Consider the following 71,147-nt stretch of genomic DNA (forward strand, 5'->3'; position numbering starts at 1 on the left):
GAGCTTCTGCATGCAGAGTGTCAGAGTGGCGATTACGTCAGCCGCGGCCTCCGCTGTGTCCGCGTGGTTGGATGTGCACTTGTCAGCCTGGCGTCTCCTGTCTCCAGTGGCCGGCGCCGCCATTACTGTTTTCATTACCACATGGATTACAAACCAAACTTCCCTCCAAGTGTCTGCATGGGCGCAGCCATCTTGGATTCTGTCAGCTGATCATTTCCTCCAATCTGTTGTCAGTATTGTTAATCTGCATAATTGCCTAGCCAATCCCTTCCTTGCTGCAGGTATAAATACACTGTGCCTGAGCAAGGAAGGCGTCAGTGCTTTGGTTGTCAAACCTAGTTCCTGTTTGTCTCTCTCCTGTGATTGTCTTCCAGGTTCCAGCTCCTGTCTCAAGACTTCCACCATAGAGACCCGCACCAGCATTCCACCTGCGGTGTAGCCTGACTCTCCAATCCATTGTGGATTCATCTGTTTCCAGCTACAACATTACCTGCTCCCAGCTCAGCTTCCAGCAGAGTACAGCTTCCCTTAAAGGGCCGGTGTCCTTTCTACACTTTACCACTCTCCACCGGTATTATTATTTCTCCGCTCTCAAGTTCTACATTTCAGTTCATATTTCATCGCTCCCAAGTTCATTTATTATTTAACTGGTTCCAGCCAGTATCCACTCCGTGCTAACAACAGTCTGGTTCCAGCCAGTATCCACAGCAGCTGTTTTATCTTCAGCAACCCAGCTTTTCCTGGAACACCAGCTGGCACAATCCTGGGTTATCTCCATTGCTACAGTCGGGCCTGGTAAGGACTTTCCATCTAGAAGATCATAAGAACTATCTCACACTACCAGTGCCCTGTGGCTCCTGCCATCCTGTAGTACCCAGGAACTGTATTTATTCTTTGCTGACTTTTACGTTTTCTTTTACTGCTGCTGTGTTGCGGAGTTGTCATAATAAACATCATTGACTTTTATCCAAGTTGTCGTGGTCACGCCTTCGGGCAGTTATTATTCATGTTACTTACATGTCCAGGGGTCTGATACAACCTCCCAGGTTCCGGTACATCTCAGCCCCTACAACTGAGGCTGCCTCCCGTCAGCTCAGGCCCTCAGTTGTGACACAGGCAGATTCCCCCTTTTAACACATAGCTGCAGGCAGATTCCCCCCTTTTACACATAGCTGCAGGCAGATTCCCCCTTTTTACACATAGCGGCATGCAGATTCCCCCTTTATACACATAGCGGCAGGCAGATTCCCCCTTTTTACACATAGCGGCAGGCAGATTCCCCCTTTTTACACATAGCGGCAGGCAGTCCCAACAAAGAAAGAAAGAGACGAAAGAAAGAAAGAAAGAAAGAAAGAAAGAAAGAAAGAAAGAAAGAAAGAAGAATTATACTTACCCTCTCCGCTGGCTCAGGCTCCTCGTGCAGCTTGACGATTCCCGGGCAGTAGAGAAGGAGGAGGAGGGAGGTGGAGGAGGGAGCCGCAGCTGCGCTGTGTTATTGGTGGAGGCGCTGCTGCTGCTGCTGCCCCTCTGCTTCACTATAGGCTGTTCTCGGAAGACAGCCTATAGTGAAGCAGAGGGGCAGCAGCAGCAGCGCCTCCACCAGTAACAAAGCGCTGCTGCGGCTCCTTCCTTCACCTCCCTCCTCCTCCTCCTCCCCCCCGTGCCGCTGCTCCTCTCATCTCCAAGCGACCCTCCTCCCTCTTCGTGTGTTACAGAGGCGGCAGCGTGTCTGGTGCTGCGGCTGCTGCCCGTAGTGCCCTGGCCTGATCTGTTCGTTACGACGGGCGGCGGGAGTCGCAGGACGCAGACCCGACGGGAGCGCTGGTGTGCGGCTGCGGCATGATACAATGAGTCATTGTGACTCTTTGTAATGCCGGCGGCTGTGGGCCCTTGAGTGCGGCGGGGCCCCAGTGCAATGCACTGCCTGCCCTGCCAGTAGTTCCGCCCCTGGTGCCCCCCACTGGTGTGGGCTCCTGCAAGAGAGCCCCAGCGTCATGCAGTGGATTTGGCAGAAGCAGAGGACTCTGCTCCTGCGATCTTGAAGAGGCTTCTTGGAGTCAGCATCAGCATTCCCTTGGTGAATCCACAATGCCCTCCTATCCGAGACTGCCATGAAATTGGCCCGTGAGCACTTGTGCCCGGTGTAGGATTTTTAAATATGTGTAGTTTACTGTATGCAAGGGTTTAAAACCTTTTAGGAACTGAGATCTAAGGTGTATTACATGTAGTTTAAAAAAAACAAAAAAGGTTTATTTTATGGCAGTAGTTTCCAAACTGGGGTTCTTGCACTGGTAGCAAAGTTTGGTGGTCCAGGACCAATTAAAATTATTTATACTTTATTAAATTGGCAAAACCATTCCCTCACAACATAACTGAACCTGAGGATGACATGCTATAAACACAATTTACTTAATTTTATATTTTTTTCTGAATTTCTCAATAAAAAAAACTTTGGCCTAGGGGTGCCGTGAAACAAATTTTGATACTATTTATTTATATAGTGCTCTTTCTCCAACAGGACTCAAGGCGCTTGAGATATGGCTTCTGGAACTGAACACAGGATTCTAAATGTGGCTGTACCAAGGACCTATACAGTGGCATTACAGGTTGAGTATCCCTTATCCAAAATGCTTGGGACCAGAGGAATTTTGGATATCGGATTTTTCTGTATTTTGGAATAATTGCATACCATAACGAGATATTATGGTGATGGGACCTAAATCTAAGCACAGAATGCATTTATGTTTCATATATACCATATACACACAGCCTGAAGGTCATTTTAGCCAATATTTTTTATAACTTTGTGCATTAAACAAAGTGTGTGTACATTCACAGAATTCATTTATGTGTCATATACACCTTATACACACAGTCTGAAGTTCATTTAATACAATATTTTTAATAACTTTGAGCATTAAACAAAGTTTGTGTACACTGAGCCATCAAAAAACAAAGGTTTCACTATCTCAGTCTCACTCAAAAAAGTCCGTATTTCGGAATATTCCGTATTTCGGAATATTTGGATATGGGATACTCAACCTGTATTACTTTTTTCTGCTACTGGTTCTTTACCTATGCAAACAAGCATCTGACTTGCCTTTCCTATTGCTTGGTTACATTGCTCACCTGAAATAGTAATACTTAGATAGCTTTCCTCTTGCCATTATAATGCCCTTAATATTATAGTTAGCCTTTGTATTTTTGAGACGTGTATGATTTTGCATTTTTTGGCATTAAATGTTGCCATGTTCTTGACCATTCCTCTAGTCCAGGGGCGGAACTGCCAGAGACAACGGAGTCAGTTGCCGCCGGGCTCCAGCCCTAAAGGGGCTTCCTCCATTGCCCTCCGGCTGTTACGTGCCCTTCCTACTAAATAGACAAAGGCGCTACCAGCAGGGTCTCGCAGTTTGTACATTCCATGCCGTAACACCCTTCTTTCCACCTTTTTCAAGACCCAGCCCAGCAGCCTCGCCGCTGCCACCACCGCTAGCTGCAGCACTGCAAGCGGTGGGGTGCCCCTGCTTCTTCTCACACCACAGATAGCTGGGCAGCACTGCAACTGCCTGCCTGATTGCTCCGCCCCCTTCTGGCTCCCAAGCACCTCTGCTGCCCAGTGATCCAGGAGCCTGCTGCTAGGAAGAAGTGGCCGAGCTTCAGCAAGCGAGTCTGGACACTGGCGGAGGAAGCCATGATAACCAGATAATGGGGAGTGGAGAGCCAGTTCCAAGGTAATACTTTATACAGCTGGTTGAGATCCTGGTCGGTGGATATGGATTCCAAGAAAACCCTGGAGGTGCTTCCTTTCAAGGGAGACACTCTCTTTGGAGAAGACCTCAATAAGATTGTAGCTGATCTGGCTACTGCTAAAACAGCTTGCCTACCTAGTATGACTCCTACCACGCAGAAGGCTAAAAGTACTTTCCCTTGGCCCTTTCATCCTCAAGGTAAAGCGTACCCAAGGTCAGGCATACCCAAAGCAAGCTCATGCTTCCAGACCTGCCAAGCCCAGACTGAAGCAAGCCTGGGCTGCCCATCAGCCTGCTTCCAAAACGGACAAGCCTGCCGCATGACGGTGCAGGCCTCCCTCTGGGGGATCCCAGGGTGGGGGGCCCGACTTCTAGGTTTGGCATAATTCTAAGCTAGAGAATTCTGTTTGGAGCTCACCTTGTACTTTGTGAAGAAATAATCAGCATTGTGGCTGAGCAGATACATGTAGTGTGTGACTGCAAACTGCATGGATCTGCTGCGTTGTAATGCTGATACTTTTTTTTTCAAAGTACCAATAGCTTCATATAATGTTCACAATTTTTATGCAGGATCAAATAGCTCAATAGGTAGGGTGTTTGATTAGAATTCAACAGGTTATAGGTTTGAATCCTGGGTATGGTAGTTTGAGATGTGTTATTTAATAAAGTATGTTGTTCTAACTGCCGGCATCCTATCACCTGGGATATCATACTAAATAAATGGAGTTGATCAATTTTTTTTAATTTTTTTTTTAAACTAGGGACAATTTCCAGATACTTTTCTTTATAACTGAGATTGCCCACTGGAACTTCACATCAGTTGACAACTATGCATGAGTGGGCAGTGCTTGCTCTGGATCTGCCCACCCATTTATGTGCCGTCATAAAAGAAAGCACAACTGACAGTTATCCTGGGCGTACACTACACAATTATCTGTCAGGCTATCTATCCAGTCTGGATGGATGGAATGAAAATCTGGTAATGTATAGGAGCAAATGTCAATTAACCATTTGCTCCCAAACACTAGAAAAGTGGTCAAAAATGGTCATTACACAAATTGGTTAAACCCAAAATTTAACCAATTTGTTTAGGGGACCATTTTTGTCCATTTTCTAGTGTTTGAGAGTAAATCGTTGATGGTCATTTGCTCACATAGATAACCGGATTTCTATTCCAACCAGCCAGTGTTGGAGATATGGTCTGCCAGAATGCATAATGCATACCAGAGCCATAACTAGACTTTTTGGTGCCCTGTGACAGATAATTATATGCCCCCCCCCCCTCCTCCTCCTCCCCATTTTTGCAATATGGACAAAAGGCGCATGCCTTGTGGGGAAGGGGCATAACAAGATTGGTCTCAGAGAAAGCACATGAGATATGAAGATATATCTAGTATACTTGACACTCAATGGTTTGTGGTATTGCCGGGGTGCCCTCCTTAAATGCATATATAGTCACACATGGCGTGTTTGTGCAAATGGCATATCAGCAGTCAGCACTAACTGGTGACATGCCATTTGTACAAGTAAACCATGTGTGACTAATATATAAACATACTTTATTAAATAACACCTCAAGCTATCATACCCAGGATTCAAACCTATAACCTGTTGAATTCTAATCAAATACCCTACCCATTGAGCTACTTGATCCTGCATCTATTCTAACCTCCAAAAACAGATTCAGTTGCATTTTCCAGCGTGTTTTGTTTGCGCCTTTGCAAATGTCTTACATCGACAAACTTATTTAGTACTATTTTGCAAATAGGGTTACATTGTCGCAACATTGTGTTCCCTAATTGCTTGATTTTTTTAAATGCAACAATTGATAAAGACACCTGATAATTGCTCTGTGGAGTCTTATTTTGTGTCTACTTCTTATCTACATTTAATTCCCTACCTCTAATCAAGGCATTTTTAAATGCTGGGGGCTGCCAGGACGTGAGGCCTACCTAGACTTTAGATCTGAATTTGAATGTACTTGTGAACTAACTTAATTTCCTACTTCTAAATTCATTCCTAAATTCACTACTTATATTAATCCTGTAGTTGGGCATTTTGAGCCTTCAATTGTGGGCATTGTTTTGTGTCCAGACCAGCAGCTGGTGGTGTGCATTTTGCTGGAAAGGCATCGAAGACCTCCGATATGCTGCATCTCCTGATGTGTGTCTCCCTCAAGTGGCTGTCAGCAAATGCATGCTAGACACCCCATTCCAAGCTGATTGTGACATCACGGAACATGCATCATAGAACAGGCATGCTAGAATATGGGTCTTCAACCTGCGACCCTCCAGCTGCTGTGGAACTACATATACCAGCATGCCCTGCCTCAGTTTTAGCATACCTTAATAGCAAAACTGTGGCAGGGCATGCTGGGATGTGTAGTTTCACAGCAGCTGGAGGGCCACAGGATGAAGACCCATGTGCTAGAGCCAAGCCGCAGGTACATTGAATGCTAGCAAGCTGAATGTTTAAATCATTTTTGTTCCGCAGCATTCCAATGCGGAAGATTCCATGGAACCAGAGATTATTCCATTGAGAAGGACATGCTGCCTGGATGACTGCACTGTGCAAATTAAATCACGGAGGCAGTTGGCTTGTGGGTGGCTCTGGTGACTGGGTGGTTGGGTGGGCGGTGTGTCGGAGGTGGAGCACATGCAAACGAATGTGTATCATCCAGCTAGTGAGAGTGAAAACTCATGCAGGAGTGTGCCTGCTTGTCAGTTGGTTATGCACCTTGCCAGGCGTCAAATCTACATGGAGCAGCTGGAGGGGACAAGAGCAGGTTTGCAAAATATAGATAGAAGAGCATATATGCTGGCGCATTCTCCATGATTGTGTCAGCTTATGTTTTGGTGCACTGCACTTTCCTTCACTAAGTTTTAGCCATTTTGGTTAAACGCAAGTGTAGTTGCTTCTCGCCCTTTTGGCTGTGATCTTGTATCGTGGTTGAAGAGTCTTCTGGAGGGATTGTTTTCTTCATTGGCGAGAGACTGAAGATATTCCAGGATGGAAGGCTTGGGAACACTATCCGTTTTTCAGTTGTGGAAGAGTTGAAAGACCGGATTGGACTACATTCTATAGTAAAGGATATCTTTGTATTTATTAATCCTCCCTTTATATGTGTCTGTCTTTCAATAAAGCTTCGGGCTTGTGATTCCTTCACCCTCTTACACTCCACACCCATAGCCTTATTAACTGTTGTATTATTGTATTGTTTAAATGTATAGTGCAGTTCATGATTTATAGTGTAGGCTGGCCTGTGCTGTAGTTCTTGAACTGTACTATACCGACAGCATTTGTATTGTGTTTTGGCTGTGCTGCAACACGGTACTTATGTGTGTAATGTTTATGTATGTTTTTTTGCTTCTTTATGTCAATAAAGACTGCTTTTTCAATCCAATATCTGAAAACAATCAATGTTTATCTTTGATGGCAATAGAAGTGGTATGATATTTGCTGCTTTTGAAAGGCAATATCTGATATGTCCCCTATCTGGGAACCATATATTAAATGGCTTTTCAGAAAAGGGAGATGGGAGAAGAGCTTTCAGTACTTGTAGGACCAATGCTCATTTCCTATTCTAGCCTCCAAAAACAGATTCAGTTGCATTTTCCAGCGTGTTTTGGATGCGCCTTTGCAAATGTCTTACATCGACAAACTTATTTAGTACTATTTTGCAAATAGGGTTACATTGTTGCAACATTGTGTTCCCTAATTGCTTGATTTTTTAAATGCAACAATTGATAAAGACACCTGATAACTGCTCTGTGGAGTCTTATTTTGTGTCTACTTCTTATCTACATTTAATTCTCTACCTCTAATCAAGGCATTTTTAAATGCTGGGGGCTGCCAGGACGTGAGGCCTACCTAGACTTTAGATCTGAATTTGAATGTACAAAGGGAGATGGTAGAAGAGCTTTCAGTACTTGTAGGACCGATGCACATTTCCTATTCTAGCCTCCAAAAACAGATTCAGTTGCATTTTCCAGCGTGTTTTGGATGCGCCTTTGCAAATGTCTTACATCGACAAACTTATTTAGTACTATTTTGCAAATAGGGTTACATTGTTGCAACATTGTGTTCCCTAATTGCTTGATTTTTTAAATGCAACAATTGATAAAGACACCTGATAACTGCTCTGTGGAGTCTTATTTTGTGTCTACTTTTTATCTACATTTAATTCTCTACCTCTAATCAAGGCATTTTTAAGTGCTGGGGGCTGCCAGGACGTGAGGCCTACCTAGACTTTAGATCTGAATTTGAATGTACTTGTGAACTAACTTAATTTCCTACTTCTAAATTCATTCCTAAATTCACTACTTACATGAATCCTGTAGTTGGGCATTTTGGGACTTCGATTGTGGGCATTGTTTTGTGTCCAGACCAGCAGCAGGTGGTGTGCATTTGCTGGAAAGGCATCGAAGACCTCCGATATGCTGCATCTCCTGATGTGTGTCTCCCTCAAGTGGCTGTCAGCAAATGCCTGCTAGACACCCCATTCCAAGCTGATTGTGACATCACGGTACATGCATCATAGAACAGGCATGCTAGAACATGGGTCTTCAACCTGCGACCCTCCAGCTGCTGTGGAACTACACATCCCAGCATGCCCTGCCTCAGTTTTAGCATACCTTAATAGCAAAACTGTGGCAGGGCATGCTGGGATGTGTAGTTTCACAGCAGCTGGAGGGCCACAGGATGAAGACCCATGTGCTAAAGCCAAGCCGCAGGTACATTGAATGCTAGCAAGCTGAATATTTAAATCCTTTTTATTCCGCAGCATTCCAATGTGGAAGATTCCATGGAACCAGAGATCCTTCCATTGAGAAGGACATGCTGCCTGGATGACTACACTGTGCAAATTAAATCACGGAGCCAGTTGGCTTGTGGGTGGCTCTGGTCACTGGGTGGTTGGGTGGGTGGTGTGTCAGAGGTGGAGCACATGCAAATGATTGTGTATCATCCAGCTAGTGAGAGAGAAAACTCATGCAGGAGTGTGCCTGCTTGTCAGTGGGTTATGCACCTTTCCAGACGTCAAATCTACATGGAGCAGCTGGAGAGGACAAGAGCAGGTTTGCAAAATATAGACAGAAGAGCTCTCCAGCCTAGTTTGCTGTCTGTTTCCACTTCTCTTTTCTTGAGCCGCTCCCTTCTATGCCCTTGCGCACTATCCTGACTTCTCCCATCTGCTTACTTTGTGCCTTCCAACGCACAATGCGAACTACAGGTAGTGCTGCAGGGCCCACACCCTTTTACTTGCCATACAGAGCAGCTCTGGAGCTGTTACAGTGCCCAGCTTCTGCAAGAAATCAGCTTGAATGCTTCAGGGGCTGGGGCATAGCCAACATGAGCCCCACACCGAAGGAGGGTGGAGGTGTTTAATGCGAACTAGGGGTCATCCAAGCGCCGCAAAAGGCCGCCATGCCCTGCACGCCCCTTTTCTCTTTTCATATGCAGACGAGGGTTGAAGCCAACTTTGACCCACTGCTTGGATGACATCACCATATGCAAATCCATCTGCTGCAGGCCTTCCCCCAGGAATGCTTGCACTAGTTGTTGCATTTGGTTTGTTGTTTGGGGGTGCTTCAGTATTAGGCAGCCTTCTGCCCTCCCATGTTCTTCTGAAAATATGTGTTCTCCCTGCAGTTGTTGTCCCCAGATGAGAGTTCCCTTGTGCTGCCTCAGTTGAATCTTCTTAACTTGACAGAGATGTGCCTGAGCAGCGGCCCTCCCCAGCAATATCCCAAATCATACTTATTTTGCATAGGAGATACCATGGTCATGAAGATTGTTCTCCCAGGGTGAGGTTCATTCATTGCATTCTGGGTATGCTGACCCCTGTGATTTCCCCAAATGTGGGAAACTTGACTGCATTATTTGTGGTAGTGGGGGACTGTGTTTGTGCTTTCCTCTGGTCAGCTCTGGTAAAAGTCAGATTTCTTTGTCTCAGATCTTCCTCTAGCCTTGTTCTTCTTTCGAGAGTTCCCTTGTGCTGATTCAGTTGGATCTCCTTCACTTGACAGGGGGGTGCCCAAGCAGCGACCCTCCCCAGCTCTAGCCCAACTCCTACTTACCTGCCAGGTGAGATACTATGATCATGAAGGTGCTTCTCTCAGGGCAAGGCTCACCCATTGCACTCTGGGTGTGCTGCCCCTGTGATTTCCCCAAATGTGGGAAACTTGACTGCATAATTTGTGTTTCCACTGGTCGGCTTTCATATAATTCAGATCTCTTTGTCTCAGGTCTCTCTCCAGCCTAGTTTGCAGTCTGTTTCCACTTCTTTTTTTTTGAGCCCCTCCCTTCTATACCCTTGTGCACTATCCTGATTTCTCCTCCTGTCTGCTTACTTTGTGCCTTCCAATGCACAATGCAAACTACAGGTAGTGCTGCAGGGCCCACAAACTTTTACTTGCATTACAGAGCAGCTCTGGAGCTGTTACAGTGCCAAGCTGCTGCAAGAAATCAGCTTGAATGCTTCAGGGGCTGGGGCATTGCCAACATGAGCCCCACACCGAAGGAGGGTGGGGTGTTTAATGCGAACTAAGGGTCATCCAAGCGCCGCAAAAGGCCGCCATTCCCTGCATACCCCTTTTCTCTTTTCATATGCAGATGAGGGTTCCAGCCAACTTTGGCCCACTGCTTGGATGACATCACTGTATGCAAATCCGTCTTCTGCAGACCTTCCCCCAGGAATGCTTGTACTAGTTGTTGCATTTGGTTTGTTGTTTGGGGGTGCTTCAGTATTAGGCAGCCTTCTGCCCTCCCATGTTCATCTGAAAATATGTGTTCTCCCTGCAGTTGTTGTCCCCAGATGAGAGTTCCCTTGTGCTGCCTCAGTTGAATCTCCTTAACTTGACAGAGATGTGCCTGAGCAGCGGCCCTCCCCAGCCCTCCCCAGCCCTATCCCAAATCATACTTATTTTGCATAGGAGATATCATGGTAATGAAGACTGTTATCCCAGGGTGAGGTTCATTCATTGCATTCTGGGTATGCTGACCCCTGTGATTTCCCCAAATGTGGGAAACTCGACTTCATTATTTGTGGTAGTGGGGGACTGTGTTTGTGCTTTCCTCTGGTCAGCTCTGGTAAAAGTCAGATTTATTTGTCTCAGATCTTCCTCTAGCCTTGTTCTTCTTTCGAGAGTTCCCTTGTGCTGACTCAGTTGGATCTCCTTCACTTGACAGGGAAGTGCCCGAGCAGCGACCCTACCCAGCTCTAGCCCAACTCCTACTTACCTGCCAGGTGAGATACTATGATCATGAAGGTGCTTCTCCCAGGGCAAGGCTCACCCATTGCACTCTGGGTGTGCTGCTCTTGCGATTTCCCCAAATGTGGGAAACTTGACTGCATAATTTGTGTTTCCCCTGGTCGGCTCTCGTATAATTCAGATCTCTTTGTCTCAGGTCTCTCTCCAGCCTAGTTTGCTGTCTGTTTCCACTTCTCTTTTCTTGAGCCGCTCCCTTCTATGCCCTTGCGCACTATCCTGACTTCTCCCGTCTGCTTACTTTGTGCCTTCCAACGCACAATGCAAACTACAGGTAGTGCTGCAGGGCCCACGCCCTTTTACATGCTTTACAGAGCAGCTCTGGAGCTGTTACAGTGCCCAGCTGCTGCAAGAAATCAGCTTGAATGCTTCAGGGGCTGGGGCATAGCCAACATGAGCCCCACACCGAAGGAGGGTGGAGGTGTTTAATGTGAATTAGGGGTCATCCAAGCGCCGCAAAAGGCCGCCATGCCCTGCACATCCCTTTTTTCTTTTCATATGCAGACGAGGGTTGAAGCCAACTTTGACCCACTGCTTGGATGACATCACCATATGCAAATCCATCTGCTGCAGGCCTTCCCCCAGGAATGCTTGCACTAGTTGTTGCATTTGGTTTGTTGTTTGGGGGTGCTTCAGTATTAGGCAGCCTTCTGCCCTCCCATGTTCATCTGAAAATATGTGTTCTCCCTGCAGTTGTTGTCCCCAGATGAGAGTTCCCTTGTGCTGCCTCAGTTGAATCTCCTTTACTTGACAGAGATGTGCCTGAGCAGCGGCCCTCCCCAGCTCTATCCCAAATCATACTTATTTTGCATAGGAGATACCATGGTCATGAAGATTGTTCTCCCAGGTTGAGGTTCATTCATTGCATTCTGGGTATGCTGACCCCTGTGATTTCCCCAAATGTGGGAAACTTGACTGCATTATTTGTGGTAGTGGGGGACTGTGTTTGTGCTTTCCTCTGGTCAGCTCTGGTAAAAGTCAGATTTCTTTGTCTCAGATCTTCCTCTAGCCTTGTTCTTCTTTCGAGAGTTCCCTTGTGCTGCATCAGTTGGATCTCCTTCACTTGACAGGGGGGTGCCCGAGCTGCGACCCTCCCCAGCTCTAGCCCAACTCCTACTTACCTGCCAGGTGAGATACTATGATCATGTAGGTGCTTCTCCAGGGCAAGGCTCACCCATTGCACTCTGGGTGTGCTGCCCCTGTGATTTCCCCAAATGTGGGAAACTTGACTGCATAATTTGTGTTTCCTCTAGTCGGCTCTCGTATAATTCAGATCTCTTTGTCTCAGGTCTCTCTCCAGCCTAGTTTGCTGTCTGTTTCCACTTCTCTTTTCTTGAGCCGCTCCCTTCTATGCCCTTGCGCACTATTCTGACCTCTCCTGTCTGCTTACTTTGTGCCTTCCAACGCACAATGCAAACTACAGGTAGTGCTGCAGGGCCCACACCCTTTTACATGCTTTACAGAGCAGCTCTGGAGCTGTTACAGTGCCCAGCTGCTGCAAGAAATCAGCTTGAATGCTTCAGGGGCTGGGGCATAGCCATCATGAGCCCCACACCGAAGGAGGGTGGAGGTGTTTAATGCGAACTAGGGGTCATCCAAGCACCGCAAAAGGCCGCCATGCCCTGCATGCCAATTTTATCTTTTCATATGCAGACGAGGGTTGAAGCCAACTTTGACCCACTGCTTGGATGACATCACCATATGCAAATCCATCTGCTGCAGGCCTTCCCCCAGGAATGCTTGCACTAGTTGTTGCATTTGGTTTGTTGTTTGGGGGTGCTTCAGTATTAAGCAGCCTTCTGCCCTCCCATGTTCATCTGAAAATATGTGTTCTCCCTGCAGTTGTTGTCCCCAGATGAGAGTTCCCTTGTGCTGCCTCAGTTGAATCTCCTTTACTTGACAGAGATGTGCCTGAGCAGTGGCCCTCCCCAGCCCTATCCCAAATCATACTTATTGTGCATAGGCGATACCATGGTCATGAAGATTGTTCTCTCAGGGTGAGGTTTATTCATTGCATTCTGGGTATGCTGACCCCTGTGATTTCCCTAAATGTGGGAAACTCGACTGCATTATTTGTGGTAGTGCTTTCCTCTGGTCAGCTCTGGTAAAAGTCAGATTTCTTTGTCTCAGATTTTCCTCTAGCCTTGTTCTTCTTTCAAGAGTTCCCTTGTGCTGCCTCAGTTGGATCTCCTTCACTTGACAGGGGGGTGCCCGAGCAGCGACCCTCCCCAGCTCTAGCCCAACTCCTACTTACCTGCCAGGTGAGATACTATGATCATGAAGTTGCTTCTCCCTGGGCAAGGATCACCCATTGCACTCTGGGTGTGCTGCCCCTGTGATTTCCCCAAATGTGGGAAACTTGACTGCGTAATTTGTGTTTCCCCTGGTCGGCTCTCATATAATTCAGATCTCTTTGTCTCAGGTCTCTCTCCAGCCTAGTTTACTGTCTGTTTCCACTTCTTTTTTCTTGAGCCCCTCCCTTCTATACCCGTGTGCACTATCCTGACTTCTCCTCCCGTCTGCTTACTTTGTGCCTTACAATGCACAATGCAAACTACAGGTAGTGCTGCAGGGCCCACACCCTTTTACTTGCCTTACAGAGCAGCTCTGGAGCTGTTACAGTGCCCAGCTGCTGCAAGAAATCAGCTTGAATGCTTCAGGGGCTGGGGCATGGCCAACATGAGCCCCACACAGAAGGAGGGTGGGGGTATTTAATGCGAACTAGGGGTCATCCAAGCGCCGCAAAAGGCCGCCATGCCCTGCATACCCCTTTTCTCTTTTCATATGCAGATGAGGGTTCCAGCCAACTTTGGCCCACTGCTTGGATGACATCACCGTATGCAAATCCGTCTTCTGCAGACCTTCCCCCAGGAATGCTTGTACTAGTTGTTGCATTTGGTTTGTTGTTTGGGGGTGCTTCAGTATTAGGCAGCCTTCTGCCCTCCCATGTTCATCTGAAAATATGTGTTCTCCCTGCAGTTGTTGTCCCCAGATGAGAGTTCCCTTGTGCTGCCTCAGTTGAATCTCCTTTACTTGACAGAGATGTGCCTGAGCAGCGGCCCTCCCCAGCCCTATCCCAAATCATACTTATTTTGCATAGGAGATACCATGGTCATGAAGATTGTTCTCCCAGGGTGAGGTTCATTCATTGCATTCTGGGTATGCTGACCCCTGTGATTTCCCCAAATGTGGGAAACTTGACTGCATTATTTGTGGTAGTGAGTGACTGTGTTTGTGCTTTCCTCTGGTCAGCTCTGGTAAAAGTCAGATTTCTTTGTCTCAGATCTTCCTCTAGCCTTGTTCTTCTTTCGAGAGTTTCCTTGTGCTGCCTCAGTTGGATCTCCTTCACTTGAGAAGGGGGTGCCCGAGCAGCGACCCTCCCCAGCTCTAGCCCAACTCCTACTTACCTGCCAGGTGAGATACTATGATCATGAAGGTGCTTTTCCCAGGGCAAGGCTCACCCATTGCACTCTGGGTGTGCTGCTCCTGCGATTTCCCCAAATGTGGGAAACTTGACTGCATAATTTGTGTTCCCCTGGTCGGCTCTCGTATAATTCAGATCTCTTTGTCTCAGGTCTCTCTCCAGCCTAGTTTACTGTCTTTTTCCACTTCTTTTTTCTTGAGCCCCTCCCTTCTATACCCGTGTGCACTATCCTGACTTCTCCTCCCGTCTGCTTACTTTGTGCCTTACAATGCACAATGCAAACTACAGGTAGTGCTGCAGGGCCCACACCCTTTTACTTGCCTTACAGAGCAGCTCTGGAGCTGTTACAGTGCCCAGCTGCTGCAAGAAATCAGCTTGAATGCTTCAGGGGCTGGGGCATGGCCAACATGAGCCCCACACAGAAGGAGGGTGGGGGTATTTAATGCGAACTAGGGGTCATCCAAGCGCCGCAAAAGGCCGCCATGCCCTGCATACCCCTTTTCTCTTTTCATATGCAGATGAGGGTTCCAGCCAACTTTGGCCCACTGCTTGGATGACATCACCGTATGCAAATCCGTCTTCTGCAGACCTTCCCCCAGGAATGCTTGTACTAGTTGTTGCATTTGGTTTGTTGTTTGGGGGTGCTTCAGTATTAGGCAGCCTTCTGCCCTCCCATGTTCATCTGAAAATATGTGTTCTCCCTGCAGTTGTTGTCCCCAGATGAGAGTTCCCTTGTGCTGCCTCAGTTGAATCTCCTTTACTTGACAGAGATGTGCCTGAGCAGCGGCCCTCCCCAGCCCTATCCCAAATCATACTTATTTTGCATAGGAGATACCATGGTCATGAAGATTGTTCTCCCAGGGTGAGGTTCATTCATTGCATTCTGGGTATGCTGACCCCTGTGATTTCCCCAAATGTGGGAAACTTGACTGCATTATTTGTGGTAGTGAGTGACTGTGTTTGTGCTTTCCTCTGGTCAGCTCTGGTAAAAGTCAGATTTCTTTGTCTCAGATCTTCCTCTAGCCTTGTTCTTCTTTCGAGAGTTTCCTTGTGCTGCCTCAGTTGGATCTCCTTCACTTGAGAAGGGGGTGCCCGAGCAGCGACCCTCCCCAGCTCTAGCCCAACTCCTACTTACCTGCCAGGTGAGATACTATGATCATGAAGGTGCTTTTCCCAGGGCAAGGCTCACCCATTGCACTCTGGGTGTGCTGCTCCTGCGATTTCCCCAAATGTGGGAAACTTGACTGCATAATTTGTGTTCCCCTGGTCGGCTCTCGTATAATTCAGATCTCTTTGTCTCAGGTCTCTCTCCAGCCTAGTTTGCTGTCTGTTTCCACTTCTCTTTTCTTGAGCCCCTCCCTTCTATGCCCTTGCGCACTATCCTGACTTCTCCCGTCTGCTTACTTTTTGCCTTCCAACGCACAATGCGAACTACAGGTAGTGCTGCAGGTCCCACACCCTTTTATTTGCCTTACAGAGCAGCTCTGGAGCTGTTACAGTGCCAGGCTGCTGCAAGAAATCAGCTTGAATGCTTCAGGGGCTGGGGCATAGCCAACATGAGCCCCACACCGAAGGAGGGTGGAAGTGTTTAATGCGAGCTAGGGGTCATCCAAGCGCCGCAAAAGGCTGCCATGCCCTGCACGCCCCTTTTCTCTTTTCATATGCAGACGAGGGTTGAAGCCAACTTTGACCCACTGCTTGGATGACATCACCATATGCAAATCCATCTGCTGCAGGCCTTCCCCCAGGAATGCTTGCACTAGTTGTTGCATTTTGTTTGTTGTTTGGGGGTGCTTCAGTATTAGGTAGCCTTCTGCCCTCCCATGTTCATCTGAAAATATGTGTTCTCCCTGCAGTTGTTGTCCCCAGATGAGAGTTCCCTTGTGCTGCCTCAGTTGAATCTCCTTTACTTGACAGAGATGTGCCTGAGCAGCGGCCCTCCCCAGCCCTATCCCAAATCATACTTATTTTGCATAGGAGATACCATGGTCATGAAGATTGTTCTCCCAGGGTGAGGTTCATTCATTGCATTCTGGGTATGCTGACCCCTGTGATTTCCACAAATGTGGGAAACTCGACAGCATTATTTGTGGTAGTGGGGGGCTGTGTTTGTGCTTTCCTCTGGACAGCTCTGGTAAAAGTCAGATTTCTTTGTCTCAGATTTTCCTCTAGCCTTGTTCTTCTTTCGAGAGTTCACTTGTGCTGCCTCAGTTGGATCTCCTTCACTTGACAGGGGGCTGCCCGAGCAGCGACCCTCCCCAGCTCTAGCACATGTAAGTTTGTTTTTATTTTACTACATTGTGGTTTTTGGCTCTATACCATGTAATGCATGTCTTTTAACAGTAGTCAAGTCTTCCAATGTGCTTGTTAGTGAAACCCAATACATAGCTTTATTTTATTTTGTTTCTTCAAATATTGAATGCATATGTCTTATAACTTTTTTTTTCAATATGTAAACATTTTTATTATAAGATTTTCAATGACACAAGTACATCCAAGTTGCAGATTATGGGTTGTGAAGGACAAATCAACCATATAAACAATTTAAGCAATTTAAATTGCATGCAGGTAGTAGAATATCAAACTCCTTGGATGAGAGTTGGTCGTAATAAACTAGGATAGAAAAGAATAAAGTAGAAAATAAGATTTTAAACCTACCGGTAAATCTTTTTCTCGTAGTCCGTAGAGGGTGTTGGGGACTCCGAAAGGACCATGGGGATAGACGGGCTCCGCAGGAGACATGGGCACTTTAAGAAAGACTTTAGTTCTGGGTGTGCACTGGCTCCTCCCTCTATGCGCCTCTATGCCACAGTTAGAGAAACTGTGCCCAGAGGAGACTGACAGTATGAGGAAAGGATTTTGTTAATCCAGGGCAAGATTCATACCAGCCACACCAATCACACCGTATAACTTGTGATAAACTACCCAGTTATGAGTACGAAAAAACAACATACTGTAGCATCAGTGCAGGACCGATGCAACTATAACATAACCCTTATTGAAGCAATAACTATATACAAGTATTGCAGAAGTAGTCCGCACTTGGGACGGGCGCCCAGCATCCTCTACGGACTACGAGAAAAAGATTTACCGGTAGGTTTAAAATCTTATTTTCTCTAACGTCCTAGAGGATGCTGGGGACTCCGTAAGGACCATGGGGATTATACCAAAGCTCCAAAACGGGCGGGAGAGTGCGGATGACTCTGCAGCACCGATTGAGCAAACATGAGTTCCTCCTCAGCCAGGGTATCAAACTTATAGTATTTTGAAAAGGTGTAGTGCCGAGACCCCTCGGGCAGCCGCCCAAGAAGAGCCCACTTTCCTCGTGGAATGGGCCTAGACCGATTTCGGTAACTGCAATCCAGCCATAGAATGCGCTTGCTGAATCGTGTTACAAATCCAGCGAGCAATAGCCTGCTTTGAAGCAGGGGCACCAATCTTGTTGGTTGCATACAGGACAAACAGCGCTTCAGTTTTCCTGACTCTAGCCGTCCTGGCCACGTAAATTTTCAAAGCCCTGACCACATCAAGTAACTCGGAATCCTCCAAGTCACGCGTAGCCAAAGGCACCACAATAGGTTGGTTCATATGAAAACATGAGACCACTTTTGGTAGGAATTGAGGATGGGTCCGCAATTCCGCTCTATCCACATGGAACACCAAATATGGGCTTTTATGTGACAAAGCCGCTAATTCCGACACTCGCCTAGCCGAAGCCAAGGCTAATAACATGACCACCTTCCACGTGAGATATGTTAACTCCACCGTTTTAAATAGCGAGCAATCAACTCAGAATGACCCCCATAGTGTATTGCAAAAAAATATCTGTAAATCCAATGGTACCGTAAGTGCGGTATATACTCGCACTTCTTTGCGGGGCGAGAACATCTCCCCTAAGTGAAGTCAGCCCTATGAATAGAGTTTGTGTGATCCCTGTGCAGCAGTCACAGAAAGCGTTCATCTCTGCAGTTTGTCACTCAAATTACATTGTTGCATTTTTTCTAGAAGTGGATCTGAGAGCTGTTACCCGCAGACCAGCTACAATAATTATCCTGGGATAGTGCGCAAGGGCATAGAAGGGAGCGGCTCAAGAAAAGAGAAGTGGAAACAGACAGCAAACTAGGCTGGAGAGAGACCTGAGACAAAGAGATCTGAATTATACGAGAGCCGACCAGGGGAAACACAAATTATGCAGTCAAGTTTCCCACATTTGGGGAAATCGCAGGAGCAGCACACCCAGAGTGCAATGGGTGAGCCTTGCCCTGGGAGAAGCACCTTCATGATCATAGTATCTCACCTGGCAGGTAAGTAGGAGTTGGGCTAGAGCTGGGGAGGGTCGTTGCTCGGGCACCCCCCTGTCAAGTGAAGGAGATCCAACTGAGGCAGCACAAGGAAACTCTCGAAAGAAGAACAAGGCTAGAGGAAGATCTGAGACAAAGAAATCTGACTTTTACCAGAGCTGACCAGAGGAAAGCACAAACACAGTCCCCCACTACCACAAATAATGCTGTCAAGTTTCCCACATTTGGGGAAATCACAGGGGTCAGCATACCCAGAATGCAATGAATGAACCTCACCCTGGGAGAACAATCTTCATGACCATGGTATCTCCTATGCAAAATAAGTATGATTTGGGATAGGGCTGGGGAGGGCCGCTGCTCAGGCACATCTCTGTCAAGTAAAGGAGATTCAACTGAGGCAGCACAAGGGAACTCTCATCTGGGGACAACAACTGCAGGGAGAACACATATTTTCAGATGAACATGGGAGGGCAGAAGGCTACCTAATATTGAAGCACCCCCAAACAACAAACAAAATGCAACAACTAGTGCAAGCATTCCTGGGGGAAGGCCTGCAGCAGATGGATTTGCATATGGTGATGTCATCCAAGCAGTGGGTCAAAGTTGGCTTCAACCCTCGTCTGAATATGAAAAGAGAAAAGGGGCGTTCAGGGCATGGCGGCCTTTTGCGGCGCTTGGATGACCCCTAGTTCGCATTAAACACCTCCACCCTACTTCGGTGTGGGGCTCATGTTGGCTATGCCCCAGCCCCTGAAGCATTCAAGCTGATTACTTGCAGCAGCTGGGCACTGTAATAGCTCCAGAGCTGCTCTGTAAGGCAACTAAAAGGGTGTGGGCCCTGCAGCAATACCTGTAGTTCGCATTGTGCGTTGGAAGGCACAAAGTAAGCAGACAGGAGAAGTCAGAATAGTGGAGATAAGAAGTAGACGCAAAATAAGACTCCACAGAGCAGTTATCAGGTGTCTTTATCAATTGTTGCATTTAAAAAATCAAGCAATTAGGGAACACAATGTTGCAACAATGTAACCCTATTTGCAAAATAGTACTAAATAAGTTTGTCGATGTAAGACATTTGCAAAGGCGCATCCAAAACACGCTGGAAAATGCAACTGAATCTGTTTTTGGAGGCTAGAATAGGAAATGAGCATCGGTCCTACAAGTACTGAAAGCTCTTCTCCCATCTCCCTTTTCTGAAAAGCCATTTAATATATGGTTCCCAGATAGGGGACATATCAGATATTGCCTTTCAAAAGCAGCAAATATCATACCACTTCTATTGCCATCAAAGATAAACATTGATTGTTTTCAGATATTGGATTGAAAAAGCAGTCTTTATTGACATAAAGAAGCAAAAAAACATACATAAACATTACACACATAAGTACCGTTTTGCAGCACAGCCAAAACACAATACAAATGCTGTCGGTATAGTACAGTTCAAGAACTACAGCACAGGCCAGCCTACACTATAAATCATGAACTGCACTATACATTTAAACAATACAATAATACAACAGTTAATAAGGCTATGTGTGTGGAGTGTAAGAGGGTGAGGGAATCACAAGCCCGAAGCTTTATTGAAAGACAGACACATATAAAGGGAGGATTAATAAATACAAAGATATCCTTTACTATAGAATGTAGTCCAATCCGGTCTTTCAACTCTTCCACAACTGAAAAACGGATATTGTTCCCAAGCCTTCCATCCTGGAATATCTTCAGTCTCTCGCCAATGAAGAAAACAATCCCTCCAGCAGACTCTTCAACCACGATACAAGATCACAGCCAAAAGGGCGAGAAGCAACTACACTTGCATTTAACCAAAATGGCTAAAACTTAGTGAAGGAAAGTGCAGTGCACCAAAACATAAGCTGACACAATCATGGAGAATGCGCCAGCATATATGCTCTTCTATCTATATTTTGCAAACCTGCTCTTGTCCCCTCCAGCTGCTCCATGTAGATTTGACACCTGGCAAGGTGCATAACCCACTGACAAGCAGGCACACTCCTGCATGAGTTTTCACTCTCACTAGCTGGATGATACACATTCATTTGCATGTGCTCCACCTCCGACACACCGCCCACCCAACCACCCAGTCACCAGAGCCACCCACAAGCCAACTGGCTCCGTGATTTAATTTGCACAGTGCAGTCATCCAGGCAGCATGTCCTTCTCAATGGAATAATCTCTGGTTCCATGGAATCTTCCGCATTGGAATGCTGCGGAACAAAAATGATTTAAACATTCAGCTTGCTAGCATTCAATGTACCTGCGGCTTGGCTCTAGCACATGGGTCTTCATCCTGTGGCCCTCCAGCTGCTGTGAAACTACACATCCCAGCATGCCCTGCCACAGTTTTGCTATTAAGGTATGCTAAAACTGAGGCAGGGCATGCTGGTATATGTAGTTCCACAGCAGCTGGAGGGTCGCAGGTTGAAGACCAATATTCTAGCATGCCTGTTCTATGATGCATGTTCCGTGATGTCACAATCAGCTTGGAATGGGGTGTCTAGCATGCATTTGCTGACAGCCACTTGAGGGAGACACACATCAGGAGATGCAGCATATCGGAGGTCTTCGATGCCTTTCCAGCAAAATGCACACCACCAGCTGCTGGTCTGGACACAAAACAATGCCCACAATTGAAGGCTCAAAATGCCCAACTACAGGATTAATATAAGTAGTGAATTTAGGAATGAATTTAGAAGTAGGAAATTAAGTTAGTTCACAAGTACATTCAAATTCAGATCTAAAGTCTAGGTAGGCCTCACGTCCTGGCAGCCCCCAGCATTTAAAAATGCCTTGATTAGAGGTAGGGAATTAAATGTAGATAAGAAGTAGACACAAAATAAGACTCCACAGAGCAATTATCAGGTGTCTTTATCAATTGTTGCATTTAAAAAAATCAAGCAATTAGGGAACACAATGTTGCGACAATGTAACCCTATTTGCAAAATAGTACTAAATAAGTTTGTCGATGTAAGACATTTGCAAAGGCGCAAACAAAACACGCTGGAAAATGCAACTGAATCTGTTTTTGGAGGCTAGAATAGGAAATGAGCATCGGTCCTACAAGTACTGAAAGCTCTTCTCCCATCTCCCTTTTCTGAAAAGCCATTTAATATATGGTTCCCAGATAGGGGACATATCAGATATTGCCTTTCAAAAGCAGCAAATATCATACCACTTCTATTGCCATCAAAGATAAACATTGATTGTTTTCAGATATTGGATTGAAAAAGCAGTCTTTATTGACATAAAGAAGCAAAAAAACATACATAAACATTACACACATAAGTACCGTTTTGCAGCACAGCCAAAACACAATACAAATGCTGTCGGTATAGTACAGTTCAAGAACTACAGCACAGGCCAGCCTACACTATAAATCATGAACTGCACTATACATTTAAACAATACAATAATACAACAGTTAATAAGGCTATGTGTGTGGAGTGTAAGAGGGTGAGGGAATCACAAGCCCGAAGCTTTATTGAAAGACAGACACATATAAAGGGAGGATTAATAAATACAAAGATATCCTTTACTATAGAATGTAGTCCAATCCGGTCTTTCAACTCTTCCACAACTGAAAAACGGATAGTGTTCCCAAGCCTTCCATCCTGGAATATCTTCAGTCTCTCGCCAATGAAGAAAACAATCCCTCCAGCAGACTCTTCAACCACGATACAAGATCACAGCCAAAAGGGCGAGAAGCAACTACACTTGCATTTAACCAAAATGGCTAAAACTTAGTGAAGGAAAGTGCAGTGCACCAAAACATAAGCTGACACAATCATGGAGAATGCGCCAGCATATATGCTCTTCTATCTATATTTTGCAAACCTGCTCTTGTCCCCTCCAGCTGCTCCATGTAGATTTGACACCTGGCAAGGTGCATAACCCACTGACAAGCAGGCACACTCCTGCATGAGTTTTCACTCTCACTAGCTGGATGATACACATTCATTTGCATGTGCTCCACCTCCGACACACCGCCCACCCAACCACCCAGTCACCAGAGCCACCCACAAGCCAACTGGCTCCGTGATTTAATTTGCACAGTGCAGTCATCCAGGCAGCATGTCCTTCTCAATGGAATAATCTCTGGTTCCATGGAATCTTCCGCATTGGAATGCTGCGGAACAAAAATGATTTAAACATTCAGCTTGCTAGCATTCAATGTACCTGCGGCTTGGCTCTAGCACATGGGTCTTCATCCTGTGGCCCTCCAGCTGCTGTGAAACTACACATCCCAGCATGCCCTGCCACAGTTTTGCTATTAAGGTATGCTAAAACTGAGGCAGGGCATGCTGGTATATGTAGTTCCACAGCAGCTGGAGGGTCGCAGGTTGAAGACCAATATTCTAGCATGCCTGTTCTATGATGCATGTTCCGTGATGTCACAATCAGCTTGGAATGGGGTGTCTAGCATGCATTTGCTGACAGCCACTTGAGGGAGACACACATCAGGAGATGCAGCATATCGGAGGTCTTCGATGCCTTTCCAGCAAAATGCACACCACCAGCTGCTGGTCTGGACACAAAACAATGCCCACAATTGAAGGCTCAAAATGCCCAACTACAGGATTAATATAAGTAGTGAATTTAGGAATGAATTTAGAAGTAGGAAATTAAGTTAGTTCACAAGTACATTCAAATTCAGATCTAAAGTCTAGGTAGGCCTCACGTCCTGGCAGCCCCCAGCATTTAAAAATGCCTTGATTAGAGGTAGGGAATTAAATGTAGATAAGAAGTAGACACAAAATAAGACTCCACAGAGCAATTATCAGGTGTCTTTATCAATTGTTGCATTTAAAAAAATCAAGCAATTAGGGAACACAATGTTGCGACAATGTAACCCTATTTGCAAAATAGTACTAAATAAGTTTGTCGATGTAAGACATTTGCAAAGGCGCAAACAAAACACGCTGGAAAATGCAACTGAATCTGTTTTTGGAGGCTAGAATAGGAAATGAGCATCGGTCCTACAAGTACTGAAAGCTCTTCTCCCATCTCCCTTTTCTGAAAAGCCATTTAATATATGGTTCCCAGATAGGGGACATATCAGATATTGCCTTTCAAAAGCAGCAAATATCATACCACTTCTATTGCCATCAAAGATAAACATTGATTGTTTTCAGATATTGGATTGAAAAAGCAGTCTTTATTGACATAAAGAAGCAAAAAAACATACATAAACATTACACACATAAGTACCGTTTTGCAGCACAGCCAAAACACAATACAAATGCTGTCGGTATAGTACAGTTCAAGAACTACAGCACAGGCCAGCCTACACTATAAATCATGAACTGCACTATACATTTAAACAATACAATAATACAACAGTTAATAAGGCTATGTGTGTGGAGTGTAAGAGGGTGAGGGAATCACAAGCCCGAAGCTTTATTGAAAGACAGACACATATAAAGGGAGGATTAATAAATACAAAGATATCCTTTACTATAGAATGTAGTCCAATCCGGTCTTTCAACTCTTCCACAACTGAAAAACGGATAGTGTTCCCAAGCCTTCCATCCTGGAATATCTTCAGTCTCTCGCCAATGAAGAAAACAATCCCTCCAGCAGACTCTTCAACCACGATACAAGATCACAGCCAAAAGGGCGAGAAGCAACTACACTTGCATTTAACCAAAATGGCTAAAACTTAGTGAAGGAAAGTGCAGTGCACCAAAACATAAGCTGACACAATCATGGAGAATGCGCCAGCATATATGCTCTTCTATCTATATTTTGCAAACCTGCTCTTGTCCCCTCCAGCTGCTCCATGTAGATTTGACACCTGGCAAGGTGCATAACCCACTGACAAGCAGGCACACTCCTGCATGAGTTTTCACTCTCACTAGCTGGATGATACACATTCATTTGCATGTGCTCCACCTCCGACACACCGCCCACCCAACCACCCAGTCACCAGAGCCACCCACAAGCCAACTGGCTCCGTGATTTAATTTGCACAGTGCAGTCATCCAGGCAGCATGTCCTTCTCAATGGAATAATCTCTGGTTCCATGGAATCTTCCGCATTGGAATGCTGCGGAACAAAAATGATTTAAACATTCAGCTTGCTAGCATTCAATGTACCTGCGGCTTGGCTCTAGCACATGGGTCTTCATCCTGTGGCCCTCCAGCTGCTGTGAAACTACACATCCCAGCATGCCCTGCCACAGTTTTGCTATTAAGGTATGCTAAAACTGAGGCAGGGCATGCTGGTATATGTAGTTCCACAGCAGCTGGAGGGTCGCAGGTTGAAGACCAATATTCTAGCATGCCTGTTCTATGATGCATGTTCCGTGATGTCACAATCAGCTTGGAATGGGGTGTCTAGCATGCATTTGCTGACAGCCACTTGAGGGAGACACACATCAGGAGATGCAGCATATCGGAGGTCTTCGATGCCTTTCCAGCAAATGCACACCACCAGCTGCTGGTTTGGACACAAAACAATGCCCACAATTGAAGGCTCAAAATGCCCAACTACAGGATTAATGTAAGTAGTGAATTTAGGAATGAATTTAGAAGTAGGAAATTAAGTTAGTTCACAAGTACATTCAAATTCAGATCTAAAGTCTAGGTAGGCCTCACGTCCTGGCAGCCCCCAGCATTTAAAAATGCCTTGATTAGAGGTAGGGAATTAAATGTAGATAAGAAGTAGACACAAAATAAGACTCCACAGAGCAATTATCAGGTGTCTTTATCAATTGTTGCATTTAAAAAAATCAAGCAATTAGGGAACACAATGTTGCGACAATGTAACCCTATTTGCAAAATAGTACTAAATAAGTTTGTCGATGTAAGACATTTGCAAAGGCGCAAACAAAACACGCTGGAAAATGCAACTGAATCTGTTTTTGGAGGTTAGAATAGATGCAGGATCAAGTAGCTCAATGGGTAGGGTATTTGATTAGAATTCAACAGGTTATAGGTTTGAATCCTGGGTATGATAGTTTGAGGTGTTATTTAATAAAGTATGTTTATATACTAGTCACACATGGCTTACTTGTACAAATGGCATGTCACCAGTTAGTGCTGACTGCTGATATGCCATTTGCACAAACACGCCATGTGTGACTGTATATGCATTTAAGGAGGGCACCCCGGCAATACCACAAACCATTGAGTGTCAAGTATACTAGATATATCTTCATATCTCATGTGCTTTCTCTGAGACCAATCTTGTTATGCCCCTTCCCCACAAGGCATGCGCCTTTTGTCCATATTGCAAAAATGGGGAGGGGGGGGGGGCATATAATTATCTGTCACAGGGCACCAAAAAGTCTAGTTATGGCTCTGGTATGCATTATGTAATCTGGCAGACCATATCTCCAACACTGGCTGGTTGGAATAGAAATCCAGTTATCTATGTGAGCAAATGACTATCAACGATTTACTCTCAAACACTAGAAAATGGACAAAAATGGTCCCCTAAACAAATTGGTTAAATTTTGGGTTTAACCAATTTGTGTAATGACCATTTTTGACCACTTTTCTAGTGTTTGGGAGCAAATGGTTAATTGACATTTGCTCCTATACATTACCAGATTTTCATTCCATCCATCCAGACTGGATAGATAGCCTGACAGATAATTGTGTAGTGTACGCCCAGGATAACTGTCAGTTGTGCTTTCTTTTATGACGGCACATAAATGGGTGGGCAGATCCAGAGCAAGCACTGCCCACTCATGCATAGTTGTCAACTGATGTGAAGTTCCAGGGGGCAATCTCAGTTATAAAGAAAAGTATCTGGAAATTGTCCCTAGTTTAAAAAAAAAATTAAAAAAAATTGATCAACTCCATTTATTTAGTATAATATCCCAGGTGATAGGATGCCGGCAGTCAGAACAACATACTTTATTAAATAACACATCTCAAACTACCATACCCAGGATTCAAACCTATAACCTGTTGAATTCTAATCAAACACCCTACCTATTGAGCTATTTGATCCTGCATAAAAATTGTGAACATTATATGAAGCTATTGGTACTTTGAAAAAAAAAGTATCAGCATTACAACGCAGCAGATCCATGCAGTTTGCAGCCACACACTACATGTATCTGCTCAGCCACAATGCTGATTATTTCTTCACAAAGTACAAGGTGAGCTCCAAACAGAATTCTCTAGCTTAGAATTATGCCAAACCTAGAAGTCGGGCCCCCCACCCTGGGATCCCCCAGAGGGAGGCCTGCACCGTCATGCGGCAGGCTTGTCCGTTTTGGAAGCAGGCTGATGGGCAGCCCAGGCTTGCTTCAGTCTGGGCTTGGCAGGTCTGGAAGCATGAGCTTGCTTTGGGTATGCCTGACCTTGGGTACGCTTTACCTTGAGGATGAAAGGGCCAAGGGAAAGTACTTTTAGCCTTCTGCGTGGTAGGAGTCATACTAGGTAGGCAAGCTGTTTTAGCAGTAGCCAGATCAGCTACAATCTTATTGAGGTCTTCTCCAAAGAGAGTGTCTCCCTTGAAAGGAAGCACCTCCAGGGTTTTCTTGGAATCCATATCCACCGACCAGGATCTCAACCAGCTGTATAAAGTATTACCTTGGAACTGGCTCTCCACTCCCCATTATCTGGTTATCATGGCTTCCTCCGCCAGTGTCCAGACTCGCTTGCTGAAGCTCGGCCACTTCTTCCTAGCAGCAGGCTCCTGGATCACTGGGCAGCAGAGGTGCTTGGGAGCCGGAAGGGGGCGGAGCAATCAGGCAGGCAGTTGCAGTGCTGCCCAGCTATCTGTGGTGTGAGAAGAAGCAGGGGCACCCCACCGCTGGCAGTGCTGCAGCTAGCGGTGGTGGCAGCGGCGAGGCTGCTGGGCTGGGTCTTTAAAAAGGTGGAAAGAAGGGTGTTACGGCATGGAATGTACAAACTGCGAGACCCTGCTGGTAGCGCCTTTGTCTATTTAGTAGGAAGGGCACGTAACAGCCGGAGGGCAATGGAGGAAGCCCCTTTAGGGCTGGAGCCCGGCGGCAACTGACTCCGTTGTCTCTGGCAGTTCCGCCCCTGGACTAGAGGAATGGTTAAGAACATGGCAACATTTAATGCCAAAAAATGCAAAATCATACACGTCTCAAAAATACAAAGGCTAACTATAATATTAAGGGCATTATAATGGCAAGAGGAAAGCTATCTAAGTATTACTATTTCAGGTGAGCAATGTAACAAAGCAATAGGAAAGGCAAGTCAGATGCTTGTTTGCATAGGTAAAGAACCAGTAGCAGAAAAAAGTAATACAGGTTGAGTATCCCATATCCAAATATTCCGAAATACGGAATATTCCGAAATACGGACTTTTTTGAGTGAGACTGAGATAGTGAAACCTTTGTTTTTTGATGGCTCAGTGTACACAAACTTTGTTTAATACTCAAAGTTATTAAAAATATTGTATTAAATGAACTTCAGACTGTGTGTATAAGGTGTATATGACACATAAATTAATTCTGTGAATGTACACACACTTTGTTTAATGCACAAAGTTATAAAAAATATTGGCTAAAATGACCTTCAGGCTGTGTGTGTATATGGTATATATGAAACATAAATGCATTCTGTGCTTAGATTTAGGTCCCATCACCATAATATCTCGTTATGGTATGCAATTATTCCAAAATACAGAAAAATCCGATATCCAAAATTCCTCTGGTCCCAAGCATTTTGGATAAGGGATACTCAACCTGTAATGCCACTGTATAGGTCCTTGGTACAGCCACATTTAGAATCCTGTGTTCAGTTCCAGAAGCCATATCTCAAGCGCCTTGAGTCCTGTTGGAGAAAGAGCACTATATAAATAAATAGTATCAAAATTTGTTTCACGGCACCCCTAGGCCAAAGTTTTTTTTATTGAGAAATTCAGAAAAAAATATAAAATTAAGTAAATTGTGTTTATAGCATGTCATCCTCAGGTTCAGTTATGTTGTGAGGGAATGGTTTTGCCAATTTAATAAAGTATAAATAATTTTAATTTGTCCTGGACCACCAAACTATGCTACCAGTGCAAGAACCCCAGTTTGGAAACTACTGCCATAAAATAAACCTTTTTTGTTTTTTTTAAACTACATGTAATACACCTTAGATATCAGTTCCTAAAAGGTTTTAAACCCTTGCATACAGTAAACTACACATATTTAAAAATCCTACACCGGGCACAAGTGCTCACGGGCCAATTTCATGGCAGTCTCGGATAGGAGGGCATTGTGGATTCACCAAGGGAATGCTGATGCTGACTCCAAGAAGCCTCTTCAAGATCGCAGGAGCAGAGTCCTCTGCTTCTGCCAAATCCACTGCATGACACTGGGGCTCTCTTGCAGGAGCCCACACCAGTGGGGGGCACCAGGGGCGGAACTACTGGCAGGGCAGGCAGTGCATTGCACTGGGGCCCCGCCGCACTCAAGGGCCCACAGCCGCCGGCATTACAATGAGTCACAATGACTCATTGTATCATGCCGCAGCCGCACACCAGCGCTCCCGTCGGGTCTGCGTCCTGCGACTCCCGCCGCCCGCCCATCGTAACGAACAGATCAGGCCAGGGCACTACGGGCAGCAGCCGCAGCACCAGACACGCTGCCACCTCTGTAACACACGAAGAGGGAGGAGGGTCGCTTGGAGATGAGAGGAGCAGCGGCACGGGGGGGAGGAGGAGGAGGAGGGAGGTGAAGGAAGGAGCCACAGCAGCGCTTTGTTACTGGTGGAGGCGCTGCTGCTGCCCCTCTGCTTCACTATAGGCTGTCTTCCGAGAACAGCCTATAGTGAAGCAGAGGGGCAGCAGCAGCAGCGCCTCCACCAATAACACAGCGCTGCTGCGGCTCCCTCCTCCACCTCCCTCCTCCTCCTTCTCTACTGCCCGGGAATCGTCAAGCTGCACGAGGAGCCTGAGCCAGTGGATTTTGTAGGAATTTTCTTAACTCAACCAACGAAGAAACACATTGGTACTTTCCCATGATGAGATGAGTGCTTCAGGATCTCTTGCACTTACATGTGCAGCAGAGTACTGCAATGGAAGCATGCTGGGCCCATTACCCAGAGGTAGGCAGATTGAAACTATCCTCTGCTATATGCATTTTTTTTGTTAATTAAAGTAATCCAAAACTGGGATTGATATGTTAGCTATTTTATGTTTACTTAAAGTACAATAACTTTTACCATTTTAATTTGTTTTAATAGTATATTGACAGTATTGTTTTCTTTCAAAAATCCACTTAATTTTCTTTACCCTATTATTAAAATGGTAATTGACAAAAACAAACTACATTGTCACCAGAAGAGCAATACAAAATGTACAAGTGATATATTAAAATCATCTTTCCAGCTTGAATTTCAATGATGCATTGGGGCAACGATTTTGTGAGAAACATCTTCACCCTTAAATAAAGATTTTCTTAATTCCTTACCTGTGTGCTAATTAGATATCACCTTGTTTTCACATTAAACAGACTTCCACATGAGAAAGCAGCAAGGATGCATTGGCGTTAATGTTTCCTGGTGTCAACCTGTATTATTTCAGTAGACATTGAAATGAGGATGCATCTTACTGCCTTTCCAATGAAGCAAGTTTTATTTAGTAATAGGTGAAAAACCATCCCTACAAAGGTGTTAATCAGAGACGTGGCTTTGTGGACACTTTTCAGAGAACAAATTTGTTAGCATAAAAATAAAGCCAGAAAATGAAGAGCTGTTTAATCACTCAATTGGATTTTTTTGCCAGCATATTTCTTTTTCTCTGCAACCCACTGCTAAATTGTGCTTCCTAGCTGTTTTTATAAAATCACTGAATCAAATCTAACTCTGATTACATCAGAGAAGGCCAGGTACCCTACACCATAAGAGGGGGTTTGAAATTTTGACTTGTCTACTTAAAGATCACCAAAATCTGATAACAAGTTCAATTACGTCCCTGGGTGGGATTGAACCACCAACCTTTTGGTTAGTAGCTGGACACAATAACCGATTGCGCCACAGAGACACTTTGCGAAAAGTATATACTGACAAAGGCTAATAAGCATACATCTAGAACGTTTCCTAGAAAAGCTTTAAAAAGTCAATAATCTGGAGAGTTTTTGTAAGATGTTTCTTCCATCAACCAACGAAGAAACACATTGGTACTTTCCCATGATGAGTGAGTGCTTCAGGATCTCTTGCACTTACATGTGCAGCAGAGTACTGCAATGGAAGCATGCTGGGCCCATAACCCAGAGGTAGGCAGATTGAAACTATCCTTTGCTATATGCATTTTTTTTTTGTTAATTTAAGTAATCAAAACTGGGATTGATATTTTTGCTCTTTTATTTTTACTTAAAGTACAATAACTTTTACCATTTTAATTTGTTTTAATAGTATATTGACAGTATAGTTTTCTTTAAAAAATCCACTTAATTTTCTTTACCCTATTATTAAAAGGGTAATTGACAAAAACAAACTACATTGTCACCAGAAGAGCAATACAAAATGTACAAGTGATATATTAAAATCATCTTTCCAGCTTGAATTTCAATGATGCATTGGGGCAACGATTTTGTGAGAAACATCTTCACCCTTAAATAAAGATTTTCTTAATTCCTTACCAGTGTGCTAATTAGATATCACCTTGTTTTCACATTAAACAGACTTCTACATGAGAAAGCAGCAAGGATGCAGTAGCGTTAATGTTTCCTGGTGTCAACCTGTATTATTTCAGTAGACATTGAAATGAGGATGCATCTTGCTGCCTTTCCAATGAAGCAAGTTTAATTTAGTTATAGGTGAAAAACCATCCCTACAAAGGTGTTAATCAGAGACTTGGCTTTGTGGACACTTTTTAGAGAACAAATTTGTTAGCATAAAAATAAAGGCAGAAAATGAAGAGCTGTTTAATCACTCAATTGGATTTTTCTGCCAGCATATTTTTTTTCTCTGCAACCCATTGCTAAATTGTGCTTCCTAGCTGTTTTTTATAAAATCACTGAATCAAATCTAACTCTGATTACATCAGAGAAGGCCAGGTACCCTACACCATAAGAGGGGGTTTGAAATTTTGACTTGTCTACTTAAATATCACCAAAACCTGATCACAAGGTCAATTATGTCCCTGGGTGGGATTGAACCACCAACCTTTTGGTTAGTAGCCGGACACACTAACCGATTGCGCCACAGTGACACTTTGCAAAAAGTACATACTGACAAAGGCTAATAAGCATTCATCTAGAACATTTCCTAGAAAAACTTTAAAAAGTCAATAATCTGGAGAGTTTTTGTAAGAATTTTCTTAAATCAACCAACGAAGAAACAAATTGGTACTTTCCCATGATGAGTGAGTGCTTCAGGATCTCTTGCACTTACATGTGCAGCAGAGTACTGCAATGGAAGCATGCTGGGCCCATTACCCAGAGGTAGGCAGATTGAAACTATCCTCTGCTATATGCATTTTTTTTGTTAATTAAAGTAATCCAAAACTGGGATTGATATGTTAGCTATTTTATGTTTACTTAAAGTACAATAACTTTTACCATTTTAATTTGTTTTAATAGTATATTGACAGTATTGTTTTCTTTCAAAAATCCACTTAATTTTCTTTACCCTATTATTAAAATGGTAATTGACAAAAACAAACTACATTGTCACCAGAAGAGCAATACAAAATGTACAAGTGATATATTAAAATCATCTTTCCAGCTTGAATTTCAATGATGCATTGGGGCAACGATTTTGTGAGAAACATCTTCACCCTTAAATAAAGATTTTCTTAATTCCTTACCTGTGTGCTAATTAGATATCACCTTGTTTTCACATTAAACAGACTTCCACATGAGAAAGCAGCAAGGATGCAGTGGCGTTAATGTTTCCTGGTGTCAACCTGTATTATTTCAGTAGAAATTGAAATGAGGATGCATCTTGCTGCCTTTCCAATGAAGCAAGTTTAATTTAGTAATAGGTGAAAAACCATCCCTACAAAGGTGTTAATCAGAGACTTGGCTTTGTGGACACTTTTCAGAGAACAAATTTGTTAGCATAAAAATAAAGCCAGAAAATGAAGAGCTGTTTAATCACTCAATTGGATTTTTTTCCCAGCATATTTCTTTTTCTCTGCAACCCACTGCTAAATTGTGCTTCCTAGCTGTTTTTATAAAATCACTGAATCAAATCTAACTCTGATTACATCAGAGAAGGCCAGGTACCCTACACCATAACAGGGGGTTTGAAATTTTGACTTGTCTACTTAAAGATCACCAAAATCTGATAACAAGGTCAATTACGTCCCTGGGTGGGATTGAACCACCAACCTTTTGGTTAGTAGCCAGACACACTAACCGATTGCGCCACAGAGACACTTTGTAAAAAGTACGTACTGACAAAGGCTAATAAGCATACATCTAGAACGTTTCCTAGAAAAACTTTAAAAAGTTAATAAGCTGGAGAGTTTTTGTAAGATGTTTCTTCCATCAACCAACGAAGAAACACATTGGTACTTTCCCATGATGAGTGAGTGCTTCAGGATCTCTTGCACTTACATGTGCAGCAGAGTACTGCAATGGAAGCATGCTGGGCCCATAACCCAGAGGTAGGCAGATTGAAACTATCCTTTGCTATATGCATTTTTTTTGTTAATTTAAGTAATCAAAACTGGGATTGATATTTTTGCTCTTTTATTTTTACTTAAAGTACAATAACTTTTACCATTTTAATTTGTTTTAATAGTATATTGACAGTATAGTTTTCTTTAAAAAATCCACTTAATTTTCTTTACCCTATTATTAAAAGGGTAATTGACAAAAACAAACTACATTGTCACCAGAAGAGCAATACAAAATGTACAAGTGATATATTAAAATCATCTTTCCAGCTTGAATTTCAATGATGCATTGGGGCAACGATTTTGTGAGAAACATCTTCACCCTTAAATAAAGATTTTCTTAATTCCTTACCTGTGTGCTAATTAGATATCACCTTGTTTTCACATTAAACAGACTTCTACATGAGAAAGCAGCAAGGATGCAGTGGTGTTAATGTTTCCTGGTGTCAACCTGTATTATTTCAGTAGACATTGAAATGAGGATGCATCTTGCTGCCTTTCCAATGAAGCAAGTTTAATTTAGTTATAGGTGAAAAACCATCCCTACAAAGGTGTTAATCAGAGACTTGGCTTTGTGGATACTTTTTAGAGAACAAATTTGTTAGCATAAAAATAAAGGCAGAAAATGAAGAGCTGTTTAATCACTCAATTGGATTTTTCTGCCAGCATATTTTTTTTCTCTGCAACCCATTGCTAAATTGTGCTTCCTAGCTGTTTTTTATAAAATCACTGAATCAAATCTAACTCTGATTACATCAGAGAAGGCCAGGTACCCTACACCATAAGAGGGGGTTTGAAATTTTGACTTGTCTACTTAAATATCACCAAAACCTGATCACAAGGTCAATTATGTCCCTGGGTGGGATTGAACCACCAACCTTTTGGTTAGTAGCCAGACACACTAACCGATTGCGCCACAGAGACACTTTGCAAAAAGTACATACTGACAAAGGCTAATAAGCATTCATCTAGAACGTTTCCTAGAAAAACTTTAAAAAGTCAATAATCTGGAGAGTTTTTGTAAGATGTTTCTTCCATCCACCAACGAAGAAACACATTGGTACTTTCCCATGATGAGTGAGTGCTTCAGGATCTCTTGCACTTACATGTGCAGCAGAGTACTGCAATGGAAGCATGCTGGGCCCATAACCCAGAGGTAGGCAGATTAAAACTATCCTCTGCTATATGCATTTTTTTTGTTAATTAAAGTAATCCAAAACTGGGATTGATATTTTTGCTCTTTTATTTTTCATTAAAGTACAATAACTTTTACCATTTTAATTTGTTTTAATAGTATATTGAAAGTATTGTTTTCTTTTAAAAATCCACTTAATTTTCTTTACCCTATTATTAAAATGGTAATTGACAAAAACAAACTACATTGTCACCAGAAGAGCAATACAAAATGTACAAGTGATATATTAAAATCATCTTTCCAGCTTGAATTTCAATGATGCATTGGGGCAACGATTTTGTGAGAAACATTTTCACCCTTAAATAAAGATTTTCTTAATTCCTTACCTGTGTGCTAATTAGATATCACCTTGTTTTCACATTAAACAGACTTCCACATGAGAAAGCAGCAAGGATGCAGTGGCGTTAATGTTTCCTGGTGTCAACCTGTATTATTTCAGTAGACATTGAAATGAGGATGCATCTTGCTGCCTTTCCAATGAAGCAAGTTTAATTTAGTAATAGGTGAAAAACCATCCTTACAAAGGTGTTAATCAGAGACTTGGCTTTGTGGACACTTTTCAGAGAACAAATTTGTTAGCATAAAAATAAAGCCAGAAAATGAAGAGCTGTTTAATCACTCAATTGGATTTTTTTGCCAGCATATTTCTTTTTCTCTGCAACCCACTGCTAAATTGTGCTTCCTAGCTGTTTTTATAAAATCACTGAATCAAATCTAACTCTGATTACATCAGAGAAGGCCAGGTACCCTACACCATAAGAGGGGGTTTGATATTTTGACTTGTCTACTTAAAGATCACCAAAATCTGATAACAAGGTCAATTACGTCCCTGGGTGGGATTGAACCACCAACCTTTTGGTTAATAGCCATACACACTAACTGATTGCGCCACAGAGACACTTTGCAAAAGTCCATACTGACAAAGGCTAATAAGCATTCATCTAAAACGTTTCCTAGAAAAACTTTAAAAAGTCAATAATCTGGAGAGTTTTTGTAAGATGTTTCTTCCATCAACCAAAGAAGAAACACATTGGTACTTTCCCATGATGAGTGAGTGCTTCAGGATCTCTTGCACTTACATGTGCAGCAGAGTACTGCAATGGAAGCATACTGGGCCCATAACCCAGAGGTAGGCAGATTGAAACTATCCTTTGCTATATGCATTTTTTTTTGTTAATTTAAGTAATCAAAACTGGGATTGATATTTTTGCTCTTTTATTTTTACTTAAAGTACAATAACTTTTACCATTTTAATTTGTTTTAATAGTATATTGACAGTATAGTTTTCTTTAAAAAATCCACTTAATTTTCTTTACCCTATTATTAAAAGGGTAATTGACAAAAACAAACTACATTGTCACCAGAAGAGCAATACAAAATGTACAAGTGATATATTAAAATCATCTTTCCAGCTTGAATTTCAATGATGCATTGGGGCAACGATTTTGTGAGAAACATCTTCACCCTTAAATAAAGATTTTCTTAATTCCTTACCTGTGTGCTAATTAGATATCACCTTGTTTTCACATTAAACAGACTTCCACATGAGAAAGCAGCAAGGATGCATTGGCGTTAATGTTTCCTGGTGTCAACCTGTATTATTTCAGTAGACATTGAAATGAGGATGCATCTTGCTGCCTTTCCAATGAAGCAAGTTTAATTTAGTAATAGGTGAAAAACCATCCTTACAAAGGTGTTCATCAGAGACTTGGCTTTGTGGACACTTTTCAGAGAACAAATTTGTTAGCATAAAAATAAAGCCAGAAAATGAAGAGCTGTTTAATCACTCAATTGGATTTTTTTGCCAGCATATTTCTTTTTCTCTGCAACCCACTGCTAAATTGTGCTTCCTAGCTGTTTTTATAAAATCACTGAATCAAATCTAACTCTGATTACATCAGAGAAGGCCAGGTACCCTACACCATAAGAGGGGATTTGAAATTTTGACTTGTCTACTTAAAGATCACCAAAATCTGATCACAAGGTCAATTACGTCCCTGGGTGGGATTGAACCACCAACCTTCTGGTTTATAGCCGTACACACTAACTGATTGCACCACAGAGACACTTTGCAAAAGTACATACTGACAAAGGCTAATAAGCATTCATCTAAAACATTTCCTAGAAAAACTTTAAAAAGTCAATAATCTGGAGAGTTTTTGTAAGATGTTTCTTCCATCCACCAACGAAGAAACACATTGGTACTTTCCCATGATGAGTGAGTGCTTCAGGATCTCTTGCACTTACATGTGCAGCAGAGTACTGCAATGGAAGCATGCTGGGCCCATAACCCAGAGGTAGGCAGATTAAAACTATCCTCTGCTATATGCATTTTTTTTGTTAATTAAAGTAATCCAAAACTGGGATTGATATTTTTGCTCTTTTATTTTTCATTAAAGTACAATAACTTTTACCATTTTAATTTGTTTTAATAGTATATTGAAAGTATTGTTTTCTTTTAAAAATCCACTTAATTTTCTTTACCCTATTATTAAAATGGTAATTGACAAAAACAAACTACATTGTCACCAGAAGAGCAATACAAAATGTACAAGTGATATATTAAAATCATCTTTCCAGCTTGAATTTCAATGATGCATTGGGGCAACGATTTTGTGAGAAACATTTTCACCCTTAAATAAAGATTTTCTTAATTCCTTACCTGTGTGCTAATTAGATATCACCTTGTTTTCACATTAAACAGACTTCCACATGAGAAAGCAGCAAGGATGCAGTGGCGTTAATGTTTCCTGGTGTCAACCTGTATTATTTCAGTAGACATTGAAATGAGGATGCATCTTGCTGCCTTTCCAATGAAGCAAGTTTAATTTAGTAATAGGTGAAAAACCATCCTTACAAAGGTGTTAATCAGAGACTTGGCTTTGTGGACACTTTTCAGAGAACAAATTTGTTAGCATAAAAATAAAGCAAGAAAATGAAGAGCTGTTTAATCACTCAATTGGATTTTTTTGCCAGCATATTTCTTTTTCTCTGCAACCCACTGCTAAATTGTGCTTCCTAGCTGTTTTTATAAAATCACTGAATCAAATCTAACTCTGATTACATCAGAGAAGGCCAGGTACCCTACACCATAAGAGGGGGTTTGATATTTTGACTTGTCTACTTAAAGATCACCAAAATCTGATAACAAGGTCAATTACGTCCCTGGGTGGGATTGAACCACCAACCTTTTGGTTAATAGCCATACACACTAACTGATTGCGCCACAGAGACACTTTGCAAAAGTCCATACTGACAAAGGCTAATAAGCATTCATCTAAAACGTTTCCTAGAAAAACTTTAAAAAGTCAATAATCTGGAGAGTTTTTGTAAGATGTTTCTTCCATCAACCAAAGAAGAAACACATTGGTACTTTCCCATGATGAGTGAGTGCTTCAGGATCTCTTGCACTTACATGTGCAGCAGAGTACTGCAATGGAAGCATACTGGGCCCATAACCCAGAGGTAGGCAGATTGAAACTATCCTTTGCTATATGCATTTTTTTTTGTTAATTTAAGTAATCAAAACTGGGATTGATATTTTTGCTCTTTTATTTTTACTTAAAGTACAATAACTTTTACCATTTTAATTTGTTTTAATAGTATATTGACAGTATAGTTTTCTTTAAAAAATCCACTTAATTTTCTTTACCCTATTATTAAAAGGGTAATTGACAAAAACAAACTACATTGTCACCAGAAGAGCAATACAAAATGTACAAGTGATATATTAAAATCATCTTTCCAGCTTGAATTTCAATGATGCATTGGGGCAACGATTTTGTGAGAAACATCTTCACCCTTAAATAAAGATTTTCTTAATTCCTTACCTGTGTGCTAATTAGATATCACCTTGTTTTCACATTAAACAGACTTCTACATGAGAAAGCAGCAAGGATGCAGTGGCGTTAATGTTTCCTGGTGTCAACCTGTATTATTTCAGTAGACATTGAAATGAGGATGCATCTTGCTGCCTTTCCAATGAAGCAAGTTTAATTTAGTAATAGGTGAAAAACCATCCCTACAAAGGTGTTAATCAGAGACTTGGCTTTGTGGACACTTTTCAGAGAACAAATTTGTTAGCATAAAAATAAAGCCAGAAAATGAAGAGCTGTTTAATCACTCAATTGGATTTTTTTTGCCAGCATATTTCTTTTTCTCTGCAACCCACTGCTAAATTGTGCTTCCTAGCTGTTTTTATTAAATCACTGAATCAAATCTAACTCTGATTACATCAGAAAAGGCCAAGTACCCTACACCATAACAGGGGGTTTGAAATTTTGACTTGTCTACTTAAAGATCACCAAAATCTGACCACAAGGTCAATTACGTCCCTGGGTGGGATTGAACCACCAACCTTTCGGTTAATAGCCGGACACACTAACCCATTGCACCACAGAGATACTTCACAAAAAGTCCCTACTGACAAAGGCTAATAAGCATACATCTAGAACGTTTCCTAGAAAAACTTTAAAAAGTCAATAATCTGGAGAGTTTTTGTAAAATGTTTCTTCCATCAACCAACGAAGAAACACATTGGTACTTTCCCATGATGAGTGAGTGCTTCAGGATCTCTTGCACTTACATGTGCAGCAGAGTACTGCAATGGAAGCATGCTGGGCCCATAACCCAGAGGTAGGCAGATTGAAACTATCCTTTGCTATATGCATTTTTTTTGTTAATTTAAGTAATCAAAACTGGGATTGATATTTTTGCTCTTTTATTTTTACTTGAAGTACAATAACTTTTACCATTTTAATTTGTTTAAATCCACTTAATTTTCTTTACCCTATTATTAAAAGGGTAATTGACAAAAACAAACTACATTGTCACCAGAAGAGCAATACAAAATGTACAAGTGATATATTAAAATCATCTTTCCAGCTTGAATTTCAATGATGCATTGGGGCAACGATTTTGTGAGAAACATCTTCACCCTTAAATAAAGATTTTCTTAATTCCTTACCTGTGTGCTAATTAGATATCACCTTGTTTTCACATTAAACAGACTTCCACATGAGAAAGCAGCAAGGATGCAGTGGCGTTAATGTTTCCTGGTGTCAACCCGTATTATTTCAGTAGACATTGAAATGAGGATGCATCTTGCTGCCTTTCCAATGAAGCAAATTTAATTTAGTAATAGGTGAAAAACCATCCCTACAAAGGTGTTAATCAGAGACTTGGCTTTGTGGACACTTTTCAGAGAACAAATTTGTTAGCATAAAAATAAAGCTAGAAAATTAAGAGCTGTTTAATCACTCAATTGGATTTTTTTTGCCAGCATATTTCTTTTTCTCTGCAACCCACTGCTAAATTGTGCTTCCTAGCTGTTTTTATAAAATCACTGAATCAAATCTAACTCTGATTACATCAGAGAAGGCCAGGTACCCTACACCAGAACAGGGGGTTTGAAATTTTGACTTGTCTACTTAAAGATCACCAAAATCTGATAACAAGGTCAATTACGTCCCTGGGTGTGATTGAACCACCAACCTTTTGGTTAATAGCCGTGCACACTAACTGATTGCGCCACAGAGACACTTTGCAAAAGTCCATACTGACAAAGGCTAATAAGCATTCATCTAAAACGTTTCCTAGAAAAACTTTAAAAAGTCAATAATCTGGAGAGTTTTTGTAAGATGTTTCTTCCATCAACCAATGAAGAAACACATTGGTACTTTCCCATGATGAGTGAGTGCTTCAGGATCTCTTGCACTTACATGTGCAGCAGAGTACTGCAATGGAAGCATGCTGGGCCCATAACCCAGAGGTAGGCAGATTGAAACTATCCTTTGCTATATGCATTTTTTTTTGTTAATTTAAGTAATCAAAACTGGGATTGATATTTTTGCTCTTTTATTTTTACTTCAAGTACAATAACTTTTACCATTTTAATTTGTTTTAATAGTATATTGACAGTATAGTTTTCTTTAAAAAATCCACTTCATTTTCTTTACCCTATTATTAAAAGGGTAATTGACAAAAACAAACTACATTGTCACCAGAAGAGCAATACAAAATGTACAAGTGATATATTAAAATCATCTTTCCAGCTTGAATTTCAATGATGCATTGGGGCAACGATTTTGTGAGAAACATCTTCACCCTTAAATAAAGATTTTCTTAATTCCTTACCTGTGTGCTAATTAGATATCACCTTGTTTTCACATTAAACAGACTTCTACATGAGAAAGCAGCAAGGATGCAGTGGCGTTAATGTTTCCTGGTGTCAACCCGTATTATTTCAGTAGACATTGAAATGAGGATGCATCTTGCTGCCTTTCCAATGAAGCAAATTTAATTTAGTAATAGGTGAAAAACCATCCCTACAAAGGTGTTAATCAGAGACTTGGCTTTGTGGACACTTTTCAGAGAACAAATTTGTTAGCATAAAAATAAAGCCAGAAAATGAAGAGCTGTTTAATCACTCAATTGGATTTTTTTTGCCAGCATATTTCTTTTTCTCTGCAACCCACTGCTAAATTGTGCTTCCTAGCTGTTTTTATTAAATCACTGAATCAAATCTAACTCTGATTACATCAGAAAAGGCCAGGTACCCTACACCATAACAGGGGGTTTGAAATTTTGACTTGTCTACTTAAAGATCACCAAAATCTGATAACAAGGTCAATTACGTTCCTGGGTGGGATTGAACCACCAACCTTTCGGTTAGTAGCCGGACACACTAACCGATTGCGCCACAGAGACACTTCGCAAAAAGTACCTACTGACAAAGGCTAATAAGCATACATCTAAAACTTTTCCTAGAAAAACTTTAAAAAGTCAATAATCTGGAGAGTTTTTTTAAGATGTTTCTTCCATCAACCAACGAAGAAACACATTGGTACTTTCCCATGATGAGTGAGTGCTTTAGGATCTCTTGCACTTACATGTGCAGCAGAGTACTGCAATGGAAGCATGCTGGGCCCATTACCCAGAGGTAGGCAGATTGAAACTATCCTCTGCTATATGCATTTTTTTTGTTAATTAAAGTAATCCAAAACTGGGATTGATATGTTAGCTCTTTTATGTTTTCTTAAAGTACAATAACTTTTACCATTTTAATTTGTTTTAATAGTATATTGACAGTATTGTTTTCTTTCAAAAATCTACTTAATTTTTTTTACCCTATTATTAAAATGGTAATTGACAAAAACAAACTACATTTGTTTGGGAGAAAAATGCAAAGGTACAAGACAGCTTTTCCTTGCCAATATCTCTCTTTTGCAAAGAGCTACGCATTGGAAAATTCAGGGCTATACCGTGTAGATGAAGCACTAACAGGAGGCTTTAAAATTTTCTTTCTAGTGTCCTTCGTTTGGGAGAAAAATCCAATGGTACAAGACAGCTTTTCCTTGCCAATATCTCTCTTTTGCAAAGAGCTGCGCATTGGAAAATTCAGGGCTATGCCGTGTAGATGATGGCCTAACAGGAGGCTTTAAAATTTTCTTTCTAGTGTCCTTCGTTTGGGAGAAAAATGCAAAGGTACAAGACAGCTTTTCCTTGCCAATATCTCTCTTTTGCAAAGAGCTGCGCATTGGAAAATTCAGGGCTATGCCGTGTAGATGATGGCCTAACAGGAGGCTTTAAAATACCAAACGAAGGACACTAGAAAGAAAATTTTAAAGCCTCCTGTTAGGCCATCATCTACACGGCATAGCCCTGAATTTTCCAATGCGCAGCTCTTTGCGATTACAATCCAACCTGAATCAGGCTCTATTACCTATCACAATGCAGTGCAGGTAGTACAAAATGGGGTTAATATAGGAGAAAAACCCCCAGAGCTGTGCTCCTTAACTGTCCCTGGTGGCTAGTGGAGCGGCTGCCCAGTAATCAGTGTCCACGCCAGTGCGCACACGGCCCGCCCCCTACAGCCACGCTGGATCTCGGTATAGTGTGGGCACAGAAGCCCCTTACCTCCCTTTCATCAGCGGCCTCGTGATCCCGGAGGGCGGTGTGTGTGTGACTGACCTTAGGAAGAAACCGGAGCCTCCGCTGCAGTGACCCAGCAACCAGGGCACGGGAGTATACTGCGCCGCTGGGAGTGATGGAGCTGCAGTAAAGATGTCTATTAGACCTAGCCTGCTGCAGCCCTTGGAGATTCTTATAAAAAAAGTTCTTCTTTTCTTGTCAAAATTAATAGCTAAGAATAGGCTGCCTGAGGCAGCCCCCTGTTAAGTGGCCTGCTACTGAAGGCACCAACTACAAACTGAGCTCCCTGTTCATGGAAGCGAGGTTATAGAGCAGGGGGCGCTGAGCATCTTGGGAACAGTCAAAAGCTTTGAGCCTGTTGGTGCCTCAGATCAAGATCCTACTCTACACCCCAATGTGAATCCTTGTGGAGTCCAGTGTACCCCACAGAAGAAATGAATGTGTCACACCCATTGGCAGCAACATTAGAATAGCTGCTGATGGGCACAATTGAGAAAGGAAGGGGGGAAAACATTTGAATCCAGCACATATATGTAATTTGAATATGTAATTTGTACCTTCCTACTTTAAAATGTAATGGATGAACCTCACCCTGTGAGAACTATCTTTATGATCAAGAGATCTCATATGCAAGATAAGTATGTGTTGGCAGAGGCGCTCACTGGGCAGAGATGCTGATCGCATCTCTGGCATGTGCCGGTGCACTGCGGCACCAGCACACACACACACTTCAGACCTGATCTCCTGTTGTGTGAATATGCACAGCAGAGATCAGGTCTGAATTAGGCCCTATATACAGCTGTCAGTAAGGCAGGGATCTGCTGCTGCCAGTGAGGCAGGGATCTGCTGCTGCCAGTGAGGCAGGGATCTGCTGCTGCCAGTGAGGCAGGGATGTGCTGCTGTCAGTGAAGCAGTGATCTGCTGCTGTCAGTGAGGCAGTGATCTGCTGCTGTCAGTAAGGCAGGGATGTGCTGCTATAAGTGAGGCAGGGATGTGCTGCTGTCAGTGAAGCAGGGATGTGCTGCTGTCAGCAAGGCAGTGATCTGCTGCCCACTATCTCCCTATCACCCCTGCCTGAGTCACACACTTTCCCTGTCACCCCTGCCCCAGTTACCCACTATCTCCCAGTCACCGCTGCCTCAGTTAACCACTATACCTGCGACCCCTGCCTCAGTCACCCACTATACCAGTCACCCCTGCTTTAGTCACCCACTATCTCTGTCACCCCGGCCTCAGTCACCCACTATCTCCCACTCATACATGCTTCAGTCACCCACTATCTCCCAGTCATCCCTGCCTCAGTCACCTACTGACACCAGTGCAGACATTTCTGCTGCGGCCTCTCCACTCTCCAGCGTGAACGTCCTGACGACTGAGGAAATCCGCTTCCCAGTTGAGGACTCCGGGAATGAACACTGCCGATATTGCTGGCAGATGACGTTCTACCCAACTGAGGATTTTTGATACTTCCAGCTTTGCTATGCAATTTCGAGTGCCGCCTTGATGATTTGTGTACACTACCGTGGTGGCGTTGTCCGATTGTACTTGAACAGGCCTGTTCTGTACTAGAGGCAGGGCCAGTGTCAATGAATTGAACACTGCCTGCAATTCCAGAATGTTTATCGGGAGGAGAGATTCCTCCCTGGTCCACCGATGGTGAAGGGTCGTCATCACGGCCATGACCTTGGTGAATTTCCGAGGTGCCGTGGCCAAACCAGAAGGCAGGACCTGAAATCCAAAAACTAACCAGGCACAACACTGCTTAGCTTCCAACATCAGATGAGATTGGACATATCCAGTGTGATGCGGCTGTAGATGATTTTTGCTGTTTCTAACTTCTACTTCTAACTACTGGTACATCAATGAATAAGTTTCAAAATAGAATGCATCAAGAGAACGGTGTTGGTAGTATAAAACTACCTACAGCACCTGGTATTCCCAGGTGGTCTCACATCCAAGAACAAACCAGGCCTAAAATCAGGTGATATTGGGCATATACAGTGTGGTGTGGCTGTAGATGAGCTTAGTGGTTTCTGTTAGAGTTCTTCTACTTCTAACTACTCGTACATAAATGAGTAAGCGGACGATTTATTAAACCTGGTGAAATGATAATTTGCATGGTGATAAAGTACCAGCCAATCAGCTCTTAATTGCCATGTCACAGGCTGGGTTTGAAAAATGACAGTTAGGAGCTGACTGGCTGGTACTTTATCACCTTGCACTTTATCAGTTCACCAGGCTTAATAGATCTGCCCCAATGTTTCAAAATGGAATGCATCAAGAGAACGGTGTTAGTATTGTAAAAATACACACAGCTCCTGGTATTTCCTGGTGGTCTCCCATCCAAGTACTAAAACCAGGACCAACACTGCTCAGCTTCCATGATCAGGAGAGATTGGGCAAATCCAGTGTGCTGTGGCTGTAGATGAGCTGGTGGTTTTTATTACAGCTCTTCTACTTCTAACTTCTGGTACATAAAAGAATACATGTAAAAATTGAATGTACCAAGAAAATGGTGTTGGTAGTTTAAAAACACCTAAAGAATCTGATACTACCAAGCAGTCTCCCATCCATGTATTAACAAAGTCCAATACTGCTTTGCTTCAAAAATCAAATGAGATTGGGCATATCCAGTGTGGTGTGGCTTTAGATAAGCTTTGTGGTTTCTGTTAGAGCTCTTCTACTTCTAACTACTGGTACATTAATGAATATGTATAAGGTTGTAGTTTATCCAATATGCCTTTACTACCTTACCTTTCAACCCCCCCTCCCCTCTTCTCCTTATAGCTTCCTTAGTTCTCTCCTCCTCATGTGTGCGTTATTTGTTTTCTCATACGTCCTAGATGATGCTGGGGTCACATTAAGAACCTTGGGGTATAGACTGGATCCACAGGAGACATGGGCACTTTAAGACTTTCAAAGGGTGTGAACTGTCTCCTCCCTCTATGCCCCTCCTCCAGACTCCAGTTTTAGTATTGTGCGCAGTGATACTGGATGCACTACAGGGGAGCTCTACTGAGTTTCTCTGAAAAGACTTGTTAGTTTTTTTTATTTTCAGGGAGGCTGCTGGCAACAGTCTCCCTGCTTCGTGGGACTTAGGGGAGAGAAGTATGACCAACTTCTAGTGAGTTCAATAGCTCTGCTTCAGGCTGACAGGACACCATTAGCTCCTGAGGGTGATGATCGCTGGGTACGCCTAGATGCACACTCCCGCAGCCTGCCGTCACCCCCTTACAGAGCCAGAAGACAGGTGAGTAGCAGAAGAACAGAAGACTTCTTCTCCAGTGATGGCATTCTGAGGTACCGAGCAGCGAGCGGAACGCTGCGCGCCATGCTCCCACACAAACACAGGCACTGCAGGGTGCAGGGCACGGGGGGGGGGGGGCACCCTGGGCAGCATAAATTCCTCACAAAAGGCTGGAAAAAGTGGACATTAGTGCCTGGGCACTGTCCTTACCCCGCTAGCGTAATTAATTATTTCTGAGCAGGACAGATACGCGCCATTACAGTAGCGGGGCTTCTTCCTCACCTCACCAGAACATCTTTAGAGCATTACAAGTCTATCACTATAGAGTTTATTATTTCCCAGACTGTGTACTTTTGGCGCTGGATTGTGAGCTGAAAAATCCTCTGTGTCCCTCTGACAGATTTACTGACGGTCTGTCCCCCATAAGCCGATGTGTCTGTGGGTACTTGGTACATGTGTGTCAACATGTCGATGGCTGAATGTTTTTCCCAAGAGGAAACTATATCAGGAATGCAGACATATGATGGTGGCCCTGTTGGCACCACCAATAACTGACTGGGTAAAAGTTTCAGTAATATCAGAGTAAGGTTGGATAAATCTGTGTCCCAGACACAGACGTAGAGAATAGATGTGATGTTCATGGCTATGTTTCTTTTCCCTCATGCCCCGCGGGGTCGCAAAAATGTTATTTTGCCCAGTTACTACACACTGATACTGACACGGATACTGATTCCTATGTCGACCATAATGTTTCCTGATTAGATCCAATATTGGCAAGGAGCATTCAGTACATGATTGTGGATATTAAGGACATATTAAAATCACTGAAGACCCTGCTGTTCCTGACAAAGGGGTCTATATGTATGTATATATAGATATATAATGAAAGCTGATGTAACGTTCCTCCATCTCTGTTTGAGAAAGTCTGGGCCAGCTCGACAAGATGGTTTCAAATCCCCAAAAGGATTCTGGTTGTTTATTCATTTCCCGCCGCGGACAGAATAAAGTGGGAGTCACCCCCTGTTCTGCACGGGGCCCTGTCACAAATCCAGCGGATCGTATGCAGGAAGCTACATTATTTCTAGTTATGTAACCAAGGGTACATTACTTAGACCTGCCATTACATGTGCATGGGTGAGTAGTAGTATTCAAGAATTGGTCGAATACCTTGTCATCCGATATAGATACCTTGGAGAGATGGGATACTCCTTACGTTGTATCATATCAAGGACACTGCAGCATACTTACGTGAGACTGCAAGGGATATAGGACTCTTGAGTTCACGGGCCAATTTCATGGCAGTCTCGGATAGGAGGGCATTGTGGATTCACCAAGAGAATGCTGATGCTGACTCCAAGAAGAAAGGGAGTCCCTTCCCTATGAAGGTGAAGCGTTGTTTGGTGACTGCCTAGTTAATTTGATCTCGGCAGCTCCCGCAGGTAAGTCAACCTTCTTGCCCTATGTTCCCTCCCAACGGATGAAGACGCATCATTATCTGATGCAGTCATTTCGGCCCAATAGATATGCAAGAAGTTAAGATTCCCCTTTCTTTGCAGGTAGAGGAAGGAGAAGAGGGAAGAGGTCTGCATCCTCTTCAAGATCGCAGGAGCAGAGATCATCCTCTGCTTCTGCCAAATCCACCGCATGACGCTGGGGCTCTCTTGCAGGAGCCCGCACCAGTGGGGGCACGTCTAAAACTCTTCAGTCAGTTCTGGATTCATTCGGACATGGACTCGTGTGTTTTACAAATAGTGTCCCAAGGGTACAAACTGGGGTTTCAAGACGTTCCCCCTCACCGATTGTTCAAATCGGCTTTAGTCAGCAGGGAGCAGGTTTTTATTCAAGCCTCTTCGTGGTCCCTAAGCCGGACAGCTCAGTCAGACCAATCTGAAATCTGAAATCCCTCAATTTCTACGTAAGGAAATTAAATTTCAAGATGGAATCTCTCAGTGCAGTGATCTCCAGTCCGGAGGAAGGAGATTTCATGGTTTTGGTAGACATAAAGGATGCCTACTTACATGTTCCCATTTAGCCTCTGCATCAAGCTACCTGAGGTTTGCAATTCAGTATTGTCATTACCAATTTCAGACATTGCCGTTTGGTCTGTCCACGGCTCTGAGGATTTTCACCAGGGTGATCGCAAGCAAGGAGTAACAATTATCCCGTACTTGGATGATCTTTTGATAAAGGCGAAATCCAGGGACCAGTTAGTGCAAAACATTGCACTCTCCCTGACAGTTCTTCAACAACATAGTTGGCTCCTAAACTTGCCAAAATCGCAGTTGGTCCCAATGACGCGGTTGTTGTTTTTGGGAGTGATACTGGACACAGAAGAGGTTTTCTTCCAGTGGAAAGGCTCTGGAGATCCAGAGTCTGGTCAAACAAATTCTGAAACCAGCAAGAGTGTTAATCCATCAATGCATTTGGTTGCTGGGTAAGATGGTTGCGGCCTACGAGCCCATTCAGTTTGGCTGGTTCCATGCCAGAGTGTTCCAGTGGGACCTGTTGGACAAGTGGTCCGGATCCCACCTACACACGCACCGGAGGATAATCCTGTCTTCCAAGACCAGAATCTCACTCCATTGGTGGCTGCACAGTTCTCACCTCCTAGAGGGGCGAAGGTTCGGGATCCAGGACTGGATCCTAGGGACCATGGATGCAACCCTCCGAGGCTGGGGAGCAGTCACACAGGGGGAAAACGTCCAAGGAAGATGGTCAAGTCGGGAAAGTTGTCTCCACATAAATGTTCTGGAGTTAAGGGCCATTTAATAACTGCAGACACAGTACGCACTGGGACGGGTGCCCAGCATCCTCTACGGAATAAGAGAAAAGGATTTACCTGTAGGTATTAAAATCCTATTTTCTCTAACGTCCTAGAGGATGCTGGGGACTCCGTAAGGAACATGGGGATAGACGGCTCCGCAGGAGACATGGGCACTTTAAGAAAGACTTTAGTTCTGGGTGTGCACTGGCTCCTCCCTCTATGCCCCTCCTCCATACCTCAGTTTGATACTGTGCCCAGTGGAGACTGGGTGCTTTTCAGGAGCTCTCCTGAGCTTTCTGACAGAAAGTATTTTGTTAGGTTTTTAATTTTCAGGGAGCACTGCTGGCAACAGACTCCCTGCATCGAGGGACTGAGGGGAGAGAAGCAGCCCTACTCTCCGAGTTGCAAGGTCCTGCTTCTTAAGCTACTGGACACCATTAGCTCCAAAGGGATTAGCTCCAAAGGGATTGGTACGCAGGATCTCACCCTCGCCGTCCGTCCCAGAGCCGCGCCGCCGTCCCGCTCGCAGAGCCGGAAGATAGAAGCCGGGTGAGTATGAGAAGAAAAGAAGACTTCAGAGGCGGCAGAGGACTTCATGATCTTCATTGAGGTAACGCACAGCACTGCAGCTGTGCGCCATTGCTCCCATACACCTCACATACTCCGGTCACTGTAAGGGTGCAGGGCGCAGGGGGGGCGCCCTGGGCTGCAATATAAACCTCTTTTTGGCAGAAATATAACATATATACAGCTGGGCACTGTATATATGTATGAGCCCCCGCCAATTGTACAGTTTAAGCAGGACAGAAGCCCGCCGCCGAGGGGGCGGGGCTTCTCCCTCAGCACTCACCAGCGCCATTTTTTCTCCACAGCACCGCTGAGAGGAAGCTCCCCGGACTCTCCCCTGCTTATACCACGGTAGACAAGAGGGTTGAAAAGAGAGGGGGGGGGGGGCACATAATTTGGCGCAAATTACTTACAGCAGCGCTACTGTGCAAACATTAAGTTACTGTGCTATTCCTGGGTTATATAGCGCTGGGGTATGTGCTGGCATACTCTCTCTCTGTCTCTCCAAAGGGCAGAGCCGGCCATAGGCATAGGCAAACTAGGCAATTGCCTAGGGCATTTGATATGCCTAGGGGCATCAGCAAATTCTGCTGATTAAAATGATATGCGGCATGCCTATATTCTGTGTGTAGCATTTCATATGCAGATACAGCCACAGTCTCACACAGTATATAGGCGTGCTGCATATCATTTTAATCGGCAGAAGCTGCGTGTGCATCCTAACAACATAGCAATGCAAATAAGATGCATTTTAATAAAAAAAAGGTGCCCCAACGTTAGCATTGAGGCAAGATTTATGAGGACACATCTGTATCCAAGCAGAGGCAGAGGTCACAGTGTTAGTGGCAGTGTGAGTGCTGTGTGCATGTGAGTGGGTTGATTGTGCAGTAGTGTTCGGAATATGAGTAAGGAGCATTATGTGTGTCATGTAAAAATGCATTAATAATGTGCAACATATGTGTAAGGGGCACTATGTGTGTCATTATGTGTATAAGGGCATTAATAATGTGCGGCATATGTGTAAGGGACATTGGTGGTCATTCCGAGTTGTTCGCTCTGTAATTTTCTTCGCATCGCAGCGATTTTCCGCTAATTGCGCATGCGCAAGGGTGGTCATTCCGAGTTGTTCGCTCGGTAATTTTCTTCGCATCGCAGCGATTTTCCGCTAATTGCGCATGCGCAATGTTCGCTCTGCGACTGTGCAAAGTAAATTTGCTATGCAGTTAGGTATTTTACTCACGGCATTACAAGGTTTTTTCTTTGTTCTGCTGATCGTAGTGTGATTGACAGGAAGTGGGTGTTTCTGGGCGGAAACTGTCCGTTTTATGGGTGTGTGTGAAAAAACGCTGCCGTTTCTGGGTAAAACGCGGGAGTGTCTGAAGAAACGGGGGAGTGTCTGGGCGAACACTGGGTGTGTTTGTGACGTCAAACCAGGAACGAAACTGACTGAACTGATCACAGTTGTCGAGTAAGTCTGGAGCTACTCAGAAACTGCTAAGAAGTGTCTATTCGCAATTCTGCTAATCTTTCGTTCGCAATTTTGATAAGCTAAGATTCACTCCCAGTAGGCGGCGGCTTAACGTGTGCAATGCTGCTAAAAGCAGCTTGCGAGCTAACAACTCGGAATGAGGGCCATTATGTGTAAAAGGGCATTAATAAAGGTTGTCATAATGTGTAAGACGCATTATGTTTATAAGGACATTAGTGATGTGTCTCATATGTGTAAGGGGCATTACTGTGTGGAATTATGTGTATAAATGCATTACTAATGTGTGGCATTATGTGTATAAGGTGCTCTAATATGTAGCGTTGCGTATAGAAAGGGCATTTACTGTGTCGTCTAATGTGAATAAAGAGCAATAGGGTGTGGTGTAATGTAAATAAGGAGCAATTCAGTGTGATGTAATGTGAATACGGAGCACTACTGTGAGAAGTAACGTTTATAAGGTAAAGTAATACTACTGTGGGATGTAATGTGAATTATGGACACTATCGCGTGATCAAATGTGAATAAAATTGCAGTACTGTGTGGCGGAATTTTAATTGGGGGTACTATTGTGTGGACATGCCCATTGCCAGCAAAAACACACCCCTTTTTGGACTGTGCGCCAAATGTGCGAACTGTTCCTGTTTAAAATATAGGGGGTACAAACACCAAAATAAGTACTGTTATGGGTGAGGGTTGATGGTGCTGGGAAAGAGGTGCAAGGTCAGAGGCGGAACCAGCGGTGGTGCTAGGGGGCACCAGGCAAAATCTTGCCTAGGGCATCATATTGGTTAGGGCCAGCTTTGGCAAAGGGCCTTGTGGGGGAAATGTCTTCAGTAAAAGCATTCCCTGTGTGTGTGGTGTGTCGGTACGCGTGTGTCGACATGTCTGAGGAAGAAGGCTATATTAGAGAGGAGCGGGAGCAAATGAATGTGGTGTCTCCGCCGACACCTGATTGGATGGATATGTGGAATGTTTTAAATGCTAGTGTAAACTCATTGCACAAAAGATTAGACAAGGCTGAAGCTTTGGGACAGTCAGGGTCTCAACCCATGCCTGATCCTATGTCGCAGGGACTGTCAGGGTCTCATAAGTGCCCACTATCCAGATTGTTGACACAGATACCGACACGGATTCTGACTCCAGTGTCGATTACGATGATGCAAAGTTACAGCCAAAATTGGCAAAATACATTTGATATATGATTATGGCAATAAAAGATGTTTTGCACATCACAGAGGAGCCCCCTATCCCTGACAAGAGGGTACATATGTACAAGGGAAAGAAGCCTGAGGTAACCTTTTCCCCTCACACGAGCTGAACGAGTTATGTGAAAAAGCTTGGGAATCTCCTGCAGATTTCCAAAAGGATTCTTATGGCGTATCCTTTCCCATCAACGGATAGGTTACGATGGGAATCCTCCCCTTGGGTGGACAAAGCATTAACACGCTTATCCAAGAAGTTAGCCCTCCCGTCCCAGGATACGGCTACCCTCAAAGAGTCTGCTGACCGCAAACAGGAGATTACCCTGAAGTCCATTTATACACATTCAGGTACCTTACTCAGACCGGCAATTGCGTCGGCCTGGGTGTGTATGTGTAGTGCTGTAGCGGCATGGACGGATACTCTAGATAAGGATACTATTTTATTGCCCCTGGGGCATATAAGAGATGCTGTCCTATATATGTGTGTATGCAAACTACAGGTGGTGCTGCATGGCTCACACCCTTTTACTTGTCTTGTAGAGCAACTCTGGAGCTGTTACTGGGTCCAGCTGCTGCAAGAAATCAGCTTGAATGCTTCAGGGGCTGGGGCATGGCCAACATGAGCCCCACACTGATGGGGGTGTATAAAGCGATCTAGGGGTCATCCAAGCGCAACCCCACAAAGGCCGCCATGCCCTGCGTGACCATTTTCTCTTTTCATATGCAGACGAGGGTTGCAGCCAACTATACCCATTGCTTGGATGACATCACCATATGCGAATCCATCTGCTGCAGGCCTTCCCCCAGGAATGCTTGCACTAGTTGTTGCATTTGGTTTGTTGTTTGGGGGGTGCTTCAGTATTAGGCAGCCTTCTTCCCTCACACATTCGTCTGAAAATGTGTTCTCCCTGCAGTTGTTGTCCCCAGATGAGAGTTCCCTTGTGCTGCCTCAGTTGAATCTCCTTTACTTGACGGAGGTGTGCCTGAGCAGCGGCCCTCCCCAGCCCTATCTCAAATCATACTTATTTTGCTTAGGTGATTCCATGGTCATGAAGATTGTTTTCCCAGGGTGAGGTTCATTCATTGCATTCTGGGTATGCTGACCTCTGTGATTTCCCCAAATGTGGGAATCTCGACTGCATAATTTGTGGTAGGGGGGGGGGACTGCATTTGTGCTTTCCCCTGGTTGGCTCTGGTATAATTTAGATCTCATTGTCTCAGGTCACTCTCCCGCCTAGTTTGCTGTCTGTTTCCACTTCTCTTTTCTTGAGCCCCTCCCTTCTATGCCCTTGCGCACTATCCTGACTTCTCCCGTCTGCTTACTTTGTGCCTTCCAACGCACAATGCGAACTACAGGTGGTGTTGCAGGGCCCACACCCTTTTATTTGCCTTACAGAGCAGCTCTGGAGCTGTTACAGTGCCCAGCTGCTGCAAGAAATCAGCTTGAATGCTTCAGGGGCTGGGGCATGGCCAACATGAGCCCCACACCAAAGGAGGGTGGGGGGTGTTCAATGCGAACTAGGGGTCATCCAAGCGCCCCTTTTCTCTTTTCATATGCAGATGAGGGTTCCAGCCAACTTTGGCCCACTGCTTGGATGACATCACCGTATGCAAATCCGTCTGCTGCAGACCTTTCCCCAGGAATGCTTGTACTAGTTGTTGCATATGGTTTGATGTTTGAGGGTGCTTCAGTATTAGGCAGCCTTCCGCCCTCTCATTTTCATCTGAAAAGATGTGGTCTCCCTGCAGTTGTTGTCCCCAGACAAGAGTTCCCTTGTGCTTCCTCAGTTGAATCTCCTTAACTTGACGGGGGTGTGCTCGAGCAGCCGCCCTCCACAGCCCTATCCCAACACATGCTTTTCTTGCGTATGAGATCTCTTGATCATGAAGATAGTTCTCACAGGGTGAGGTTCATCCATTACATTTTAAAGTAGGAAGGTACAAATTACATATTCAAATTACATATATGTGCTGGATTCAAATGTTTTCCCCCCTTCCTTTCTCAATTGTGCCCATCAGCAGCTATTCTAATGTTGCTGCCAATGGGTGTGACACATTCATTTCTTCTGTGGGGTACACTGGACTCCACAAGGATTCACATTGGGGTGTAGAGTAGGATCTTGATCTGAGGCACCAACAGGCTCAAAGCTTTTGACTGTTCCCAAGATGCTCAGCGCCCCCTGCTCTATAACCTCGCTTCCATGAACAGGGAGCTCAGTTTGTAGTTGGTGCCTTCAGTAGCAGGCCACTTAACAGGGGGCTGCCTCAGGCAGCCTATTCTTAGCTATTAATTTTGACAAGAAAAGAAGAACTTTTTTTTATAAGAATCTACAAGGGCTGCAGCAGGTTAGGTCTAATAGACATCTTTACTACAGCTCCATCACTCCCAGCGGCGCAGTATACTCCCGTGCCCTGGTTGCTGGGTCACTGCAGCGGAGGCTCCGGTTTCTTCCTAAGGTCAGTCACACACACACCGCCCTCCGGGATCACGAGGCCGCTGATGAAAGGGAGGTAAGGGACTTCTGTGCCCACACTATACCGTGATCCAGCGTGGCTGTAGGGGGTGGGCCATGTGCGCACTGGCGTGGACACTGATTACTGGGCAGCCGCTCCACTAGCCACCAGGGACAGTTAAGGAGCACAGCTCTGGGGGGGTTTTCTCTTATATTAACCCCATTTTGTACTACCCGCAGTGCATTGTGATAGGTAATAGAGCCTGATTCAGGTTGGATTGCAATCGCAATAAGCAATCCAACTGCAAAAATTGCTAAGAGCATACGCATGCGCCTGCATTTTCTGCGGCACCCCGCAGATAATGCGATCGCTTCTGACTGTCAATCGGTGCTGGGGGGGGGGGGCAGCAACAATCCATTTCCAAGTCGGAGATGGAGCGGTGCATGGGCAGGGCTACAAAATGGGGTCGGCAACGGAGAAACAGGAGGCGTGGTCAGAGCTGCTGCATGACATCACATGCAGCAGCTGCGATCACAAAAATGGTGGCGGCTTCCTGCGCACACATACAGTCTGCACCAACAGGAGGCTAACCCATTTTTTATGATCACGCTGAACTGCACTGAGACTGCAATTTCAGCGTGGTCAAGAAGGGAGGCGGCATGCTGGGTGGCCCCAGCATGCGAACCAAAGGATTGCAAATTCTGTTACTTAGCAGAATTTGCAATCCTTACTGAATTAGGCCCATTGATTACAAAATGTATTTGTAAATATTTGAAGTTTTTCTTCAGGGACTAACACAAAAGATGCTTGGGGCTACTAACACATGGGTAAGCCACGTAAAGCTTCCCATGGGTCAGTGGCATCACAACGGGGTTGCGGCCCACACCCGAGTGTCACCCGCCAAGGGGGGTGACACCAAAGTGCCGGCTCCTCTTCAGTGACAGAATATGGGTGTTTCACTGTAACATTACGTGCAACACCCAGTTTCTGTCACTGTGCAGGAGCCAGCACCACTCACACACTAGTCCCCGGGTGCAGCACTCAACCCCCGGGATACCCGGAGCAACAAAATGGAGATTCAGGAAAACAGGCCACACCCCTACCTATGAGACCATGCCTCCTTTTTACCATTGCGCTGCTTATCTGCGCGCACTGCATTACAATCTCCCTCGCTGCCTCTCTGGGTGTCACCAATGATAGTGACACCTTTGCCATGCTTGTAGCAGCTGGTCCTAAGATCTACACCTCCAGCCCTGAGTGTTTGCCCTTGTGACTTGTTGATCATCATAGCGAAGCAGATTCTTACAGAAAACTGCAGGGGCTTAGATTGAAAAGAAAAACATTGACGAACCCATCATTTCAGCAACAGGGTCTGCCACACGGCTGACTGAAATGACTGGTTGGTTTGGGTCCCCACCAAAAAAGAAGCAATCAATCTCTCCTTGCACAAACTGGCTCTACAGAGGCAAGATGTCCACCTCATCATCCTCCGATTCCTCACCCCTTTCACTGTGTACATCGCCCCCCTCACATATTATTAATTCGTCCCCACTGGAATCCACCATCTCAGATCCCTGTGTACTTTCTGGAGGCAATTGCTGGTAAATGTCTCCACGGAGGAATTGATTATAATTCATTTTGATGATCATCATCTTCTCCACATTTTCTGGAAGTAACCTCGTACGCCGATTGCTGACAAGGTGAGCGGCTGCACTAAACACTCTTTTGGAGTACACACTGGAGGGAGGGCAACTTAGGTAGAATAAAGCCAGTTTGTGCAAGGGCCTCCAAATTGCCTCTTTTTCCTGCCAGTATACATACGGACTGTCTGACGTGCCTACCTGGATGCGGTCACTCATATAATCCTCCACCATTCTTTCAAAGGTGACAGAATCATATGTAGTGACAGTAGACGACATGTCAGTAATCGTTGCCAGGTCCTTCAGTCCGGACCAGATGTCAGCACTCACTCCAAACTGCCCTGCATCACCGCCAGCGGGTGGGCTCGGAATTCTTAGCCTTTTCCTTGCACCCCCAGTTGCGAGAGAATGTGAAGAAGGAGCTGTTGACGGGTCACGTTCCGCTTGACTTGACAATTTTCTCACCAGCAGGTCTTTGAACCTCTGCAGACTTGTGTCTGCCGGAAAGAGAGATACAATGTAGGTTTTAAATCTAGGATCGAGCACGGTGGCCAAAATGTATTGCTCTGATTTCAACAGATTGAATCCTGGTTAAGCGAATTAAGGGCTCCATCCACAAGTCCCACATGCCTAGCGGAATCGCTCTGTTTTAGCTCCTCCTTCAATGTCTCCAGCTTCTTCTGCAAAAGCCTGGCAGTGTCTGAACTGACTTCACGTGTGGCAAGTTCAAAGGGTTGCAGAACCTTACACAACGTTGAAATCATTCTCCACTGCGCTTGAGTCAGGTGCATTCCCCCTCCTTTGTCTATATCGTGGGTAGATGTATAGGCTTGAATGGCCTTTTGCTGCTCCTCCATCCTCTGAAGCATATAGAGGGTTGAATTCCACCTCGTTACCACCTCTTGCTTCAGAGGATGGCAGGGCAGGTGCAGGAATGTTTGGTGGTGCTCCAGTCTTCGGCACGCGGTGGCTGAATGCAGAAAGTGGCCCGCAATTCTTCGGGCCACCGACAGCATCTCTTGCACGCCCCTGTCGTTTTTTAAAATAATTCTGCACCACCAAATTCAATGTATATGCAAAACATGGGACGTGCTGGAATTTGCCCAGATGTAATGCACGCACAATATTGGTGGCATTGTCCGATGTCACAAATCCCCAGGAGAGTCCAATTGGGGTAAGCCATTCTGCGATGATGTTCCTCAGTTTCCGTAAGAGGTTGTCAGCTGTGTGCCTCTTATGGAAAGCGGTGATACAAAGCGTAGTCTGCCTAGGAACGAGTTGGCATTTGCGAGATGCTGCTACTGGTGCCGCCGCTGCTGTTCTTGCTGCGGGAGGCAATACATCTACCCAGTGGGCTGTCACAGTCATATAGTCCTGAGTCTGCCCTGCTCCACTTAACCACGGACATGTGGACTAGTGGACCTTGGGTACAACTGCATTTTTTAGGACACTGGTGACTCTTTTTCTGAGGTCTGTGTACATTTTCGGTATCGCCTGCCTAGAGAAATGGAACCTAGATGGCATTTGGTACCGGGGACACAGTACCTCAATCAAGTCTCTAGTTGCCTCTGAATTAACGATGGATACCGGAACCACGTTTCTCACCACCCAGGCTGACAAGACCTGAGTTATCCGCTTTGCAGCAGGATGACTGCTGTGATATTTCATCTTCCTCGCAAAGGACTGTTGGACAGTCAATTGCCTACTGGAAGTAGTACAAGTGGTCTTCCGACTTCCCCTCTGGGATGACGATCGACTCCCAGCAGCAACAACAGCAGCGCCAGCAGCAGTAGGCGTTACACTCAAGGATGCATCGGAGGAATCCCAGGCAGGAGAGGACTCGTCAGACTTGCCAGTGACATGGCCTACAGGACTATTGGCTTTCCTGTCTAAGGAGGAAATTGACACTGAGGGAGTTGGTGGTGTGGTTTGCAGGAGCTTGGTTACAAGAGGAAGGGATTTAGTGGTCAGTGGACTGCTTCCGCTGTCATCCAAAGTTTTTGAACTTGTCACTGACTTATGATTAATGCGCTGCAGGTGACGTATAAGGGAGGATGTTCTGAGGTGGTTAACGTCCTTACCCCTACTTATTACAGCTTGACAAAGGCAACACACGGCTTGACACCTGTTGTCCGCATTTGTGTACAGGATGCATACCTTCATGTCCCCATTTATCCATCTCATCAGGCGTACCTCAGATTTGCGGTACAGGACTGTCATTGCCAATTTCAGACGTTGCTGTTTGGTCTCTCCACGGCCCAGAGAATTTTCACCAAGGTAATGGCGGAAATGATGGTTCTCCTGCGTAAGCAAGGTGTCACAATTATCCCGTACTTGAGCGATCTCATAAAAGCGAGATCAAGAGAGCAGTTGCTGAACAGCGTATCACTTTCACTGAAAGTGTTACAGCAACACGGCTGGATTTTCAATATCCCAAAGTCGCAGTTGGTTTCTACGACTCGTCTGTCTTTCTTGGGCATGATTCTGGACACAGACCAGAAGAGAGTTTATCTCCCGATAGGAAAGGCCCAGGAACTCATGACTCTTGTCAGGAACCTATTGAAACCAAAACTTGTGTCAGTGCATCACTGCACTCGAGTCCTGGGAAAGATGGTGGCATCATACGAAGCCATTCCATTCGGCAGACGCAGATTCGGCATTCAGGACTGGATCCTGGTGACCACAGAGGCAAGCCTCCAAGGTTGGGGAGCAGTCACACAGGGAAGAAATATCCAAGGTCTTTGGTCAAGTCAAGAGACTTGTCTTCACATCAACATCCTGAAACTAGGGGCCATATACAATGCCCTACGTCAAGCGGAGACCTTACTTCGCGACCAACCGGTTCTGATCCAGTCAGACAACGTCACCGCAGTGGCTCATGTAAACCGCCAAGGCGGCACAAGGAGCAGAGTGGCGATGGCACAAGCCACCAGAATTCTTCGCTGGGTGGAGAATCACGCAAGCGCACTGTCAGCAGTGTTCATTCTGGGAGTGGACAACTGGGAAGCAGACTTCCTCAGCAGACACGACCTACATCCGGGAGAGTGGGGACTTCATCAGGAAGTCTTTGCACAGATTACAAGTCGGTGGGAACTGCCACAGATAGACATGATGGCGTCCCGGCTCAACAAAAAGCTACAGAGGTATTGCGCAAGGTCAAGAGACCCTCAGGCAGTAGCTGTAGACACCCTAGTGACACCGTGGGTGTTCCGGCCGGTCTATGTATTTCCTCCTCTTCCTCTCATACCCAAGGTGTTAAGGATAATAAGACAAAGAGGAGTGAGAACAATCCTCATTGTTCCAGATTGGCCACGGAGGACCTGGTATCCGGATCTGCAGGAAATGCTCACAGAAGATCCGTGGCCTCTTCCTCTAAGACAGGACCTGTTGCATCAGGGGCCCTGTCTGTTCCAAGACTTACCGCGGCTGCGTTTGACGGCATGGCGGTTGAATGCCGGATCCTAGCAGTGAAAGGCATTCCGGTTGAGGTCATCCCTACGCTGATAAAGGCTAGGAAGGATGTAACGTCAAAACATTACACCGTATATGGTGAAATTATGTTTCTTGGTGTGAGGCCAGGAATGCTCCTACGGAAGAATTCCATCTGGGCCGTTTCCTTCACTTCCTACAAACTGGAGTGAATTTGGGCCTAAAATTAGGCTCTATTAAGGTCCAGATTTTGGCCTTATCCATTTTCTTTCAAAAAGAATTGGTTTCTCTTCCAGAAGTTCAGACTTTTGTAAAAGGAGTGCTGCATATTCAGCCTCCTTTTGTGCCTCCGGTGGCACCTTGGGACCTTAACGTGGTGTTAAGTTTTCTAAAATCACACTGGTTTGAACCACTTAAAACGGTGGAGTTAAAATATCTTACATGGAAGGTGGTCATGTTATTAGCCTTGGCTTCGGCTAGGCGAGTGTCGGAATTAGCGGCTTTGTCACATAAAAGCCCATATTTGGTGTACCATGTGGATAGAGCGGAATTGCGGACCCGTCCTCAATTCCTACCAAAAGTGGTCTCATCTTTTCACATGAACCAACCTATTGTGGTGCCTTTGGCTACGCGTGACTTGGAGGATTCCGAGTTACTTGATGTGGTCAGGGCTTTGAAGATTTACGTGGCCAGGACGGCTAGAGTCAGGAAAACTGAAGCGCTGTTTGTCCTGTATGCAACCAACAAGATTGGTGCCCCTGCTTCAAAGCAGGCTATTGCTCGCTGGATTTGTAACACGATTCAGCAAGCGCATTCTATGGCTGGATTGCAGTTACCGAAATCGGTCTAGGCTCATTCCACGAGGAAAGTGGGCTCTTCTTGGGCGGCTGCCCGAGGGGTCTCGGCACTACAGCTGTGTCGAGCTGCTACTTGGTCAGGTTCAAACACCTTTTCAAAATACTATAAGTTTGATACCCTGGCTGAGGAGGAACTCATGTTTGCTCAATCGGTGCTGCAGAGTCATCCGCACTCTCCCGCCCGTTTTGGAGCTTTGGTATAATCCCCATGGTCCTTACGGAGTCCCCAGCATCCTCTAGGATGTTAGAGAAAATAAGATTTTAAACCTACCGGTAAATCTTTTTCTCGTAGTCCGTAGAGGATGCTGGGTGACCGTCCCAAGTGCGGACTACTTCTGCAATACTTGTATATAGTTATTGCTTCAATAAGGGTTATGTTAGAGTTGCATCAATCCTGCACTGATGCTACAGTATGTTGTTTTTTCGTACTCATAACTGGGTAGTTTATCACAAGTTATATTGGTGTGGCTGGTATGAATCTTGCCCTGGATTAACAAAATCCTTTCCTCATACTGCCAGTCTCCTCTGGGCACAGTTTCTCTAACTGTGGCATAGAGGGGCATAGAGGGAGGAGCCAGTGCACACCCAGAACTAAAGTCTTTCTTAAAGTGCCCATGTCTCCTGCGGAGCCCGTCTATCCCCATGGTCCTTACGGAGTCCCCAGCATCCTCTACGGACTACGAGAAAAAGATTTACCGGTAGGTTTAAAATCTTATTTTCTACTTTATTCTTTTCTATCCTAGTTTATTACGACCAACTTTCATCCAAGGAGTTTGATATTCTACTACCTGCATGCAATTTAAATTGCTTAAATTGTTTATATGGTTGATTTGTCCTTCACAATCCATAATCTGCAACTTGGATGTACTTGTGTCATTGAAAATCTTATAATAAAAATGTTTATATATTGAAAAAAAAAGTTATAAGACATATGCCTACCTACTAAATGGGGTAAAATTAGGGGATTCTGTACTGGAAAAGGACTTAGGTGTCCTCATAGATAGCAAGCTAAGCAGTAGTACCCAAAGTAGGACTGCAGCAAAGAAGGCTAATAAGATATTAGCATGCATAAAACGGGGTATTGATGCTAGGGACGAGAGTATTATACTCCCGTTATATAAATCACTAGTGAGGCCACACCTTGAATACTGTGTACAGTTCTGGGCACCGTACTACAAAAAGGATATCCTGGAGCTTGAAAAGGTACAGAGGAGGGCGACCAAACTAATTAAGGGCATGGAGATGATGGAATACAAGGAAAGGCTTGAAAGACTAGGCATGTTTACATTGGAAAAGCGGAGACTAAGAGGGGATATGATCAACATCTACAAATATATAAGGGGACAATACACAGAGCTTGCGCGGGACCTGTTTCTGGTTAGATCAACACAGAGGACTCGTGGACACTCGCTCAGGTTAGAGGAGAGGAGATTCCGCACAATACAGCGTAAAGGCTTTTTCACGGTAAGGACAATACGTGTTTGGAATTCCCTGCCCGAGGGAGTTGTAATGGCGGAATCTGTCAACACCTTTAAGAATGGGTTAGATAAATTCCTATTGGATAAGGATATCCAGGGGTATGGTGCATAGTCATGCATTATAATTACTATAAATAGGGATAAAATGCAATGGCTGACAGCAGCATCAGTCAGACATTTTAGTAAAATCATCATGCATAGGACACCACAAATAGGTTGAACTCGATGGACAATTGTCTTTTTTCAACCTCAGATACTATGTTACTATGTTACTATGTAATATTTGAAGAAACAAAATAAAATAAAGCTATGTATTGGGTTTCACTAACAAGCACATTGGAAGACTTGACTACTGTTAAAAGACATGCATTACATGGTATAGAGCCACAAACCACAATGTAGTAAAATAAAAACAAACTTACATGTGTATCAAACCTATGTGAGGCTTACATTGATAGTGCAAGATCAACACTCTATCAACTGTGCAAACTAGACTGCACATAAATGCCATAAAATTTATCTGAGATTTTAGTAAATAAGGCCTGTTGCTGTCCGGGTCACACAGCCGTCACGGCCCCGCCCCCATACGGTCCGGTCATGTCTGCGTTGTCCTGACTGTGCTCCCAAAATGGCGGCACAACGCCGCTGGCCCGACTCCTCCTGCCCAGTGACCGCCTCTACCTGTCAATCAGGCAGAGGCGCTCACTGGGCAGAGATGCTGATCGCATCTCTGGCATGTGCCGGTGCACTGTGGCACCAGCACACACGCACTTCAGACCTGATCTCCTGTTGTGTGAATATGCACAGCAGGGATCAGGTCTTAATTAGGCCCTATATACAGCTGTCAGTAAAGCAGGGATGTGCTGCTGCCAGTGAGGCAGGGATGTTCTGCTGTCAGTGAAGCAGTGATGTGCTGCTGTCAGTGAAGCAGTGATGTGCTGCTGTCAGCGAGGCAGTGATGTGCTGCTGTCAGCGAGGCAGGGATGTGCTGCTATAAGTGAGGCAGGGATGTGCTGCCGTCAATGAGGCAGGGATGTGCTGCCGTCAATGTTGCAGGGATGTGTTGCTGTCAACGTTGCAGGGATGTGCTGCTGTCAGTGAAGCAGGAATGTGCTGCTGCAGTGAGGCAGAGATATGCTGCCCACTATCTCCCTATCACCCCTGCCTGAGTCGCACACTTTCCCTGTCACCCCTGCCTCAGTTACCCACTATCTCCCAGTCACCGCTGCCTCAGTCAACCACTATACCTGCGACCCCTGCCTCAGTCTCTTACTGTCCCTGTCACCCCTGCCACAGTCATCCACTATCTCCCTATCATCCCTGCCTTATTCATTTATTATCCCTGTCACCCACTTTCTTCCCATACTTACCCAACCCCTTCCTATCACCCCTCCCTCAGTAACCCACTATCTCCCTGTCACCCCTGCCTAAGTCACCCACTATCACTGTCACCCCTGCATCAGTCACCCACTATCTCCCAGTCACCCCGGCTTCAGTCACCCACTATATCCCACTCATACATGCTTCAGTCACCCACTATCTCCCAGTCATCCCTGCCTCAGTCACCTACTGACACCAGTGCAGATATTTCTGCTGCAGCCTCTCCACTCTCCAGCGTGAACGTCCTGACGACTGAGGAAATCCGCTTCCCAGTTGAGGACTCCGGGAATGAACACTGCCGATATTGCTGGCAGATGACGTTCTACCCAACTGAGGATTTTTTTATACTTCCAGCTTTGCCATGCAGTTTCGAGTGCCGACTTGATGATTTGTGTACACTACCGTGGTGGCGTTGTCCGATTGTACTTGAACAGGCCTGTTCTGTACTAGAGGCAGGGCCAGTATCAATGAATTGAACACTGCCCGCAATTCCAGAATGTTTATCGGGAGGAGAGATTCCTCCCTGGTCCACCGATGGTGAAGGGTCGTCATCACGGCCATGACCTTGGTGAATTTCCGAGGTGCCGTGGCCAAACCAGAAGGCAGGACCTGAAATCCAAAAACTAACCAGGCACAACACTGCTTAGCTTCCAACATCAGATGAGATTGGACATATCCAGTGCGATGCGGCTGTAGATGATTTTTGCTGTTTCTAACTTCTACATCAATGAATAAGTTTCAAAATAGAATGCATCAAGAGAACGGTGTTGGTAGTATAAAACTACCTACAGCACCTGGTATTCCCAGGTGGTCTCACATCCAAGAACAAACCAGGCCTAAGATCAGGTGATATTGGGCATATACAGTGTGGTGTGGCTGTAGATGAGCTTAGTGGTTTCTGTTAGAGTTCTTCTACTTCTAACTACTAGTACATAAATGAATAAGCGGCCGATTTATTAAACCTGGTGGAATGATAATTTGCATGGTGATAAAGTACCTAATTGCCATGTCACAGGCTGGGTTTGAAAAATGACAGTTAGGAGCTGACTGGCTGGTACTTTATCACCTTGCACTTTATCAGTTCACCAGGCTTAATAGATCTGCCCCAATGTTTCAAAATGGAATGCATCAAGAGAACGGTGTTGGTATTGTAAAAATACACACAGCTCCTGGTATTTCCTGGTGGTCTCCCATCCAAGTACTAAAACCAGGACCAACACTGCTCAGCTTCCATGATCAGGAGAGATTGGGCAAATCCAGTGTGCTGTGGCTGTAGATGAGCTGGTGGTTTCTGTTAGAGCTTTTCTACTTCTAACTTCTGGTACATAAAAGAATACATGTAAAAATTAAATGTACCAAGAAAAGGGTGTTGGTAGTTTAAAAACACCTAAAGAATCTGATAATACATGGATGGGAGACTGCTTGGTAGTAACAAAGTCCAATACTGCTTTGCTTCAAAGATCAAATGAGATTGGGCATATCCAGTGTGGTGTGGCTTTAGATAAGCTTTGTGGTTTCTGTTAGAGCTCTTCTACTTCTAACTACTGGTACATTAATGAATATGTATAAGGTTGTAGTTTATCCAATATGCCTTTACTACCTTACCTTACCCCCCCCTCCCCTCCCCTCCTTATAGCTTCCTTTGTTCTCTCCTCGTGTGTGCGTTATTTGTTTTCTCATACGTCCTAGAGGATGCTGGGATCACATTAAGAACCATGGGGTATAGACGGGATCCGCAGGAGACATGGGCACTTTAAGACTTTCAAAGGGTGTGAACTGTCTCCTCCCTCTATGCCCCTCCTCCAGACTCCAGTTTTAGAATTGTGCCCAGTGAGACTGGATGCACTACAGGGGAGCTCTACTGAGTTTCTCTGAAAAGACTTATGTTAGTTTTTCTTATTTTCAGGGAGGCTGCTGGCAACAGTCTCCCTGCTTCGTGGGACTTAGGGGAGAGAAGTATGACCAACTTCTAGTGAGTTCAATGGCTCTACTTCTGGCTGACAGGACACCATTAGCTCCTGAGGGTGCTGATCGCTGGGTACGCCTAGATGCCCACTCCCGTAGCCTGCCATCACCCCCTTACAGAGCCAGAAGTCAGAAGACAGGCGAGTAGCAGAAGAACAGATGGCATTCTGAGGTACCACGCAGCGAGCGGAATGCTGTGCGCCATGTTCCCACACAAACACAGGCACTGCAGGGTGCAGGGCGTTGGGGGGGGGGGGGGCACCCTGGGCAGCATAAATTCCTCACAAAAGGCTGGCAAAAGTGGACATTAGTGCCTGGGCACTGTCCTTACCCCACCAGCGTAATTAATTATTTGTTTCTGAGCGGGACAGAAGCGTGCCATTACAGCGGCGGGGCTTCTTCCTCACCTCACCAGCACATCTATAGAGCGTTACAAGTCTATCACTATAGAGTTTATTATTTCCCAGACTGTGTACTTTTGATGCTGGGTTGTGAGCTGAAAAATCCCATCTGTCCCTCTGACAGATTTACTGTAGGTCTATCCCCCATAAGCCGATGTGTCTGTGGGTACTTGGTACATGTGTGTCAACATGTCGGTGGCTGAATGTTTTTCCCAAGAGGAAACTATATTAGGAATGCAGACATATGATGGTGGCCCTGTTGGCACCACCAATAACTGACTGGGTGAAAGTTTCAGTAATATCAGAGTGAGGTTGGATAAATCTGTGTCCCAGACACAGACGTAGAGAAAAGATGTGATGTTCATGGCTATGCTTCTTTTCCCTCAGGCCCCGCAAAAATGTTATTTTGCCCAGTTACTACACACTGATACTGACTCGGATACTGATTCCTATGTCGACCATAATGTTTCCTGATTAGATCCAATATTGGCAAGGAGCATTCAGTACATGATTGTGGATATTAAGGACATATTAACATCACTGAGGACCCTGCTGTTCCTGACAAAGGGGTCTATATGTATGTATATATAGATATATAATGAAAGCTGATGTAACGTTCCTCCATCTCTGTTTGAGAAAGTCTGGGCCAGCTCGACAAGATGGTTTCAAATCCCCAAAAGGTTTCCGGTTGTTTATTCATTTCCTGCCGCGGACAGAATAAAGTGGGAATCACCCCCTGTTCTGCATGGGGCCCTGTCACAAATCCAGCGGATCGTATGCAGGAAGCTACATTATTTCTAGTTATGTAACCACGGGTACATTACTTAGACCTGCCATTACATGCGCATGGGTGAGTAGTAGTATTCAAGAATTGGTCGAATACCTTGTCATCCGATATAGATATCCTGGAGACATGGGATGCTCCTTACGTTGGATCATATCAAGGACACTGCAGCATACTTACGACTGCAAGGGATATAGGACTCTTGAGTTCACGGGCCAATTCCATGGCAGTCTCGGATAGGAGGGCATTGTGGATTCACCAAGGGAATGCTGATGCTGACTCCAAGAAGAAAGGGAGTCTCTTCCCTATGAAGGTGAAGCCTTGTTTGGCGACGGCCTAGTTAATTTGATCTCGGCAGCTCCCGCAGGTAAGTCAACCTTCTTGCCCTATGTTCCCTCTCAACGGATGAAGACTCATCATTATCTAACGCAGTCATTTTGGCCCAATAGATATGCAAGAAGTTAAGATTCCCCTTTCTTTGCAGGTAGAGGAAGGAGAAGAGGGAAGAGGTCTGTAGCCTCTTCAAGATCGCAGGAGCAGAGATCGTCCTCTGCTTCTGCCAAATCCACTGCATGACGCTGGGGCTCTCTTGCAGGAGCCCACACCAGTGGGGGCACGTCTAAAACACTTCAGTCAGTTCTGGATTAATTTGGACCTGGACTCGTGGGTTTTACAAATAGTGTCCCAAGGGTACAAACTGGGGTTTCAAGACGTTCCCCCTCACCGATTGTTCAAATCGGCCTTAGTCAGCAGGGAGAAGGCTTTTATTCAAGCCTCTTCGTGGTCCCGAAGCCGGAAGGCTCAGTCAGACCAATCTGAAATCCCTCAATTTCTACCTAAAGAAATTCAATTTCAAGATGGAATCTCTCAGGGTAGGGATCTCCAGTCCGGAGGAAGGAGATTTCATGGTTTTGGTAGACATAAGGATGCCTACTTACATGTTCCGTTTAGCCACTGCATCAAGCTACCTGAGGTTTGCAATTCAGTATTGTCATTACCAATTTCAGACGTTGCCGTTTGGTCTGTCCACGGCTCCGAGGATTTTCACCAGGGTGATGGCGGAAATGATGGTTCTCCTTCGCAAGCAAGGAGTCACAATTATCCCGTACTTGGATGATCTCTTGATAAAGGCGAGATCCAGGGACCAGTTGTTGCAAAACATTGCACTCTCCCTGACAGTTCTTCAACAACATGGTTGGCTCCTAAACTTGCCAAAATCGCAGTTGGTCCCAATGACGCGGTTGTTGTTTTTGGGAGTGATACTGGACACAGAAGAGGTTTTCTTCCAGTGGAAAGGCTATGGAGATCCAGAGTCTGGTCAAACAAATTCTGAAACCAGCAAGAGTGTTAATCCATCAATGCATTCGGTTGCTGGGGAAGATGGTTGCGGCCTACGAGGCCATTCAGTTTGGCAGGTTCCATGCTAGAGTGTTCCAGTGGGACCTGTTGGACAAGTGGTCCGGATCCCACCTACACATGCACCGGAGGATAATCCTATCTTCCAAGACCAGAATATCACTCCATTGGCGGCTGCACAGTTCTCACCTCCTAGAGGGGCGATGGTTCGGGATCCAGGACTGGATCCTAGGGACCACGGATGCAACCCTCCGAGGCTGGGGAGCAGTCACACAGGGGGAAAACATCCAAGGAAGATGGTCAAGTCGGGAAAGTTGTCTCCACATAAATGTTCTGGAGTTAAGGGCCATTTAATAACTGCAGACACAGTACGCACTGGGACGGGTGCCCTGCATCCTCTACGGACTAAGAGAAAAGGATTTACCGGTAGGTATTAAAATCCTATTTTCTCTAACGTCCTAGAGGATGCTGGGGACTCTGTAAGGACCATGGGGATAGACGGGCTCCGCAGGAGACATGGGCACTTTAAGAAAGACTTTAGTTCTGGGTGTGCAGTGGCTCCTCCCTCTATGCCCCTCCTCCATACCTCAGTTTGATACTGTGCCCAGTGGAAACTGTGTGCTTTTCAGGAGCTCTCCTGAGCTTTCTGACAGAAAGTATTTTGTTAGGTTTTTAATTTTCAGGGAGCACTGCTGGCAACAGACTCCCTGCATCGAGGGACTGAGGGGAGAGAAGCAGCCCTACTCTCTGAGTTGCAAGGTCCTGCTTCTTAGGCTACTGGACACCATTAGCTCCAGCGGGATTGGTACGCAGGATCTCACCCTCGCCGTCCGTCCCAGAGCCGCGCCGCCGTCCCCCTCGCAGAGCCGGAAGATAGAAGCCGGGTGAGTATGAGAAGAAAAGAGACTTCAGCGGTGGCAGAAGACTTCATGATCTTCACTGAAGTAACGCACAGCACTGCAGCTGTGCGCCATTGCTCCCATACACCTCACATACTCTGGTCACTGTAAGGGTGCAGGGCGCCCTGGGCAGCAATATAAACCTCTTTTTGCCAAAAATATAACATATATACAGCTGAGCACTGTATATATGTATGAGCCCCCGCCAATTTTACAGTTTAAGCGGGACAGAAGCCCGCCGCCGAGGGGGCGGGGCTTCTCCCTCAGCACTCACCAGCGCCATTTTTTCTCCACAGCACCGCTGAGGCAGCTCCCCAGACTCTCGCCTGCTGAAACCACGGTAGACAAGAGGGTTGAAAAGAGGGGGGGGGGCACATAATTCGGCGCAAATTACATACAGCAGCACTACTGGGCAAACATTAAGTTACTGTGTTATTCCTGGGTTATATAGCGCTGGGGTGTGTGCTGGCATACTCTCTCTCTCTGTCTCTCCAAAGGGCCTTGTGGGGAAACTGTTTTCAGAAAAAGCATTCCCTGTGTGTGTGGTGTGTCGGTACATGTGTGTCGACATGTCTGAGGAAGAAGGCTATATTAGAGAGGAGCGGGAGCAAATTAATGTGGTGTCTCTGCGACAGCTGATTGGATGGATATGTGGAATGTTTTAAATGCTAGTGTAAACTCAGTGCACAAAAGATTAGACAAGGCTGAAGCTTCGGGACAGTCAGGGTCTCAACCCATGCCTGATCCTATGTCGCAGGGACTGTCAGGGTCTCATAAGCGCCCACTATCCCAGATTGTTGACACAGATACTGACACGGATTCTGACTCCAGTGTCGATTACGATGATGCAAAGTTACAGCCAAAATTGGCAAAATCCATTCGATATAGGATTATGGCAATAAAAGATGTTTTGCACATCACAGAGGAACCCCCTGTCCCTGACAAGAGGGTACATAAGTACAAGGGAAAGAAGCCTGAGGTAACCTTTCCCCCCTCACACGAGCTGAACGAGTTATGTGAAAAAGCCTGGGAATCTCCAGATAAAAGACTGCAGATTTCCAAAAGGATTCTTATGGCGTATCCTTTCCCATCAATGGATAGGTTAAGATGGGAATCCTCCCCTAGGGTGGACAAAGCATTAACACGCTTATCCAAGAAGGTAGCCCTCCCGTCCCAGGATACGGCTACCCTCAAAGAGTCTGCTGACCGCAAACAGGAGATAACCCTGAAGTCCATTTATACACATTCGGGTACCTTACTCAGACCGGCAATTGCGTCGGCCTGGGTGTGTAGTGCTGTAGCAGCATGGACGGATACCTTATCTGAGGGGATGGATACCCTAGATAAGGATACTATTTTATTGACCCTGGGGCATATAAGAGATGCTGTCCTATATGTGTGTATGCAAAGTACAGGTGGTGCTGCAGGGCTCACACCCTTTTACTTGTCTTGTAGAGCAACTCTGGAGCTGTTATTGGATCCATCTGCTGCAGGCCTTCCCCCAGGAATGCTTGCACTAGTTGATGCTTTTGGTTTGTTGTTTGGGGGTGCTTCAGTATTAGGCAGCCTTCTGCCCTCCCACATTCATCTGAAAATGTGTTCTCCCTGCAGTTGTTGTCCCCAGATGAGAGTTCCCTTGTGCTTCCTCAGTTGAATCTCCTTAACTTGACGGGGGTGTGCCCGAGCAGCCGCCCTCCACAGCCCTATCCCAACACATATTTATCTTGCATATGAGATCTCTTGATCATGAAGATAGTTCTCACAGGGTGAGGTTCATCCATTACATTTTAAAGTAGGAAGGTACAAATTACATATTCGAATTACATATATGTGCTGGATTCAAATGTTTTCCCCCCTTCCTTTCTCAATTGTGCCCATCAGCAGCTATTCTTATGTTGCTGCCAATGGTTGTGACACATTTTTTTCTTCTGTGGGGTACACTGGACTCCACAAGGATTCATATTGGGGTGTAGAGTAGGATCTTGATCTGAGGCACCAACAAGCTCAAAGCTTTTGACTGTTCACAAGATACTCAGCGCCCCCTCCTCTATAACCTCGCTTCCATGAACAGGGAGCTCAGTTTGTAGTTGGTGCCTTCAGTAGCAGGCCACTTAACAGGGGGCTGCCTCAGGCAGCCTATTCTTAGCTATTAATTTTGACAAGAAAAGAAGAACTTTTTTAATAAGAATCTACAAGGGCTGCAGCAGGCTAGGTCTAATAGACATATTTACTGCAGCTCCATCACTCCCAGCGGCACAGTATACTCCAGTGCCCCGGTTGCTGGGTCACTGCAGCGGAGGCTCCGGTTTCTTCCTAAGGTCAGTCACACACACACCGCCCTCCGGGATCACGAGGCCGCTGATGAAAGGGTGGTAAGGGGCTTCTGTGCCCACTTTATACCGTGATCCAGCGTGGCTGTAGGGGGCGGGCCGTGTGCGCACTGGCGTGGACACTGATTACTGGGCAGCTGCTCCACTAGCCACCAGGGACAGTTAAGGAGCACAGCTCTGGGGGTTTTTCTCCTATATTAACCCCATTTTGTACTACCCGCAGTGCATTGTGATAGGTAATAGGGCCTGAGTCAGGTTGGATTGCAATCGCAATAAGCAATCCAACTGCAAAAATTGCTAAGAGCATACGCATCCGCCTGCAGATAATGCGATCGCCTCTGCCTGTCAATCGGTGCAGGGGGGGGGGAGGGGGGTCAACAACACTCCATTTCCAAGTCGGAGATGGAGCGGTGCGGGGGCAGGGTTTTCAATATTGGGTCGGCAACGGAGAAACAGGAGGCGTGGTCAGAGCGGCTGCAT

General features: G+C 44.8%; 15 non-coding genes and 3 pseudogenes across 15 annotated transcripts; 14 read left to right on the forward strand and 4 right to left on the reverse strand.

The window, feature by feature from the left end:
- The first annotated feature begins 9,502 nt into the window (after positions 1–9,502).
- On the forward strand, positions 9,503–9,666 carry LOC134950483 (U1 spliceosomal RNA). The gene has a single exon (XR_010183395.1). It is a non-coding gene; the product is annotated as a U1 spliceosomal RNA (small nuclear RNA).
- Positions 9,667–9,818: 152 nt separating this feature from the next.
- LOC134952144 (U1 spliceosomal RNA) lies at positions 9,819–9,981 on the forward strand. The gene has a single exon (XR_010184733.1). It is a non-coding gene; the product is annotated as a U1 spliceosomal RNA (small nuclear RNA).
- A 683-nt stretch (positions 9,982–10,664) lies between these two features.
- LOC134951859 (U1 spliceosomal RNA) lies at positions 10,665–10,828 on the forward strand. The gene has a single exon (XR_010184520.1). It is a non-coding gene; the product is annotated as a U1 spliceosomal RNA (small nuclear RNA).
- A 152-nt stretch (positions 10,829–10,980) lies between these two features.
- On the forward strand, positions 10,981–11,143 carry LOC134952269 (U1 spliceosomal RNA). Its single transcript, XR_010184831.1, has one exon. It is a non-coding gene; the product is annotated as a U1 spliceosomal RNA (small nuclear RNA).
- Positions 11,144–11,814: 671 nt separating this feature from the next.
- LOC134951083 (U1 spliceosomal RNA) lies at positions 11,815–11,978 on the forward strand. The gene has a single exon (XR_010183888.1). It is a non-coding gene; the product is annotated as a U1 spliceosomal RNA (small nuclear RNA).
- Positions 11,979–12,130: 152 nt separating this feature from the next.
- LOC134953101 (U1 spliceosomal RNA) lies at positions 12,131–12,264 on the forward strand (annotated as a pseudogene).
- A 699-nt stretch (positions 12,265–12,963) lies between these two features.
- LOC134952828 (U1 spliceosomal RNA) lies at positions 12,964–13,118 on the forward strand (annotated as a pseudogene).
- A 145-nt stretch (positions 13,119–13,263) lies between these two features.
- On the forward strand, positions 13,264–13,405 carry LOC134953289 (U1 spliceosomal RNA; annotated as a pseudogene).
- Positions 13,406–14,100: 695 nt separating this feature from the next.
- Positions 14,101–14,264, forward strand: LOC134951360 (U1 spliceosomal RNA). The gene has a single exon (XR_010184115.1). It is a non-coding gene; the product is annotated as a U1 spliceosomal RNA (small nuclear RNA).
- Positions 14,265–14,416: 152 nt separating this feature from the next.
- On the forward strand, positions 14,417–14,577 carry LOC134952163 (U1 spliceosomal RNA). Its single transcript, XR_010184745.1, has one exon. It is a non-coding gene; the product is annotated as a U1 spliceosomal RNA (small nuclear RNA).
- Positions 14,578–15,252: 675 nt separating this feature from the next.
- On the forward strand, positions 15,253–15,416 carry LOC134951361 (U1 spliceosomal RNA). The gene has a single exon (XR_010184116.1). It is a non-coding gene; the product is annotated as a U1 spliceosomal RNA (small nuclear RNA).
- A 152-nt stretch (positions 15,417–15,568) lies between these two features.
- On the forward strand, positions 15,569–15,729 carry LOC134952164 (U1 spliceosomal RNA). Its single transcript, XR_010184746.1, has one exon. It is a non-coding gene; the product is annotated as a U1 spliceosomal RNA (small nuclear RNA).
- Positions 15,730–16,401: 672 nt separating this feature from the next.
- On the forward strand, positions 16,402–16,565 carry LOC134951568 (U1 spliceosomal RNA). The gene has a single exon (XR_010184285.1). It is a non-coding gene; the product is annotated as a U1 spliceosomal RNA (small nuclear RNA).
- Positions 16,566–18,590: 2,025 nt separating this feature from the next.
- Positions 18,591–18,753, reverse strand: LOC134952004 (U1 spliceosomal RNA). The gene has a single exon (XR_010184631.1). It is a non-coding gene; the product is annotated as a U1 spliceosomal RNA (small nuclear RNA).
- Positions 18,754–18,905: 152 nt separating this feature from the next.
- On the reverse strand, positions 18,906–19,069 carry LOC134950953 (U1 spliceosomal RNA). The gene has a single exon (XR_010183782.1). It is a non-coding gene; the product is annotated as a U1 spliceosomal RNA (small nuclear RNA).
- Positions 19,070–32,980: 13,911 nt separating this feature from the next.
- On the reverse strand, positions 32,981–33,054 carry TRNAS-ACU (transfer RNA serine (anticodon ACU)). The gene has a single exon. It is a non-coding gene; the product is annotated as a tRNA-Ser (tRNA).
- Positions 33,055–34,148: 1,094 nt separating this feature from the next.
- TRNAS-ACU (transfer RNA serine (anticodon ACU)) lies at positions 34,149–34,222 on the reverse strand. Its single transcript has one exon. It is a non-coding gene; the product is annotated as a tRNA-Ser (tRNA).
- An 18,490-nt stretch (positions 34,223–52,712) lies between these two features.
- On the forward strand, positions 52,713–52,879 carry LOC134951671 (U1 spliceosomal RNA). Its single transcript, XR_010184368.1, has one exon. It is a non-coding gene; the product is annotated as a U1 spliceosomal RNA (small nuclear RNA).
- The last annotated feature ends 18,268 nt before the right edge of the window (positions 52,880–71,147 follow it).

Source organism: Pseudophryne corroboree, chromosome 8 (assembly GCF_028390025.1).
Source record: "Pseudophryne corroboree isolate aPseCor3 chromosome 8, aPseCor3.hap2, whole genome shotgun sequence".
Taxonomy (NCBI): domain Eukaryota; kingdom Metazoa; phylum Chordata; class Amphibia; order Anura; family Myobatrachidae; genus Pseudophryne; species Pseudophryne corroboree.